Source organism: Argiope bruennichi, chromosome 1 (genome assembly GCF_947563725.1).
Source record: "Argiope bruennichi chromosome 1, qqArgBrue1.1, whole genome shotgun sequence".
Lineage (NCBI taxonomy): Eukaryota > Metazoa > Arthropoda > Arachnida > Araneae > Araneidae > Argiope > Argiope bruennichi.
Window position 1 is genome coordinate 21,439,048 of NC_079151.1, and position 72,089 is coordinate 21,511,136.

General features: G+C 32.4%; 4 protein-coding genes across 4 annotated transcripts in view; 3 read left to right on the forward strand and 1 right to left on the reverse strand.

The window, feature by feature from the left end:
* The first annotated feature begins 10,654 nt into the window (after nucleotides 1-10,654).
* LOC129972074 (E3 ubiquitin-protein ligase hrd-like protein 1) lies at nucleotides 10,655-11,194 on the forward strand. Its single transcript, XM_056086057.1, has one exon. The coding sequence runs from the start codon at nucleotides 10,655-10,657 to the stop codon at nucleotides 11,192-11,194; it is 540 nt and encodes a 179-aa protein (XP_055942032.1).
* Nucleotides 11,195-22,118: 10,924 nt separating this feature from the next.
* On the reverse strand, nucleotides 22,119-22,640 carry LOC129972085 (E3 ubiquitin-protein ligase RNF126-B-like). Its single transcript, XM_056086068.1, has one exon. It carries the CDS (start codon nucleotides 22,638-22,640, stop codon nucleotides 22,119-22,121), a length of 522 nt encoding a protein of 173 aa, XP_055942043.1.
* A 17,987-nt stretch (nucleotides 22,641-40,627) lies between these two features.
* Nucleotides 40,628-41,149, forward strand: LOC129972093 (E3 ubiquitin-protein ligase RNF126-B-like). Its single transcript, XM_056086078.1, has one exon. It carries the CDS (start codon nucleotides 40,628-40,630, stop codon nucleotides 41,147-41,149), a length of 522 nt encoding a protein of 173 aa, XP_055942053.1.
* Nucleotides 41,150-65,290: 24,141 nt separating this feature from the next.
* Nucleotides 65,291-72,089, forward strand: part of LOC129966128 (protein KRTCAP2 homolog) — an 8,805-nt gene continuing 2,006 nt past the window's right edge. The window contains exons 1-4 of the mRNA XM_056080515.1: nucleotides 65,291-65,469; nucleotides 66,578-66,732; nucleotides 68,292-68,355; nucleotides 69,448-69,514. Coding sequence (XP_055936490.1) covers nucleotides 65,466-65,469; nucleotides 66,578-66,732; nucleotides 68,292-68,355; nucleotides 69,448-69,514 — 290 coding nt within the window. The 5' untranslated portion in view covers nucleotides 65,291-65,465. The remainder of the gene's footprint in view (nucleotides 65,470-66,577; nucleotides 66,733-68,291; nucleotides 68,356-69,447; nucleotides 69,515-72,089) is intronic.

Consider the following 72,089-nt stretch of genomic DNA (forward strand, 5'->3'; position numbering starts at 1 on the left):
AACATGCCATTCGTGTTCCGATTGAACCCAAGTATCAGAACCTACTGAGACGACTGTCATTTGCTCGCAAGTGATGGTATCCGTCAACACGAGACGCTTCGGAGTAACTCCATCAAGCCCCCAATCCATAGCAACCACATAATCGACAGTATGAGCCATTCTGACAAGCACAGAAGCAATACCACCAAACAAACATATTTATTCACGTTGAGAAATATTTCTACAAGAAGAAGAAAGAAGATGAAAGTAAAAAAAAAAAAAAAAAAAAAAAAAAAAAAAAAAAAAAAAAAAACGTTTTTTTTTTTTTTTTTTTTTTTTTTTTTTTTTTTTTTTACTTGTGTCTTCTTTCTTCTTCTTCTTTATTTTAATTCTTCTTCTTACTATTACTATTATTACTATTACTATTACTATTATGAATGTTTTTTCATACTACATTTTCCCAATTGATAACATCCAACTTTTGTGCTTGCCACATCCTAAAAAGAATACCGTTCTAAAAACATAAACGTTTGCCCAATAGTAGCTTCCACCTTTGCACCAGATACCCTTTCATTTTGTCAAATGGTACTCGAAAGGTTTCAAATGCATCATTCTCGTTGAAGAATCGTTTTCAATCTGGCTTCATATCCAGTTGGAGTTATCCTCCTGTTCTTGGATTATGTCTTTGACAATATCCTGTAGGAGATATCAAATTAAAACAAATATAATTATTACACTGAATCAATTCCAACGTAACGCCACATGTTTTACAAACCACCCTTCGACACATGCTTATCCTTGTTTCTAAGCCGATTATAGAGCAGTCCATGCCCTGTCGACCAGTCGAGCTTGCTCCAAGACGAAACGTTCGGCCTCGTCCTTCTCATTTCCCAAATACACCATTCTCTCGTCGGACCACAAGGGTTCCAAGTACATAAAGGTGGCTCTATCGTACGTACCCACCTTCACGTCCCAATTGTCCGGCGTGTTATTGAGTACCGTGTCGTAAAAGTCGTTGGCCACATATGTTTTCAAATCCTTGAGATGGACACGATGCCAAGAAGCATCCTTTCTTGCAAAGAGAAACGGCGATACCTTCAAGTTTTTCATCACGTCCCGATACGTAAATTCCTTCAAAGACTCAGTCGTCGGAGCTACGACGATCGAGGATGTCGGTTGATAGGTGGGAGCAAACGCAATGCACTGAGGCATCCATTCGTCTTTGTACCACATCCAATTAATGTGAGCTAAAAATTGAACATGAGGAGCCATTGTGAGTGTGTGTGTTTCAAGAAGCTACTACTCGATCTCTTCTTAAAGACACAAGTGAAAAAAAAAAAAAAAAAAAAAAAAAAAAAAATGAGACTGTGTTTTGACATTTCTTGAATCATTAAACTCTTATTAGGATAATGCTGCCAAAATATTTTTTGGAGTCAATTCTTTAGTAAATTCATTCATTATAAATTGATATTTATCAAATTTAATGCTTTAAATATAATGCAAAATGAGACTGTGTTTTGATATTTCTTGCATCTTATTAGGATAATGGTGCCAAAATATTTTTTGGAGTCAATTCTTTAGTAAATTCATTCATTATAAGTTGATATTTATCGAATTTAATGCTTTAAATATAATGCAAAATGAGACTGTGTTTTGATATTTCTTGCATCTTATTAGGATAATGCTGCCAAAATATTTTTTGGAGTCAATTCTTTAGTAAATTCATTTATTTTAAGTTGATATTTATCAAATTTAATGCTTTAAATATAATGCAAACGATCAGGATGCATGTTTTATCAAAGTATTTAGTGCATCATTCGGCATTTTGCCCTGAGAATTTTCTTGTATACTTGCAAGAGAAATGTGTCGAGTTGGAGCCCGAAGAAGAACCGATACAATTGGTCTGCAAAGTGTGCTGTGATGCCCAGTACTCTATAGGATGGATTGTTTGTTGGAGCTGGAACATCCATGAACAGGGACATTTTGCGTGAAAATTATCAAATTTTTATGGATGTTTTTTAAATATTTGGGTCACATGCCAATGTTGGTGTCGATGATGCTGATGGTGGAATGAGGATAGTAAATGACGGCGAAATGGGGCAAATATGAAGTGGCAACAGGCAAAATTGGGTGGAGAATGTCATCCGATAATGGACGAGTGCAAAATTGGGTGGAGAATGTCATCCGATGATGGACGAGTGAGTATGGAGGACATTCCAAGAGTTGAAAGGCTTGTTGGCGAAGGAAAATTGTGAAAAGAAATATGTTTTTGTTGGCTATTAACTATAATAAGGTATTAACCTTAATATAGTAAATTAACTTTTCTTTCAATATAGTAACCTTAACAGTAATATAGACCTCAATCTTTATATAGTAACTTTAACTTTTCTTTCAATATATAGTAAATTAACTTTTCTTTCATTATATTATATCACCCCCCCTTTCGTAAAAAAAAGTTGTAAAAAATTCTAGACCTCTAAATACCCAAAATGAATGTTCAAATGCCCAAAAATGAATGTTTAATGCCCAAAATGAATGTTTAATGCGCAAAATGAATGTTTAAATATCCAAATATACTCCCTAAAATCTCAAACGAATCAAAGAAATCGCGTCATCATAAACAGGTGTCAGAAACAGAAAAATGAGGCCTCAGAGGGTAAAAAACAGATAAATTGAGGGTTGAAACCTGAAAATATCCAAATATACTCCTTAAAATCTCAAAAAAATCAAAGAAATAGGGTCATCATAAACAAGTGTAAGAAACATAAAAATGAGGCCTCAAAAGGAAAAAAACAGATAAATTGAGGGTTGAAAACTGAAAATATCCTTCTTTAAATCTCAACCGAATCAAAGAAATAGGGTCATCATAAACAGGTGTAAGAAACAGAAAAATGAGGCCTCAAAAGGTAAAAAAACAGATAAATTGAGGGTTGAAAACTGAAAAAGTAACACTCAAAAAGGTATGCAACTAAAACCTAAAGAGTGATGTCATTTTTTTTTTTTTTTTTTTTTTTTTTTTTTTTTTTTTTTTTTTTTGTCACCTTTAACCTTTTTAAACCGTGACCTGTCTTGCATAACTTACTTTTCTTTATTATTTTATTGACACCGATTTTGTCTGCGTCAATCATCATGCCACGTATCGGGCGCAATACCGATCAAAAGTCTTGGTCGACAATATATTATGTAGTTAAAGACAAATTTGCTCATGTTTGCATTCGTTGCCCTAGATGCGAGCAAATAGTGACTCTCAAAACGTTTTACGAAGAGCACGTCAGAAATCATCACGGTTTAAACGTCGGTAATTGTTGTTTGTTTTGTTTAGGAAATTATAGTTGGGGGAAAAATGAAAGATTAAAGCGTGCTAATTCGGAACATGCCGAGCAGTGTCTTGACAATTTTATCAACGAGAATCGTGTCAGGAAAAAGATTTGTACCGAGGAGAATAACATTCGTAACGAGGAGAGTCCAGTAAATGAAGAAATTCCCATTTGTAAATGCTTTGAGTTTGTGCCTCGACCCCACCAAATGTGTGGTCGTGACAAAGAACCCATCCAGGGGCTTTACGAGACTAATTTCGGGCAACCCGAGACATTTTCAAACGAGCACGGGATACATTTTGACGAACATAGTGGATTGGGTAAAGACGTGTACGCGATCGTACAGAGATATTTGAAGCAAGACTTGAAATGGATACATGTCATGCTGAAATCTGACATTTTTGAAAAATTTGTAGAGGTAATGATGCCGATCCGAGACAAATTTATCGAGTTACCTTTTTGGTGTTTATGTGATGGGATGAAGGATGGACGACAGATACATCGGCACATGATTTTGGCGTACGATGAAAAGAGTGACTTTATGAAGATTTGGAAACAAAAAGTGAAATATGCTGTGCCGGAACAGGATAACGGTGCAAAGAATGCGAAAAAGTTTGCAAGGATTAAGAATGCTCATCATTTGATACGTACGATAAATTATGTGAGTAATCCGAAAGCGTCTTGTGATAGTGGTATTCCTGATAATTTGGAGAAAGATGTGAAGGATTGCGAGTTTAGACAGTCACATTTTTACATCAATCGTCCCATGTCTGAGCATGCCATAGTGTTTTTATCTACGCTGATTCCAAACGGAATGAAGCAATTGTTGCTAGAACAAAATCGGAATAAACGCGTTATTGACTGGGAAGAGTGTGCCGTGAAACAACGAAAGGGGGGTTGTGCCAAATGGTATATACCGATCGGTATAACTAAATGGAAATTTGAAAATTGTGTCATCCCCGTGGATCCTTCGTACGAGCCGACCGAAGAAGAGACACATTTAATGTTGACGTTGCACGGTAATAAGAAATTATTTTTCAAAAAGAATCCTGCATTGGTGGACATGCCGAGAGACGAGTGGGTGGCATATCAAGCTAGTAAGGGTAACACGCTCCGGTCAATCTTGGATAAGTATTATGCATTGGCGCCGAATCAGCAAAAAACGATGAACCAATTGAAAGAAATCAAAGCAAAGACACAAGCGGAAAGAGACGCGTATTGGACGTCTAAAATGGAAATTGTCAGAGATGAAAAACAAGCATCGCTGGCAAAAATCGAGACACTTGAAAGAGAACTGAATGCTCAAAGAGCAAAAATCGACATGCTTGAAAGAGACCGAGATGCTCAAAGGGTAAAAATCGAGATGCTTGAAAGAAACCTAGATACATGGCGGGCAGCATATGCCAAAGAAAAAGATGCAATTGTATGAGAAAGAGATGATTTGAATATATTGAAATAAGAATACAAAGCTAAATAGAATTTGTAATTCAAAATAATAATAACAGTAAGAAGAAGAAGAAAGAGAAACAAGTAAAAAAAAAAAAAAAAAAAAAAAAAAAAAGTTTTTTTTTTTTTTTTTTTTTTTTTTTTTTTTTTTTTACTTGTTTCTCTTTCTTCTTATTACTGTTATTATTATTTTGAATTACAAATTATTTAGCTTTGTATTCTTATTTCAATATATTGCATAATTGTTTGTTGGCATGCAAAATTTTTACTTACTTCTCTTTCTTCCTTTTATTACTATTATTATTATTTAGGATTACAAATTCTTTTTAGCTTTGTATTCTTATTTGCATAATTGTCTGTTGGCATTCAAAACAAAGTTTTTTAAAACGAATGGTGCAAATTGCAAGACCTTCTTTTGCTCAATTTTCTCCAGTACAAAAAGGCCTTTTGCACGGGACATCCTCTCCTATGACACATGCTGCATGCATAGCGTAATTCGTGTCTTTCGGGAGCATCCAAATGCACGTTCATCAAATCACCTGCCGATCGTTTCAATTTGACAAAATAACCACAACAATACACGTCCATCACTCCGGCCTCTTCTAAAGTCTGCAGCACGTCTAAATGCCAACCGTTTTTTAATTCGTGTTGAAACCAAACGGTATCCAATACACCCACCACGACCTTGTTGTCGATAGCAATAGTCGCAAACCGATTGGGACGGGGATACAATCTGAATCCCGTAGAAGCATCAGGAGGAGAAGTGAGTTCATCTTCCTGGCTTAACGTAGACCATTCCTTGTCAACAAGAGGAGATGATCCCGTAGCATCAGCAACATCAGGAGGAGAAGCGAGTTCATCTTCCTGGCTTAACGTAGACCATTCCTCGTTAACAAGAGGAGATGCCATGGTGAGTAAGATATGGTAAGCTTGTTTTCTGAAGATAGATAAAGACACAAGACTGTAAAAAAAAAAAAAAAAAAAAAAAAAAAAAAAAAAAAATTTTTTTTTTTTTTTTTTTTTTTTTTTTTTTTCCTTCTACTTATTTTTTTTCTTGTTTCTTGTTCTTGTTTCTTGTTTCTTGTTCTTGTTCTTGTTTGTTGTTTTTTATGCTGCATTCATTTCCATAAAATTTTCATCCACCTTCTTTGTGAGACTAGACTGGAGAAACACTTCGCAATAATTTTGCAACGCAAAAGGTATCAAGTCGGTCAACGACACTTTGTCGGCATTGATGATTGTTTCTCCAGAAGCTTCTCCTTTAGTTCCAAATTTGTTGAAAAAGTTGATTACGCCGTCGGTGAAGGGAATATTTTCCAAGACGAGTTTAATCAATTCTGGTTCTTCACGACCGTCAAAGGTGAGACGCATCTCCCCCAGTTCAAGGGACCCGCAGATAGGGGGTAGAGCTTTTGCTTCATCGCTTTTCGTTGTCCACAAAACAATTCGTTCAGCCATCTTTATTATTTTCATTCCATTTGCAATTCTCAATCCAACCTTGGCCATTCATTTGACTTAAAAAAAAGATGGGAAAGAGCCGAAGCTCTCTCCCATCTTTATTTTTTTATTATTTATTCATTTACAATAAAATACAATAATCATGTACAAGTTCTTTAAAGGCAATATTTACAATAGATATTTACAAGTTTTGCAAAGGCAATATTTACAATAGATATTTACAAGTTTTGCAAAGGCAATATTTGCAATAGATATTTACAAGTTTTGCAAATCCATCAGCCACTTTCTGTCTTCCACAGAGAGTTTTTTCCAACATTTGGGGCATTGGGTTAGGCCTGCTCTGGTAAACTGTGGAAGAACGCAGGCACTATGAAAAAGACATCCGCAGCTGAACCAGACCAAACCATCTGTAAAGTTCATGGGTTCGATGCAAATCTTGCAAGGAATGCGAGTAACCACACATATGGGGCAGGGCAGTGGATGTCCATCCTTATTCTTTAAACATCTGGCGTGGAACAAGTGTCCACAAGGCGCTATATCGTTTTCGATCATTGTGTGGCATGTAATGCAGGATTCGGTCAAACTGAAGAAATCCATCTTGGAGAGAAGAGCGTCTTGAGCTATAGCAAGTCTCAAAGTAATGTGTGGAGTCGAGTGAAAGAGCTGCCTTTTATAGGTTGCATTTGACGCATGCGCCTTTAAGTAATCTTTTGATAGGTTGCATTCGACGCATGCGCCTTTAAATAATCTTTTTTTCTAACCCCTATTGTTTTTCTGAAAAACTATATCAACTCACACTTGGTAAAAATTTCAATCAACCCATCAAAGATTAAAACTGTATACCCACACTTGGTAAAAATTTCAATCAACCCACACTTGGTAAAAATTTCAAAGATCCCTTAGGTTGCGACCCACCGGTCAAAGATTCCCCAAGTATGTGTGGACTGGGTTCTCTGGAAAAATTTCAATCGGATGACCAAAATTGAGCAGACATTAAGACTAATATTTACGGCATTAAAACTAATGTTATCATTATTAAAACTAATGTTATGAAGAGACATTAAAACCAGTATGTTAAAAACTTTTTACAAGACAAAAGAAGACAAGACAAACTTAAAAAAAAAAAAAAAAAAAAAAAAAAAAAAAAAAAAAAAAAAAAAAAAACGTGTTTTTTTTTTTTTTTTTTTTTTTTTTTTTTTTTTTAGTTTGTCTTGTCTTGTCTTCTCTTGTTTTGTAAAAAGTTTTTAACATACTAGTTTTAATGTCTATTAATAACATTAGTTTTAATAATAATAACATTAGTTTTAATTTAGTTTAGTTAAGTTTTTGAATTTACTCTTTCAAACTTTACCACATGCATTTTCTTCCGTTTTCAAAACTTTGGCAGACTTGTCCTCTTCAGACTGTCGTTTCTTTTTACTTTTTTCCTCTTGTTCACGACGCCAGTCGGCAATTTCTTTGACTCGAGACCATCCTCCAACCGTCGATACATACAACTCGTCGACGGGCCCATGAAAGTCATTGCTGGAAGATTGGTGTATGGACTCGATTTTAGCCCGCATTTGTGCAGGATTTTCAATTTCCGCTTCGTCATACAAGAGTCGTACGGCTTTTACGTGCTTACTCTGCACATCATTGGGACCGTAGCGAAACGTTTCGACATAGCGTTTGGCATCGTCCCCCGAAAACCCATCGACTGCAAAAAAATACCACACATCTTTGGGATCGGCAATCTTGCTCAAGATGCCAACCAATTTGATCATATCCACGGCCCGATTATAATCGTGACCCAAAATCCGTTCGACACAGTTTTGTTCATCATAGGAGACGGGACGTTTTCGATGCTGCCACAAATGCAATAAACGACTATGCAATTCTTTGTTGAGAAGGTAGGGTCCCTGACGTACGATATCCACCACGTGAAAGAGACTCAAATGCATTGTCTGGGTAAATTTCTCAATAGCTCGTAGCGCAATAGTATCGTAGGTGAGATAGGGATTTTGACAAGTTTTCACCTCTTCTTCAATGTATTGTAAGGCGGGTGAAACATTGTTGGCATAGTCCGCGGTCACCATGAAAGAAGGTTCGAGATCCATCACGTTAAAAAGAGTTGGAATAGGAATCTCAAATTTAAATCCTCACTGTAAGATTAAAAAAAAAAAAAAAAAAAAAAAAAAAAAAAAAAAAAAAACGTTTTTTTTTTTTTTTTTTTTTTTTTTTTTTTTTTTTTTTTTTTTTTTAATAGATTGCTTTTACTTTCTAATTTGAATTTTAACATTACAATCGTCAATTGCTGTTTGAGTATATTATTCACATTTTAGTAACCTATTGGATCATTATTTGTTATTTAGAGTTTCTAAGTATGTTGCCACATTTTATACATCGTACAAATTTTTCGTGCATACCTTTACAAGGCCAATCTTTACAACAATGAAATCCAACCACCATTTTACAATCGGCACACGTATATTTTTCACACATCCTTTATTATAACCACATTATAAAATTTTACAATGGTCACGACGGTCCACTCTTTGCCTTTCACCAAAACCTCGCGTTCCCCGATGCGTGTTGGCATCAACCTTGATGACTTTGGTCAACTTACTTTTGCACGTCTCTTGCAGCAACATTTGAGCAATGGCTTCACCGGGTGAAATTTCAACAACATCTCGTGACATGTTGCGCAATACAACCACAATTTCACCGCGATAGCCAGTATCAATCAATCCCGCTTCGACTTTTAAGTGTTTACGTGTCACCACCGATGACTTGTCCATAATGATGCCAACCGTTCCTTTAGGTAATTTGAAAATGACGTGTGTATTAATTTTGATTTGTTCTCCTGGCTGAACGACGGCCCCCACTCCTCCTGCAGGAAAATACAAATCAATCCCAGGTGATTCGTCGTCAAAGACAGTCGGTTCGACAGCAAACGATCGAGTCAATTCGTATTCAATTTCTTTTAGATCTCTAAAAGCATTTGACTCTTGTTGTACAATCAAATTGGAATTGTCATCAAAAAAAGTTGGTTCGTTATTGGCTTGTCCTAACGCATTGGAAAAAGAGTTATTGGTTTGTCCATACCATTCGTTAAAAGAAGGATTGGCTTGCCAGTAAGGATACCAATCGTAAAATGAATTATTGGCTTGTCCAAACCCATTGGGGAAAAAAGTATTTCCTTGTCCATAAGGAGGTTGTCCAAACCCATTAGAAAAAGAATTATTTGCTTGTCCATAAGGACGTTGTCCAAACCCATTTGAAAAAGAATTATTGGTTTGTCCATAAGGAGGTTGTCCAAACCCATTAGAAAAAAAATTATTGGTTTGTCGTTGTCCAAACCCATTTGAAAAAGAATTATTGGTTTGTCGTTGTCCAAACCCATTGGAAAAAGAATTATTGGTTTGTCCATAAGGGCGTTGTCCATACAAATTGGAGAAAGAATTATTGGTTTGTCCGTAAGGGCGTTGTCCATACCCATTGGAAAAAGAATTATTGGTTTGTCCATAAGGACGTTGTCCAAACTCATTGGAAAAAGAATTATTGGTTTGTCGTTGTCCATACCCATTGGAAAAAGAATTATTGGTTTGTCCATAAGGTCGTTGTCCAAACCCATTGGAGAAAGAATTATTGGTTTGTCCATAAGGACGTTGTCCAAACCCATTTGAGAAAGTATTATTGGTTTGTCCTTGTCCATGATCCGTCCTGCAAGAATGGGGATATTGTCCAAAAGAAGTTACATCATCATTGGGATATGATCTTGGAATAAAAGACCTTCCTTGAGATGGGAAGTTGTAAACCCAGTTGGAACTGAAATTGTTGAAAGCCATTCTGAAAGCATTGATAAACTGAAAGCATAATGTTGAAACATTTAAAGACACAAGAGTACTTAAAAAAAAAAAAAAAAAAAAAAAAAAAAAAAAAAAAAAAAAAATTTTTTTTTTTTTTTTTTTTTTTTTTTTTTTTAATGTGTGTGTGTTTGTGTTTGTGTTTTAACAGTTTAAACATTATGTTTGTAATATGTATTAAACAATTACATGTAGACAAGTTTGATAATTTGGTTTGTTATCTTTCTAAAACCTACTTTGGACATTCTAGTTGCATTGGCTGATTGGATTTTGGCAAAGGGGTAGGACGCAAAGTGACCTTTTGTCAAGTGTCTGATCCCGACCTTGTTAAAAATTCGACAGAGAATTGGACATTCATGTTTCTAGAACCGATGTTTATGCCCATCACAAATATTAATGGTTTGCTGTTGGACTTGTCAAGATTGGAAATAAATACTTTATAAAACATGATGCATTTTGTTAGCAGAGCATGACTTGGCAAGATTGGAAAGAGATCCTTGAACGAGTTATCTTTCAATTTGCTAGTAGAGCTGACCAATCAGAAGCCACTTCCTCCTTGTTGAGACTATAAAAGCTCCCGTCTAAAGCCTATTTGCATCATTTTTCACCATGTCTTTCTCAGAGTATATCCAGACTGTTCGAGCCGTCTTGGAGTCGCTGTCTCCGCCTGAGATTGTGTCTGTTTCACGGGAACGAGAAAATTTTCGACGTAAGCTGATCGCCCACATGGCTGAGATTACCAAACATCATGGTTGGTATATGCCCAGCTTTACCAGTTTTATACTGCTGGATGCATCAGTGTACAGTGTGGAATTTCAAGAATTGGCCAAAAGTCCCGATGGATTTCCATGGGCGGTCTGGAAAATATTTGGCATTAATCATTTAATAGATATGGCCATGACGGTGTATTTCCAAGGAATTCGGACAGAACTCGAGCAGTGGCAGAAAATGGGTGAGTTAGTTTTGGAATCTATCTATTCATCCTATTGCTCTGAAAACTGCTTCAAAAGGCCTGCAGACTGTTCCATCTGCACTCGGCCTCTCTATCACGAAACGACTACCACCTGCGGACACAAATTCCACGTTTCGTGCCTTGAGAAATGGATGCTGGAAAATACCACCTGTCCCCTGTGCAGATACGAACTGTGAATTGAAAAAGATTCCCCAAAAAAATGGGAGAGAGTCGATACGAGTCTTGAAAGGCTCGTATCGGCTCTCTCCCATTTTTTTGGTTCAGATAAATTGCCAATCTTGGATTGCAAGGGACTCGGTCTTGAAGTGGAGATGACTAAGAAATGAACACAAACATGGAAAAGAGTTGTAGATAACCAAGATCAGATGAAGAGCCACTCTTGGAACATGAACCATCCAAGTCCGACTAAGAAATGAACACAAACATGGAAAAGAGTCGTAGATCATGGAAAACCAAGATCAGATGAAGAGCCACTCTTGGAAAGAGAAGTAACATGAAAATTATAAAGTGTTCAGTATAGCAAACTAGTAACTTAAAAAACAGTAAAGGAAAAAATATTTTTAAAACTCTGTTACAAACACAAACACAAAACATTAAAAAAAAAAAAAAAAAAAAAAAAAAAAAAAGTTTTTTTTTTTTTTTTTTTTTTTTTTTTTTTTTTTTTTTTTTTTTAAGCTTTGTGTTTGTGTTTGTAACAGAGTTTTAAAAATATTTTTCCTTTACTGTTTTTTTAAGTTACTAATTTACTATACTAATATTTCGATTTTATAATTAGGGTTTTGTAACAACAATGATTCTAATACAAATTGAGGTCCATCATACTCTTTTTCCCTTTTATATTTTATATAATCAGTGTTTGGTTCACAATACTGGTGCCAAAGTTCCCAATACAAATTGACGCCTATTGTTATTGTTATTATTATTATTATTATTCAGATTATTGTTGTTGTTATTGTTGTTATTATTATCATCATCATCATTTATAGTAATAATAGGAGGAGGAGTATTTATCGTTTGCTGTGGTGGTCGATACGGATGCACCACTGCTACTGGTCTCGGAGCGTCCCGTTTCGGCCATTCCCAATTGACTTCTCGTTCGAAATTATACAAATCTGGTAACACATCGTTCGAACGCTCCGGAAGTGTATAAGGAGTCATACGATGCTTTTTTCTGTCGTGTCGCATTCTTCTTGCTTTCAAACATTCCACACGGCAAGTGTTTCGTCCAAAACGTAAGGTTTCTCGAGTGATGCGTCCACATTCCGCGATCGAAATTTAATTGTTTGTAAATTGCTTCGCGTCGTTTGCAAATGCTGTAACAAATTCAATTTCCACGCACGGGGACACGTCCATCGCCATGGGCTTTGGGGCCAATAATCGATAAATTTTAGCAGTTGAATATAGACGTGTTCCAAACGCTGACACTCCTTTGCATTCACCTCCAAGGCATTGCTATCGTTGGGAGTATATGCCTCGTGCACATCTCGATCGAGACGACCGACGTGAAACAAACGCAATTCAACTCGATCGTCCCACGTTAAATCGAGATGACTTGTAAACACAACGAGCGTGTCTCCCCAACGCCAAGGAATGTGCATGCCGAAGGAAGGTTCAAAGTAAACCTGATACGGATAGTCTTGCTGAAAATAAGTGACGAGGTGAGGCCAACGTCCTAAATTTCCATACACTATAGTGGTTTTATTTCGACATTTTTCAAGTAAATCTTGCACAGAAGACATGAAGAAACAAAATATGTTATACAAAGCAGCATGTCTTTATTCTTTTCTCAATAATGGTGAGAATCACCAGGAAAAAGAATAATTTAAATATTACCAGTTAAAAATGATTCCTTTCATGTAACCGTAACTGGTTTACCGACGTGTTTACATATTTTCTCAGCCATCATGTAGTAGTACTAAAATTAGTAATACATGAGTTTCAAAAGTTATCCTATTAAATATTCCCATCTTATAAATAATTTTCATATTTTAGTTTGTACTAAATGGTATTTTAAAGTTTTTACACTCGCTAGATGACGATTCTCGAAAACTTGGGCGATTTTGTAAAGTATTTGCAACGCGGTATGTTTTTGGAAATGACAATCTAAAAATTATCAGAGTTATAAAATTAAAATTTGAAAGAATAAAATTATAAACGCTATTAAATATTCCCATCTTATAAATAATTTTCATATTTTAGTTTGTACTAAATGGTATTTTAAAATTTTTACACTCACTAGATGACGATTCTCGAAAACTTGAGCGATTTTGTAAAGTATTTGTAACGCGGTATGTTTTGGGAAATGACAATTTAAAAATTATCAGAATAATAAAATTAAAATTTTGAAAGAATAAAATTATAAACGCAGATGCAGAAACATTTATTTCAAGTTTTAGTTTACTAAATGGTAATTTAAAGTTTAACACTAGATGGCGATACTGAGCAATACCGAATTGATTCTCGAAAGCTTGGGCGTGGTACGATAATAACTTTTTTGTAAACGTGGTGTGTTTTGTGAAATCGCACGGATTTAGAATTTAGTCATTTAAAACGTGGCGTGATTCTCGAAAGTTTGGGCGTGGTATGATAATAATTTTTTTGAGAAGTATTTGTTATTTAAAACGCTGTGTAAACATGGCGTGTTTTGTGAAATGATACGGATTTCCAATTTAGTAACGTGGCATGATAATAATTTTTTGAGAAGTATTTGTAATTTAAAACGTGGTGTGTTTTGTGAAACAACATATGTGGATTTACAATTAAAACGATTGTGTTTTGTTTTGTGAAATGACAAATGAATGCTCAATTATATTTTAACGAATATAATATGGTGTTGAGCCAAGTTGGCGATATCATTGCAGATATTTTTCAAATAAAGTAAGTTTTATTTTTTGATTTAAAACTATTTTAAATAAAAATGTGTCAAGTAAATAACTTTTGCTAAAGTTTAAAATGTGAATTATTTTTTATATATTATGACCGCATCCAGCTAATTTTTAACACTTCATAAAGTCGCCAAATTGGCGAAAGTTTAATGAAGAGTGAATAATCTTTACTAAAGTTTGAAAATTTCAAATATATATTTTTAGATTTAAGTAATCTATTTTAAATATGTGTCGAGTGAATGAACTTTAATAAGATTTGAATATTTCTAGTAAATATAATCTATTTTAAAACTTTATCGAGTGAATAACCTTTGGTTTGAAATTTTTTAGATTTAAAATCTGTGTCGAGTGAATGAACTTTAATAAGATTTGAATATTTCTTGTCAATATAATCTTATCTATTTTAAATTTAAGTGTGTCGATTGAATTGCCTTTGCTACATGAAGAAATGCATTTTGTGTCGAGTGAATGAAATTTAATAAGATTTGAATATTTCTTGTCAATATAATCTAATATATTTTAAATTTAAGTGTGTCGATTGAATTGCCTTTGCTACATGAAGAAATGCATTTTGTAATCTGTGTCGAGTGAATGAACTTTAATAAGATTTGAATATTTCTAGTAAATATAATCTATTTTAAAACTGTATCGAGTGAATAACCTTTGGTTTGAAATTTTTTAAATTTAAAATCTGTGTCGAGTGAATGAACTTTAATAAGATTTGAATATTTCTTGTCAATATAATCTTATCTATTTTAAATTTAAGTGTGTCGATTGAATGGCCTTTGCTACATGAAGAAATGCATTTTGTGTCGAGTGAATAACCTTTAATAAGATTTTGAATATTTCTTGTCAATATAATCTAATATATTTTAAATTTAAGTGTGTCGATTGATTGGCCTTTGCTACATGAAGAAATGCATTTTGTATTTTGTGTCGAGTGATTAACCTTTAATAAGATTTGAATATTTCTTGTCAATATAATCTAATATATTTTAAATTTAAGTGTGTCGATTGAATGGCCTTTGCTACATGAAGAAATGCATTTTGTGTCGAGTGAATGAACTTTAATAAGATTTTCAAGATTTCTTGTAAGTATATTTTTAGATTTAAAACTGGGTCGAGTGAATAACCTTTGCTAAAATTTAAACATATCTTGTTACATTTAGTTTTTCAAACCTGTATCATATGAATGACTTAAAACTGGGTCAAACGAATAACCTTGGCTTAAATTTAAACATTTCTTGTAAATATATTTTTAAATTTAATATTTTGTAATCTGTGTCGTGTCCATGACCTAAAACTGTGTCGAGTGAAATTTTCAAACCTGTATTAACTTAAAACTGGGTCGAGTGAATAACCTTTAATATTTCAAACCTGTATTTCTTGTAAATATATTTTTAAATTTAAAACTGGGTCAAGGGAATAACCTTGGCTTAAATTTAAACATATCATGTTACATTTAGTATTTCAAACCTGTATTTCTTGTAAATATATTTTTAAATTTAAAACTGTGTCGAGTGAAATTTTCAAACCTGTATTAACTTAAAACTGGGTCGAGTGAATAACCTTTAATAAGATTTTAAACATTTCTTGCAAATATATTTTTAAATTTAAAACTGGGTCAAGGGAATAACCTTGGCTTAAATTTAAACATATCATGTCACATTTAGTATTTCAAACCTGTATTTCTTGTAAATATATTTTTAAATTTAAAACTGTGTCGAGTGAAATTTTCAAACCTGTATTAACTTAAAACTGGGTCGAGTGAATAACCTTTAATAAGATTTTAAACATTTCTTGCAAATATATTTTTAAATTTAAAACTGGGCCAAGGGCATAACCTTGGCATAAATTTAAACACCTGTCTTTCTTGTAAACATTTAGTATTTCAAACCTGTATTTCTTGCAAATATATTTTTAAATTTAAAACTGTGTCGAGTGAAATTTTCAAACCTGTATTAACTTAAAACTGGGTCGAGTGAATAACCTTTAATAAGATTTTAAACATTTCTTGCAAATATATTTTTAAATTTAAAACTGGGCCAAGGGCATAACCTTGGCATAAATTTAAACACCTGTCTTTCTTGTAAACATTTAGTATTTCAAACCTGTATTTCTTGCAAATATATTTTTAAATTTAAAACTGTGTCGAGTGAAATTTTCAAACCTGTATTAACTTAAAACTGGGTCGAGTGAATAACCTTTAATAAGATTTTAAACATTTCTTGCAAATATATTTTTAAATTTAAAACTGGGCCAAGGGCATAACCTTGGCATAAATTTAAACACCTGTCTTTCTTGTAAACATTTAGTATTTCAAACCTGTATTTCTTGCAAATATATTTTTAAATTTAAAACTGTGTCGAGTGAAATTTTCAAACCTGTATTAACTTAAAACTGGGTCGAGTGAATAACCTTTAATAAGATTTTAAACATTTCTTGCAAATATATTTTTAAATTTAAAACTGGGCCAAGGGCATAACCTTGGCATAAATTTAAACACCTGTCTTTCTTGTAAACATTTAGTATTTCAAACCTGTATTTCTTGCAAATATATTTTTAAATTTAAAACTGTGTCGAGTGAAATTTTCAAACCTGTATTAACTTAAAACTGGGTCGAGTGAATAACCTTTAATAAGATTTTAAACATTTCTTGCAAATATATTTTTAAATTTAAAACTGGGCCAAGGGCATAACCTTGGCATAAATTTAAACACCTGTCTTTCTTGTAAACATTTAGTATTTCAAACCTGTATTTCTTGCAAATATATTTTTAAATTTAAAACTGTGTCGAGGGCATAACCTTGGCATAAATTTAAACACCTGTCTTTCGTGTAAATATATTTAGTATTTCAAACCTGTATTTCTTGCAAATATATTTTTAAATTTAAAACTGGGCCAAGGGCATAACCTTGGCATAAATTTAAACACCTGTCTTTCGTGTAAATATATTTAGTATTTCAAACCTGTATTTCTTGCAAATATATTTTTAAATTTAAAACTGGGCCAAGGGCATAACCTTGGCATAAATTTAAACACCTGTCTTTCGTGTAAATATATTTAGTATTTCAAACCTGTATTTCTTGCAAATATATTTTTAAATTTAAAACTGGGTCAAGGGCATAACCTTGGCATAAATTTAAACACCTGTCTTTCTTGTCAATATATTTAGTATTTCAAACCTGTATTTCTTGCAAATATATTTTTAAATTTAAAACTGGGTCGAGGGCATAACCTTGGCTTAAATTTAGTATTTCAAACTTAAAACTGTGTCGAGTGAATAACCTTGGCTTAAATTTAAACATTTCTTGTAAATATATTTTTAAATTTAAAACTGGGTCGAGGGCATAACCTTGGCTTAAATTTAAACATATCTTGTTACATTTAGTATTTCAAACCTGTATTAACTTAAAACTGGGTCGACCTTTGCTTAAATTTAAACATTTCTTGTAAGTATATTTATAGATTCAATATTTTGTAATCTGTGTCGTGTCCATGACCTAAAACTGGGTCTTGTGAAAATTTCAAACCTGTATTAACTTAAAACTGGGTCGACCTTTGCTAAAATTTAAACATTTCTTGTAATTTTTAGATTTAAATTTAAAATGAAGTTAATGTCACCTTTACATTTTTTTAGCTTCCCAATTTGGAATACAGATTCAAGATTGAAATGAAGAAAAAGCACAAGAAGGATTCCTAGATAATGATATTAATTGTTTGTCTTGTTTTATATATTGACATTCAGTTAATATGAATTTTCTGGGAAAATAATTGTGTAGTGATTGGATTTTGAAGCGTTAGGAAATAAACGTTCATAGACAACTAGCACGAGTGTAGTTAAAAGAGTCATGTCATTTGAGTGTTTGCTCTTGGAGGAGAAGGAGTTACTGAGCAGAGTAACTCGAACGAATCTGCAAAAAATTTGTTAAGTGCCTATTTATTGAAAGCACTCACGACGACAAATTGGATCATAAAGGTATGTTTACAATTTCTCGATGTCTTTTAATGCTGTTTTGTTATATATTTACATTCAATTAATATGAATTTTTCTCTACATTATGCATGTTAATCTCATTAAATGAAATCCTCACTATATACATTAAATGAAGTCAATTCATTATATATTTACATTCAATTAATATGAATTTTTCTCTACATTATGCATGTCAATCTCATTAAATGAAATCAATTCATTTTCACCATTCATTATATACTTACATACAATTAATATGAAATCAATTCATTTTCTCCATTTGTCTCATGTTTTTTTTTTTATTTTATGAATACCATGTTATCTACAAAAGGTTTACTATATCCATTCAATTAAATAACGTATCGTTTTCATTTTACAAGTCTTTTTTTCTAATGACTCGATGAGCATACCCTTCAACATGACACCAATGGCAACGACTCTAAAACTCAACCATCTATTTCATTTTACAGTCGTCACTGCTAATGAGTACAGTCGCTCGAAAAAATATATGAGCACCGTAACAGTATGAAAAATTTTTCAAAAATGGAAAACGACAATTTTTGGGTTATAATAAATAATTTAATAAAGATGTGGTTTGATAAATAATTTAAATGACTTGAAAGAATGGTGTGGGTTACAATAAATAATTTATTTAATAAAGATGAGTTGTAATACATTAAGCCATTATTTTTAATATTTTGAGTTGATTTAAGCCATTATTTTTAATAAAGATGAGTTATAATAAATAATGATGACTTTTTAAAAGAATGGTATTATATTCTTAAACATGAATTACATTTTTTAAATGAAATGTCTTTGTCCAATAATGATGACTTTTTAAAAGAATTGTATAATATTCTTAAACACGAGTTACATTTTTTAAATGAAATGTCCTTGTCCAATAATGATGACTTTTTAAAAGAATTGTATAATATTCTTAAACACGAGTTACATTTTTTAAATGAAATGTCCTTGTCCAATAATGATAAGAGTTCCTAGGGTTATTTGGTATTATATTCTTAAACATTAAATGAAATGTTTCAAATTGCCCTTATCCAATAATGATAAGAATTCCTAGAGTTATTTAGTATTATATTCTTAAACATGAGTTACATTTTTTAAATGAAATGTTTCAAATTGTCCAATAATGATGACTTTTTAAAAGAATGGTATTATATCCTAGGGTTATTTTTTGGAAGCCATTCAAAGAAATAAATAAATTTTATTTACATTAAAACAAATAGAGCAATTATATATATTAGAAACTAACCATTTAAATAATTTAAAATGAAATGTTTCAAATTGCCCTTGTCCAAGATTGGTCATTTAGAGAACCCAAAAAAAATAACCCTAGGAACCCTTCCGAAGAAGAGTTCCTAGGGTTATTTTTTTTGGAAAAAAAACAAAGCCATTCAAATAAATAAATAAATAAATTTTATTTACATTTAAACAAATATACAAGTTTTTTTTTATAGGGGACAAAGTCTTTTCAAATTTAATGGACAATTGTTTTCTTCGTTAAAAATGCTAGTTCTTATTGGCACACAATACACATCTTTCTTTTTTATAGTCAAATTTAAAAGTTGGCCTTCCTCCTCATTATCCGGAGGAAGTAATATTGTAGGAGGAGGTAATATGCATTGATTACTTATATTAAAATTCCAAAAATTATCCTGAGGATTTAATACTGCTGCTGGAGAGTCGTGAGAAGGAGACAATACTGCTGCTGGAGAGTCGTGAGAAGGAGACAATACTGCTGCTGGAGAGTCGTGAGAAGGAGACAATACTGCTGCTGGAGAGTCGTGAGAAGGAGGCAATACTGCTGCTGGAGAGTCGTTGAACAAGTCCCTCCCAAATATCTCCAAGAAATTGTTTATCTCCTCTCTTTCTAAACTAAAGTCCATTTCGGGCACAGGTGCAGGCTCCACAAAGGTTTGATGCACAGGTGCAGGCTCCACAAAGGTCTCGGGCACAGGTGCAGGCTCCACAAAGGTTTGATGCACAGGTGCAGGCTCCACAAAGGTTTGATGCACAGGTGCAGGCTCCACAAAGGTGGTTTTGAGTTTCTTATTTGGCGGTTCACACTCGTGGGCAGGTGTTGGAGGTGGTAGATTATACACTTGGAGTGTAAACTCCTTGTGTGTTTTAAAGCTCTGGTAATGTTTCACCAGATCCCACTCCATAATGTCGACAGCAAACAAAGTTTTTTGTACCGTTAGGATGAGGTACATTGTTCCAGGAGGCACGACGTATGTAGAGTTTGGTTTGAGTACATACCTGTCGTACAGAAACTGGTCAATTTCACAGAAACTTCTCCGTGTTATGCAGGGTTTTGCCTTGCACTGAAGGCTCTTGGCAGGCAAGTGGTAAATCATGATGGGCGCATCGGACGTCTGGTATACGTGGCCTTCCGCCTGTGCCACATTTCTTAATCCAAACGAGAAATGTTGTTTTACCAGCATTATATTGTCCATTTTGAACCCCAGGCGTTGATCTGAAGTCTTTTTTGCATTGATGGGGTTCCTCTTTAGCTTCATTGTTGTTTTTTTCCAGCTCACTTTCCGGGGCTCAAAAAAGTTCACTTTTTTGGACTCTAGCACGGCCCGCTTGAAATTGTCGACGTACAGTCCTTTCTTCGTCCAGTCAGGTATCGGATGTTGAAATATCCTCAGAGTGCTCAGATCCATATATGATATGAACGCCTCCACTCTATCTTGCACCATGAGGCTCTCGAAGGGTTCCCATTTTCCAGGATGGGCTACGGACACCAAGGCTGACGATTTTGTTGCGGGAAACACGTCCATGCTGACTGCTAAGCTGATGACTGGTACCGACTGCTTGGCGTGCATCCCTTTTTATACTCAACCTACCCGGAAGTTATAACCAGTTATAACCGGTTTCCTACCCAGTACATGGTATCACAGTCGCCAAGGACAAACCAAACACGTTTTGGAGGATTATGGCATTTCACGATTAAATCTCCAGGTTCAGGAAATGTTCGAAATTTGCAAAATTGTATCATTGGAGGAGACTCGTGGGTGGTAGAGGATCCAACATCAGACTCGTGGGTAGTAGTGGGTGCAGCATCAGACTCGGGGATGGTAGAGGGTCCAACATCGGACTCGGGGGTAGTAGAGGGTTCAACATCGGACTCGGGGATGGTAGTAGAGGGTCCAACATCAGATTCAGAGACGGTAGAGGGTCCAGCATCAGATTCAGAGATGGTAGAGGGTCCAGCATCGGACTCGGGGGTGGTAGTAGAGGGTCCAGCATCAGAGTTCCTCTTTGAATCTTGTCGAGTTTCTGTTGACAATCTTTTTTGTGGTAAGAGACTCTTTTGTACCTCTAATCGGTACAATTGCAAATCTGTTATAAAATGTTTAATCCAGTCAGTGACAATGATGGCATTTTCACCTGGTTCTTCCACACATATAAGCAGGGGTGATTTTCCAACAGTCGTCACAAATTTCCTCATGCCATATTTATAAGCAAAGCCATCAAATAGACATTTTACAAATAATTGAGCCATTTCCGGGTTTTCTGCAGCGATCAAATTTTGAGCCACTTGAAAGTTGACGACATGGGTGTTGAGGGTCTGAGGAGGGATGGTGAAACCTTTCAAAGGCAATATTTCATGTGCTTGAACTGCTAGGAATTTAAATTGATTTTTGTAACTGCATGGTTTTTTCTTCTTCAACAGCTGTGCAATGTCCAAAAGTCGAAACATCATCTGCCCACTTTCGCTAATGAGTACGGCCACCGGAGGAAGATAGGGAGTTAAAGCGATTTGAAACCACATAATGATATAGTTTTGAAAGACTGCAATATTAGGGTGAAGTTATATTCACTCAAAAGTTGAAAAAAAAAAAAAAAAAAAAAAAAAAAAAAAAAAAAAATGGTGTTTAGATTTGTTATAATTACTTTTACATTATTAACATTAGTTTACAGATATACATATAATTACTTTTACATTAGATTACAGTTTATTTCTTATACTTTTACATTATCCAAAGTTGGTTTATTCAATATTCTAAAATTAACATTACCCCCTCACAAAGCTAGTCTATTCAAATTTTCCCAAAGCTGGTCTATTGCTAAAATTAACTTTAGAATTACAATTTTTGATAAAGTCTCTCTTCAAGGTTGGCACACTCTTGAACCCAAAAAAATGGGAGAGAGCCGATACGACTCGCATCGTATCGACTCTCTCCCATTTTTTTGGAGGCATTCAGAGGACATTCATGAACGATGCCAAGCATACCCGCAGAGGTTCTTTCTACACATTGGACAAGACAAGTTCTCTCTCATCCACATTTCTAAACATTCTCCATGAAAGTTGTGCCCGCATGAAGTTGTTATTTTTCTATGCAGAGGCTCCGTGCATATCGGACAATCTCCGAAACAACTTTCTGGCCCTGGGGAAGAGTAGATGGACTCTATGGTTAGTTCCCCCAATCTGGTCCATTTGTCCATTTCACTCATATGCTTATCGTAATTGCAATAGAGTGTCATGGCAAATTCCATCAGACGGGGGATCCCTTCTGTCTTCCACAAAAACCATTGCAGTCCATCCTTTTTCCGTGCAAACGATTTCAACTCCTCGCTGATGATAGGTACCAACTTCAGATCAATAGTTGGTACCATCTCTTTTGCAAGCTTCACCATCTCTTCCCTGTAGGCCTCACCCACATGAACCTCTGCTGGCTCCGGCAACTGTTCCAGCACTGCTCGCAGCAATTGTGTGTATAAAGAGAGAGACATTTTGCTAGAAATGAAGTGAGACAGTCGCACGAGCTTTTATATATACTGTGAGTTGGCGCATGCTCAGTGTGATCCCTTTTGAATAATATCTGCACAAAGCTCCAAGGCTGGTTCAGTGAGGAATGGGATCCATTTTTATTCTATAAAAATTCTCAATACCTCGTACTACCGCCAGCCAACGATGACATTTCTTTTTGCAATACAGGCACTTTTCAATTTTCTTTCGGCTGTTTAAAATAAAAGTTTGATGCTTTAATTTTAAACTGCCAAAGAATTTTTTGTAGTACCGTTTTGTTTTCAAGTCTGCAAAGAAGAGATGCGTACCATGGGTCTGTGCCAATGTCTTTCTCAAGCGCTTAGGGTGCAGCTTATCGGACGAATGGGAGACATGTCCATCTGTCAAAGTGTATCCCTTTTCATCAATGCATAGAACCATCATAGTCATTTGATGCTTATACTCTTGAGTATGAGCCGGCTTCAGCACTTGGTTGGTCTTAGCAGATGGCTCCGGAATAGGAGAGAGAGGAGGTGGAACGACGAGCATAGGTAGATCCAACAGCATGGTTGATTTCAATGTTAAACTCTTGAAACAAGTAGTGCTGTGATGAAAGTGTCTTCAGAAATATATATACATGAAAAGACAACACACAACAACTAAAAAAAAAAAAAAAAAAAAAAAAAAAAAAAAAAAAAAAAAATTTTTTTTTTTTTTTTTTTTTTTTTTTACTTTCTTCTTCTTCTTCTTCTTTACACACTAACGTTAAACAAAAATTTTCTTGCCCCGCTGAAGGTACATACTTTAACTGTTTAACATGGCATGTTTAACAGAGACAAAGAGTCATGAATATCATGGATCAATGATGTGGAATGCATTCAATTGGAATTTTTCTAATGAAATTCAGTCCACAAACAGCCACCCATCTCACACAATTCCTTTTACAGGTGGGGCAATCTCCAGCATCATTATTCAATACAATGACCGATATGTCATTGGTTTTGTTTACCAGTCTCCAACGAACTTGGGTCGCCGTATCCGTCACGTATAAGGTTGTTATCTTCATATCGGCCACATGTTGCAATAGCTTCCTCTCAAAATCTGGATCATTTTCTACGACGTAGGAAGTGATACCATTCGTCAGACAATACGATTGGTTCCGGAAGCATAATACTCCCATAGCATGTCGGTGATGGTATTGTTGAATAGATCTCCAAGGAGAAATACGAGTCATTCCTCGCCGACGTCGGCACTGGAAAAATGGTCTTTTTCGCATGGGAGGGACCTTGGTGGACAGCGGCACAGCATTAGGAGATGACATGACCTCAGTGGAAGACGGCACAACATCAGGGGTAACATCGTCCAATTCTCCATCGGAAAGGGTAACAGTCAGAATGAGTTCGTCAGACATGGTTGAGAATAGAGCAGTTAGAACACACTACCAATTTAAAGCCGACAGAAAATATTTTCTTGAAACTATTTCAGAGAACACAGAACAAAGTAAAAAAAAAAAAAAAAAAAAAAAAAAAAAAAAAAAAAAAAAAAAAACGTGTTTTTTTTTTTTTTTTTTTTTTTTTTTTTTTTTTTTTTTTTTTTTTTTACTTTGTTCTGTGTTCTCTAAAATAGTTTCAAGAAAATATTTTTTCCTATTCATGTTTTAATGTCGTATCCAATAATGGTTATATGAAACAAACGAAATATCTATAGGTAATTAATTGAAATATTTCCATTCTTGGTCCTCTCAAGAGAATATTTATTCCTCGCATCCAATAATGGTTATATGAAACAAACGAAATCGGTATAGAGAATCATTTTCTCCTCGCATCCAATAATGGTTATATGAAACAAACGAAATCGCTATAGGTCTCTTCTCAAGAGATTCATTTTTGTTGTTTTAACTGGTTCTGTCACGTGACTGAACAGTATAAATATCGCTCCAGTCGAAGCGAGAGCTCACTTTGCCTCGTGTACCCTACTGTTACTGATGGCTCTTGAATACTTACAAGCTGTGCGATACGTCGCCCATGTGCATATGTTCAATTTCAACGGTTTAATACATCTCCCGGTGGAGATTGGAATTGCTGAAGTTCTTGAAGACGGACAGATGGAAAGCCAGCGCCAGACCCTGCTCCTGACCATTCATCACAGTAACTACATGACGAGGCAAGACAGGAGAGTCAACCGAGTAGCGAGTGCAAATAGCTCCACGCTGCCGGTTGATTTCCAGGGAGAGATGACAATGGAGGAGGCGCATCGACGGGTCCGGCAATTTGTGGGCCAGGAACTGGTGGCTGTCAAGGGAGAGGAGGCCAAGAAATATTTTAAGTGTATTGGCCTCCCAAGAGTCATAGAAATAAAAACACAGATTGCCGGAGACTGCCCTAAGGTGAGAGAGCTAAAGTCCACCACTGGTGAGAACCACCACTTTGCACATTTGATCCTCGGGCGGTGCAGCAGAGTAATTGCAGTGGGATACGCTGAATTTTTGGAATCGAGAAGAAAAGAGGAAAGAAAATTAGCCTGCGACGACTGGAGTAAAGCCTGCGACGACTGGATGAAAGACCCGGGAGAGTACATTCCCCCACCTGTGCCGGCATCTACTTCTCCACCCGTGCTGGTATTTGTACTTAAATATTAGATTTAATAAATTTGTTTGATGTGTAAACCCATGTGTCGTTATTTATTCCAAAAAAATGGGAGAGAGTCGATACGATTTGAGTCGTATCGGCTCTCTCCCATTTTTTTGGATTGAAGAGTATGCCAACCTTGAAGAGAGACTTTATCAGAAATTGGAATAATCCTCATTTATTTTTAGGTCGAAAATATTTTCATGCTTGGAGAATAATTTTTGTCATTGTTTTCTATATTTTAAAAAAAACTAGATTTCCAAATTTTTTAATATGATGTTATCTTTCTATATTTTTATAAAAAAAACTAGGTCAAGGTCATTTAAATATTTAAACGATTTTTTTACATTTCAAAAGATTTGGATACTATTTCCAAATCTTTTGCTATGCAAAAAAACCTTTTCATTTCCCCAATTTAAATACATTCTTTTTATATTTTTAAAAAAAAAACTAGGTCAAGGTCATTTAAATATTTAAACGGTTTTTTCACATTTCAAAAGATTTGGATACTACTTCCAAATCTTTTGCTATGTAAAGAAACCTTTTCATTCTCCAATTTAAATACTCAAAGATCCACCAACGCATTTCCCCAAAACATATCAAAGACCCCCTAAAAGATATAAAAATGTTTCACCCCAAAAGATATAACAAATGTTTCACCCCCCAAAAGACATGCAAATGTTTCACCCCCAAAAGATATAAAACGAATTTCCCCCCTAAATATATAAAAATGTTTCACCCCCAAAAGACATAAAGATGTTTCACCCCCAAAAGACATAAAACGCATTTCCCCCCAAAAATACTTAAAGACCCCCAAAAGACATAAAAATATTTCACCCCCAAAAGACATAAAACGCATTTCCCCCCAAAAATACTTAAAGACCCCCAAAAGACATAAAAATATTTCACCCCCAAAAGACATAAAAATATTTCACCCCCAAAAGATATAAAAATATTTCACACCCAAAAGGCATAAAGATGTTTCACCCCCAAAAGACATAAACGCATTTCCCCCCAAAAGACATAAAGATGTTTCACCCCCAAAAATACTCAAAGACCCCCAAAAGACATACAAATGTTTCACCCCCAAAAGATATAAAGACCCCCAAAAAACATAAAAATATTTCACCCCCAAAAAAGCATAAAAATATTTCACCCCCAAAAAGCATAAAGATGTTTCACCCCCAAAAAGCATAAAGATGTTTCACCCCCAAAAGACATAAAAATATTTAACTCCCCCAAAAAACACAAAGATTCGCAAAAAGCAAAGTAAATATCACATACATTACAAAATAACCATTTCAATCTATATAAATTTGATTAACAATATAAATAAAATTTTATTTTTATGTTACTATGCCCACCCTCCCTCCACGCATAGTAACATTACCTTTTTTTATTTTATAACCATGAATAACCTTTTTTTCATTTATAACCATGAATAACCTGATTAACAATATAAATAAAATTTTATTTTTATGTTACTATGCCCACCCTCCCTCCACGCATAGTAACATTACCTTTTTTTTATTTTATAACCATGAATAACCTTTTTTTCATTTATAACCATGCATAACCTTTTACCTTTTGTAACCATGAATAACTTTTTTTGCATGCATAACCTTTTACCTTTTATAACCATGAATAACCTTTTTTTTCATTTATAACCTTTCATGTTACTATGCCCACCCTCCTTGCATAGTAACATTACCTTTTTTACTCCATGACCTTTTTTTACTCCAAAACACTTTTACCTCCATGTCCAAAACATATTAATCTAATTGGCTTAGTTGCATTTAATTTGCTTAGTTGAATTTGATTCTTTGTTTTAGTAATTACATTTTTCTTTAACATTTAGAATTGCTTTGGGACATGCGAAAGTAAACAATCTTTAACCTAAACTTACAACTACATATACATTTATTTATTTATATGACAGTTATACTGAAACACCAATTTGATATTTTTATTGATACAAATTCATAATTATTTAATTGGATATGTTTATTAAAATAAATTTCCCTTAGACCTTTGATTAGAACATGCAAAGCAGACACTAGAACATACAAAGCAGACATGCAAAGCGGACATGCAAAGCGGACATGCAAAGCGGACATGCAAAGCAGCCATGCATCTTAAATCTAAACTTACAACTAGATATTTAAACAGATATAAAAAAAATATTTAATGTCATGTCATTAAAATTTACTTAAACTAATATAAAAAATATTTAAAATGAGATTATCTAAACGTACAACTAGATATTTAAACTGATATTATTTACTTAAAAATTGTTTAAACTAACAACTAGATATTGAAGCCGATAAATGGAATCATTTAAACTTACAACTAGATATAAAAAAATATTTAAATTGAGAGCCATTCAATTTAATTTGCTTAAACTCATCTAAAACTAAAATATGATCTAATTAAACTGGCTCCACTAAATAGAAAAAAATATTTAAAAGGATGAGAGGAAATATATCCTAAATGATTTGCTTATCACTTGATGAAGGTAAAATTTAAAGTTAATTTCATTTATTTAAATTTATCACCTGATGAAGGTAAAATTTAAAGTTAATTTCATTTATTTAAATTTATCACCTGATGAAGGGAAAATTTAAAGTTAATTTCATTAAGGGCAGAATTTTATTTTCAGAAACCTGTGAATCCACTGGGGTTCCCTCCATGGATGATCGTAATCATACATTCACCGAACCGAGGCTCGATGGGAGGTAAGGCCAATGTGGATTCGACTGCATACACAGCCAATCATCTATAGAGCGAGCGGTTGCTGAGCTATCATATCAGCCGGACAACGTCATCTACTATAGGAACCTCAGTCATATAATACTGAGGGGGTCTCATCAATAAAATTCTGTAAACAGCATGTTCTTTTTTTTTTCAGAAACCTGTGAATCCACTGGGGTTCCCTCCATGGATGATCGTAATCATACATTCACCGAACCGAGGCTCGATGGGAGGTAAGGCCAATTGTGGATTCGACTGCATACACAGCCAATCATCTATAGAGCGAGCGGTTGCTGAGCTATCATATCAGCCGGACAACGTCATCTACTATAGGAACCTCAGTCATATAATACTGAGGGGGTCTCGTCAATAAAAAGAAAATGCCGCTGGGAAAGGACAAAAGTCTACTCTAACCAGCGGGGAAAGCTCATTGAGCCAAAATCCCGTCAGTGCATAGCAAGTACCTAGTTTTTATTCTCTCTCGAAAATATTTTTCAATACTCCCACTGACACACAAACACTAAAAAAAAAAAAAAAAAAAAAAAAAAAAAAAAAAAAAACGTTTTTTTTTTTTTTTTTTTTTTTTTTTTTTTTTTTTTTTTAAGTGTTAGTAGTGTTGACAAGAAACACACAAAGAGTTTTTGGAAACAAACTTTGTTTATTCATACACATCATTCTATTTCAATTACATTGTTCTGTGTCGACGCCTCTTCTCTCCAAATTTATGATTCAACAGTCTCTTTACCTTGACTTTTTCCTTTTCCAATTGCTTCTTTCGAGCTTCCATCATATCTATTTCCACCTGAAGGTAGTTTCTTCTATGACGGAGCACCCTCTTTTCCCAAATGCGGGTCTCTTTCCATCCTCGGGGGTAGGAAGGCATCTCATAAAAATGGGCCAGAAGGAAGAGTCTCCAACAATCGGTGGCGTGTTCGATCGTGTATTCATGCTCTCCAAAGCAGAACGGGCATCGATTCTCCACACCGTGCACCTGATGAACGTGGTGCAGGTAGAAATCCTTAAAAAACATGAGTTGCTGACACCGGGAACACATCACGGGCGTCCAATCGTATTGAGTGTTGTACGAATCCATGTCTTCCAGCAAAGTGAAGAGTACAGCGACTCGGGCCGGCCTTTTATACTCTCCCGAAACTATTTTCTAAACCGGTTCCAAGCATGAAAATATTTTCATGACATAAAAATTATTTCATTCATTACGTCCAAGCATGAAGATTATCGTAAAGATTATTTCATGAATCGCGTCCAAGAATGAAGATTATCGTAAAGATTATTTCATTAATTATGTCCATATTTTTATTAATTATGAATTCACATAACCATTATTGGATTCTTTTTGCTCTTAAAATGTTTCTTTACCCAAAATTTATGCTACACATCACATGTAAATTTTGTACCTGTGCAAATAATGACATTTTCCTGCAGAGATTCTTCATTTACCTTTTCATCTTTCACAGAATTCATAGCGATGCGACATTCACACTCAAACGGCTGACTGGTATTCAGCATAATTAAATCTTCACATGCAATTTTGGACAAGGGACAATAATCCCAATGAAGTCCACGGTTCAAGACGTTATTCACCAACGTTTTCTCACGTAAAAAGTAACGCGTGGGATGTGAAAGATGAAACTTGCAACTGCAATCTTTCTTGTCTGGATAAACACAGGAGGATAAATGCCACCCACAGTCAGATATCAAACAGGGGTTGACTCCACAACCCAATTGGGTGGATCTTATATCAAACTCCAATACTTTTGAAAGGGTGTTTAACCGATACCACAACTGGTATTTGTCAGCCTGGGACATGTCACGAATGGCATCGTGAACGGTTTTGTCAGCATTATCTATAAAATTCTCGACATTCATGGCTGTTTATCTCTTTGTTAAACATGCCATGTTAAAAGTAAAAGTATGTACCCTCAGCGGGGCAAGAAAATTTTTGTTTCACGTTAGTGTAAAGAAGAAGAAGAAGAGAAAGTAAAAAAAAAAAAAAAAAAAAAAAAAAAAAAAAAAAAAAAAAAAAAAAAACGTTTTTTTTTTTTTTTTTTTTTTTTTTTTTTTTTTTTTTTTTTTTTTTTTTACTCTCTTCTTCTTCTTCTTCTTTACACTAACAAGAAAGAAAAATTTTCTTACCCCGCTGAGGGTACATACTTTTAATGTTTAACATTATGGACGATTTATTACAATTACTTGAACCTTTGCCTAAACCTGAGCCAAGTATAACCATTGATACCATTGACAACTGGTTGCAGAGCGTCAGTTTTGTAGATCAGCAGAAGAAACGCCGACAAAAGAAACGGAAACATGGTAGTTTATTTTCTCAGGCTTTGGCTGCTCGGGCCAAGCCGCCAGAATTCTTTTCACAAGCCAATCTCATCCATCATCAACTCATTTCCGATTATCTATCTCGTCTAGCTGAAAATTATCGGGTACTCCACGCATTAAGCAACATCAATCCAATTTAGAATTTCATCAGAAATCCGTCACGCACACATTCCATATTGTCAGATCAGAAGTGGAGGCATCAATCCAATTTCATCAGAAATCCGTCACGCACACATTCCATATTGTCACTGAGAGTCAGATTTGTTCTCAATTTCTCACATTCCTTTTGCAATTCCTCGTAAGCCTCTTTCAAGTCCAAGTTTTCCTTTTTGCATTCCAAATATGCAATTTCAGACTTTAAACACTTTATCCTATGTTCCATTTCCAGTTCTTGCTGTAAATCACTATCGACATATCGGTTCTTTTGCAAAAACTGTTCCTTGCAGTAGATGGCATGGATGGTGTTGTACGATCTCTTTCCCATACAATACGGGCATCGTTGGATATGTAATCCGTGCACGCGATAAACGTGATGCGTATAAAAGTCTTTAAACCACATGAGTTTGTCACAAGTTGGACACGTTACGGGCAAGTAATCGTCAGACATGATGAGTAACAGTATGTGCTGTAGAACGTTCACTAATAGTTTGTAAAAGTGAAACTGAAAAGACAAGTACAAGAGTAAAGTTAAGAAGAGAAAGAGAAGAGTAGAAAAAAAAAAAAAAAAAAAAAAAAAAAAAAAAAAACTTTTTTTTTTTTTTTTTTTTTTTTTTTTTTTTTTTTTTTTTTTACTTCTTCTTCTTCTTCTTTACACTAACGTGAATCAAAAATTTCTTGCCGCGCTGAGGGTACATACTTTTACTTTTAACATTGCATAATTTAACATGACCACTTTCAGACAAACATTCTCCTTCTGAAGATGTTTGCTGGTGGCATAACAACCGTTTCATCTCCAAAATAATGCTTCTCACATTCCTTTTCCAATTTCTCGGGCAACGTGTAATCCTTGCAACCGTTTTGGGTCATGAACCCAAATGGGATTGTCAGAAGTTGGATAGTTACAGGTTATCAATTGAAGAATGGAATCAAAAATATTATGCAAAATATTATGCAAATACAAAGACAAAACGATAACAAATTTTGTTATCGTTTACAGGTTATCAATTGAAGAATGGAATCAAAAATATTATGCAAATACAAAGACAAAACGATAACAAAATTTGTTATCGTCATCTGCACAAGAGACACGGTCCATATTCAACGAGTGCTACTCAAAGAATGAATGGTGTGAACATGTGCCCTATCTGACTGAATTTGCTATGGAACTGTATTTCCTAATACAATCGACATATATGCCAGATGGACGCATGAACTAGATTAGGGGAATTAGCATATTTAAAGGATGCATTAGGGGGGAAAGTGATATTAATTATTTTGTTCAGATATTTTTTCCTGCTCTTTGCATAATATTTTGCATAATATTTTTGATTCCATTCTTCAATTGATAACCTGTAACTATCCAACTTCTGACAATCCCATTTGGGTTCATGACCCAAAACGGTTGCAAGGATTACACGTTGCCCGAGAAATTGGAAAAGGAATGTGAGAAGCATTATTTTGGAGATGAAACGGTTGTTATGCCACCAGCAAACATCTTCAGAAGGAGAATGTTTGTCTGAAAGTGGTCATGTTAAATTATGCAATGTTAAAAGTAAAAGTATGTACCCTCAGCGCGGCAAGAAATTTTTGATTCACGTTAGTGTAAAGAAGAAGAAGAAGAAGTAAAAAAAAAAAAAAAAAAAAAAAAAAAAAAAAAAAAAGTTTTTTTTTTTTTTTTTTTTTTTTTTTTTTTTTTTTTTTTTTTTTTTACTCTTTTCTTTCTCTTCTTAACTTTACTCTTGTACTTGTCTTTTCAGTTTCACTTTTACAAACTATTAGTGAACGTTCTACAGCACGTACTGTTACTCATCATGTCTGACGATTACTTGCCCGTAACGTGTCCAACTTGTGACAAACTCATGTGGTTTAAAGACTTTTATACGCATCACGTTTATCGCGTGCACGGATTACATATCCAACGATGCCCGTATTGTATGGGAAAGAGATCGTACAACACCATCCATGCCATCTATTGCAAGGAGCAGTTTTTGCAAAAGAACCGATATGTCGATAGTGAAGAACTCGAAATGGAACATAGGATAAAGTGTTTAAAGTCTGAGATTGCATACTTGGAATGCAAAAAGGAAAACTTGGACTTGAAAGAGGCTTACGAGGAATTGCAAAAGGAATGTGAGAAATTGAGAACAAATCTGACTCTCAGTGACAATATGGAATGTGTGCGTGACGGATTTCTGATGAAATTGGATTGATGCCTCTACTTCTGATCTGACAATATGGAATGTGCGTGATGATGAAATTCTAAATTGGATTGATGTTGCTTAATGCGTGGAGTACCCGATAATTTTCAGCTTGACGAGATAGATAATCGGAAATGAGTTGATGACGGATGAGATTGGCTTGTGAAAAGAATTCTGGCGGCTTGGCCCGAGCAGCCAAAGCCTGAGAAAATAAACTACCATGTTTCCGTTTCTTTTGTCGGCGTTTTTTCTGCTGATCTACAAAACTTACGCTCAGCAACCAGTTGTCAATGGTGTCAATGGTTATACTTGGCTCAGGTTTAGGCAAAGGTTCAAGTAATTGTAATAAATCGTCCATAATGTTAAACATTAAAAGTATGTACCCTCAGCGGGGTAAGAAAATTTTTCTTTCTTGTTAGTGTAAAGAAGAAGAAGAAGAAGAAGAGAGTAAAAAAAAAAAAAAAAAAAAAAAAAAAAAAAAAAAAAAAAAAAAAACCGTTTTTTTTTTTTTTTTTTTTTTTTTTTTTTTTTTTTTTTACTTTCTCTTCTTCTTCTTCTTTACACTAACGTGAAACAAAAATTTTCTTGCCCCGCTGAGGGTACATACTTTTACTTTTAACATGGCATGTTTAACAAAGAGATAAACAGCCATGAATGTCGAGAATTTTATAGATAATGCTGACAAAACCGTTCACGATGCCATTCGTGACATGTCCCAGGCTGACAAATACCAGTTGTGGTATCGGTTAAACACCCTTTCAAAAGTATTGGAGTTTGATATAAGATCCACCCAATTGGGTTGTGGAGTCAACCCCTGTTTGATATCTGACTGTGGGTGGCATTTATCCTCCTGTGTTTATCCAGACAAGAAAGATTGCAGTTGCAAGTTTCATCTTTCACATCCCACGCGTTACTTTTTACGTGAGAAAACGTTGGTGAATAACGTCTTGAACCGTGGACTTCATTGGGATTATTGTCCCTTGTCCAAAATTGCATGTGAAGATTTAATTATGCTGAATACCAGTCAGCCGTTTGAGTGTGAATGTCGCATCGCTATGAATTCTGTGAAAGATGAAAAGGTAAATGAAGAATCTCTGCAGGAAAATGTCATTATTTGCACAGGTACAAAATTTACATGTGATGTGTAGCATAAATTTTGGGTAAAGAAACATTTTAAGAGCAAAAAGAATCCAATAATGGTTATGTGAATTCATAATTAATAAAAATATGGACATAATTAATGAAATAATCTTTACGATAATCTTCATTCTTGGACGCGATTCATGAAATAATCTTTACGATAATCTTCATGCTTGGACGTAATGAATGAAATAATTTTTATGTCATGAAAATATTTTCATGCTTGGAACCGGTTTAGAAAATAGTTTCGGGAGAGTATAAAAGGCCGGCCCGAGTCGCTGTACTCTTCACTTTGCTGGAAGACATGGATTCGTACAACACTCAATACGATTGGACGCCCGTGATGTGTTCCCGGTGTCAGCAACTCATGTTTTTTAAGGATTTCTACCTGCACCACGTTCATCAGGTGCACGGTGTGGAGAATCGATGCCCGTTCTGCTTTGGAGAGCATGAATACACGATCGAACACGCCACCGATTGTTGGAGACTCTTCCTTCTGGCCCATTTTTATGAGATGCCTTCCTACCCCCGAGGATGGAAAGAGACCCGCATTTGGGAAAAGAGGGTGCTCCGTCATAGAAGAAACTACCTTCAGGTGGAAATAGATATGATGGAAGCTCGAAAGAAGCAATTGGAAAAGGAAAAAGTCAAGGTAAAGAGACTGTTGAATCATAAATTTGGAGAGAAGAGGCGTCGACACAGAACAATGTAATTGAAATAGAATGATGTGTATGAATAAACAAAGTTTGTTTCCAAAAACTCTTTGTGTGTTTCTTGTCAACACTACTAACACTTAAAAAAAAAAAAAAAAAAAAAAAAAAAAAAAAAAAAAAAAAAAAACGTTTTTTTTTTTTTTTTTTTTTTTTTTTTTTTTTTTTTTTTTTAGTGTTTGTGTGTCAGTGGGAGTATTGAAAAATATTTTCGAGAGAGAATAAAAACTAGGTACTTGCTATGCACTGACGGGATTTTGGCTCAATGAGCTTTCCCCGCTGGTTAGAGTAGACTTTTGTCCTTTCCCAGCGGCATTTTCTTTTTATTGACGAGACCCCCTCAGTATTATATGACTGAGGTTCCTATAGTAGATGACGTTGTCCGGCTGATATGATAGCTCAGCAACCGCTCGCTCTATAGATGATTGGCTGTGTATGCAGTCGAATCCACAATTGGCCTTACCTCCCATCGAGCCTCGGTTCGGTGAATGTATGATTACGATCATCCATGGAGGGAACCCCAGTGGATTCACAGGTTTCTGAAAAAAAAAAGAACATGCTGTTTACAGAATTTTATTGATGAGACCCCCTCAGTATTATATGACTGAGGTTCCTATAGTAGATGACGTTGTCCGGCTGATATGATAGCTCAGCAACCGCTCGCTCTATAGATGATTGGCTGTGTATGCAGTCGAATCCACATTGGCCTTACCTCCCATCGAGCCTCGGTTCGGTGAATGTATGATTACGATCATCCATGGAGGGAACCCCAGTGGATTCACAGGTTTCTGAAAATAAAATTCTGCCCTTAATGAAATTAACTTTAAATTTTCCCTTCATCAGGTGATAAATTTAAATAAATGAAATTAACTTTAAATTTTACCTTCATCAGGTGATAAATTTAAATAAATGAAATTAACTTTAAATTTTACCTTCATCAAGTGATAAGCAAATCATTTAGGATATATTTCCTCTCATCCTTTTAAATATTTTTTTCTATTTAGTGGAGCCAGTTTAATTAGATCATATTTTAGTTTTAGATGAGTTTAAGCAAATTAAATTGAATGGCTCTCAATTTAAATATTTTTTATATCTAGTTGTAAGTTTAAATGATTCCATTTATCGGCTTCAATATCTAGTTGTTAGTTTAAACAATTTTTAAGTAAATAATATCAGTTTAAATATCTAGTTGTACGTTTAGATAATCTCATTTTAAATATTTTTTATATTAGTTTAAGTAAATTTTAATGACATGACATTAAATATTTTTTTTATATCTGTTTAAATATCTAGTTGTAAGTTTAGATTTAAGATGCATGGCTGCTTTGCATGTCCGCTTTGCATGTCCGCTTTGCATGTCTGCTTTGTATGTTCTAGTGTCTGCTTTGCATGTTCTAATCAAAGGTCTAAGGGAAATTTATTTTAATAAACATATCCAATTAAATAATTATGAATGTGTATCAATAAAAATATCAAATTGGTGTTTCAGTATAACTATCATATAAATAAATAAATGTATATGTAGTTGTAAGTTTAGGTTAAAGATTGTTTACTTTCGCATGTCCCAAAGCAATTCTAAATGTTAAAGAAAAATGTAATTACTAAAACAAAGAATCAAATTCAACTAAGCAAATTAAATGCAACTAAGCCAATTAGATTAATATGTTTTGGACATGGAGGTAAAAGTGTTTTGGAGTAAAAAAAGGTCATGGAGTAAAAAAGGTAATGTTACTATGCAAGGAGGGTGGGCATAGTAACATGAAAGGTTATAAATGAAAAAAAAGGTTATTCATGGTTATAAAAGGTAAAAGGTTATGCATGCAAAAAAAGTTATTCATGGTTACAAAAGGTAAAAGGTTATGCATGGTTATAAATGAAAAAAAGGTTATTCATGGTTATAAAATAAAAAAAAGGTAATGTTACTATGCGTGGAGGGAGGGTGGGCATAGTAACATAAAAATAAAATTTTATTTATATTGTTAATCAGGTTATTCATGGTTATAAATGAAAAAAAGGTTATTCATGGTTATAAAATAAAAAAAGGTAATGTTACTATGCGTGGAGGGAGGGTGGGCATAGTAACATAAAAATAAAATTTTATTTATATTGTTAATCAAATTTATATAGATTGAAATGGTTATTTTGTAATGTATGTGATATTTACTTTGCTTTTTGCGAATCTTTGTGTTTTTTGGGGGAGTTAAATATTTTTATGTCTTTTGGGGGTGAAACATCTTTATGCTTTTTGGGGGTGAAACATCTTTATGCTTTTTGGGGGTGAAATATTTTTATGCTTTTTTGGGGGTGAAATATTTTTATGTTTTTTGGGGGTCTTTATATCTTTTGGGGGTGAAACATTTGTATGTCTTTTGGGGGTCTTTGAGTATTTTTGGGGGTGAAACATCTTTATGTCTTTTGGGGGGAAATGCGTTTATGTCTTTTGGGGGTGAAACATCTTTATGCCTTTTGGGTGTGAAATATTTTTATATCTTTTGGGGGTGAAATATTTTTATGTCTTTTGGGGGTGAAATATTTTTATGTCTTTTGGGGGTCTTTAAGTATTTTTGGGGGGAAATGCGTTTTATGTCTTTTGGGGGTGAAATATTTTTATGTCTTTTGGGGGTCTTTAAGTATTTTTGGGGGGAAATGCGTTTTATGTCTTTTGGGGGTGAAACATCTTTATGTCTTTTGGGGGTGAAACATTTTTATATATTTAGGGGGGAAATTCGTTTTATATCTTTTGGGGGTGAAACATTTGCATGTCTTTTGGGGGGTGAAACATTTGTTATATCTTTTGGGGTGAAACATTTTTATATCTTTTAGGGGGTCTTTGATATGTTTTGGGGAAATGCGTTGGTGGATCTTTGAGTATTTAAATTGGAGAATGAAAAGGTTTCTTTACATAGCAAAAGATTTGGAAGTAGTATCCAAATCTTTTGAAATGTGAAAAAACCGTTTAAATATTTAAATGACCTTGACCTAGTTTTTTTTTTAAAAATATAAAAAGAATGTATTTAAATTGGGGAAATGAAAAGGTTTTTTTGCATAGCAAAAGATTTGGAAATAGTATCCAAATCTTTTGAAATGTAAAAAAATCGTTTAAATATTTAAATGACCTTGACCTAGTTTTTTTTATAAAAATATAGAAAGATAACATCATATTAAAAAATTTGGAAATCTAGTTTTTTTTAAAATATAGAAAACAATGACAAAAATTATTCTCCAAGCATGAAAATATTTTCGACCTAAAAATAAATGAGGATTATTCCAATTTCTGATAAAGTCTCTCTTCAAGGTTGGCATACTCTTCAATCCAAAAAAATGGGAGAGAGCCGATACGACTCAAATCGTATCGACTCTCTCCCATTTTTTTGGAATAAATAACGACACATGGGTTTACACATCAAACAAATTTATTAAATCTAATATTTAAGTACAAATACCAGCACGGGTGGAGAAGTAGATGCCGGCACAGGTGGGGGAATGTACTCTCCCGGGTCTTTCATCCAGTCGTCGCAGGCTTTACTCCAGTCGTCGCAGGCTAATTTTCTTTCCTCTTTTCTTCTCGATTCCAAAAATTCAGCGTATCCCACTGCAATTACTCTGCTGCACCGCCCGAGGATCAAATGTGCAAAGTGGTGGTTCTCACCAGTGGTGGACTTTAGCTCTCTCACCTTAGGGCAGTCTCCGGCAATCTGTGTTTTTATTTCTATGACTCTTGGGAGGCCAATACACTTAAAATATTTCTTGGCCTCCTCTCCCTTGACAGCCACCAGTTCCTGGCCCACAAATTGCCGGACCCGTCGATGCGCCTCCTCCATTGTCATCTCTCCCTGGAAATCAACCGGCAGCGTGGAGCTATTTGCACTCGCTACTCGGTTGACTCTCCTGTCTTGCCTCGTCATGTAGTTACTGTGATGAATGGTCAGGAGCAGGGTCTGGCGCTGGCTTTCCATCTGTCCGTCTTCAAGAACTTCAGCAATTCCAATCTCCACCGGGAGATGTATTAAACCGTTGAAATTGAACATATGCACATGGGCGACGTATCGCACAGCTTGTAAGTATTCAAGAGCCATCAGTAACAGTAGGGTACACGAGGCAAAGTGAGCTCTCGCTTCGACTGGAGCGATATTTATACTGTTCAGTCACGTGACAGAACCAGTTAAAACAACAAAAATGAATCTCTTGAGAAGAGACCTATAGCGATTTCGTTTGTTTCATATAACCATTATTGGATGCGAGGAGAAAATGATTCTCTATACCGATTTCGTTTGTTTCATATAACCATTATTGGATGCGAGGAATAAATATTCTCTTGAGAGGACCAAGAATGGAAATATTTCAATTAATTACCTATAGATATTTCGTTTGTTTCATATAACCATTATTGGATACGACATTAAAACATGAATAGGAAAAAATATTTTCTTGAAACTATTTTAGAGAACACAGAACAAAGTAAAAAAAAAAAAAAAAAAAAAAAAAAAAAAAAAAAAAAAAAAACACGTTTTTTTTTTTTTTTTTTTTTTTTTTTTTTTTTTTTTTTTACTTTGTTCTGTGTTCTCTGAAATAGTTTCAAGAAAATATTTTCTGTCGGCTTTAAATTGGTAGTGTGTTCTAACTGCTCTATTCTCAACCATGTCTGACGAACTCATTCTGACTGTTACCCTTTCCGATGGAGAATTGGACGATGTTACCCCTGATGTTGTGCCGTCTTCCACTGAGGTCATGTCATCTCCTAATGCTGTGCCGCTGTCCACCAAGGTCCCTCCCATGCGAAAAAGACCATTTTTCCAGTGCCGACGTCGGCGAGGAATGACTCGTATTTCTCCTTGGAGATCTATTCAACAATACCATCACCGACATGCTATGGGAGTATTATGCTTCCGGAACCAATCGTATTGTCTGACGAATGGTATCACTTCCTACGTCGTAGAAAATGATCCAGATTTTGAGAGGAAGCTATTGCAACATGTGGCCGATATGAAGATAACAACCTTATACGTGACGGATACGGCGACCCAAGTTCGTTGGAGACTGGTAAACAAAACCAATGACATATCGGTCATTGTATTGAATAATGATGCTGGAGATTGCCCCACCTGTAAAAGGAATTGTGTGAGATGGGTGGCTGTTTGTGGACTGAATTTCATTAGAAAAATTCCAATTGAATGCATTCCACATCATTGATCCATGATATTCATGACTCTTTGTCTCTGTTAAACATGCCATGTTAAACAGTTAAAGTATGTACCTTCAGCGGGGCAAGAAAATTTTTGTTTAACGTTAGTGTGTAAAGAAGAAGAAGAAGAAGAAAGTAAAAAAAAAAAAAAAAAAAAAAAAAAAAAAAAAAAAAAAAAATTTTTTTTTTTTTTTTTTTTTTTTTTTTTTTTTTTTTTTTTTTTAGTTGTTGTGTGTTGTCTTTTCATGTATATATATTTCTGAAGACACTTTCATCACAGCACTACTTGTTTCAAGAGTTTAACATTGAAATCAACCATGCTGTTGGATCTACCTATGCTCGTCGTTCCACCTCCTCTCTCTCCTATTCCGGAGCCATCTGCTAAGACCAACCAAGTGCTGAAGCCGGCTCATACTCAAGAGTATAAGCATCAAATGACTATGATGGTTCTATGCATTGATGAAAAGGGATACACTTTGACAGATGGACATGTCTCCCATTCGTCCGATAAGCTGCACCCTAAGCGCTTGAGAAAGACATTGGCACAGACCCATGGTACGCATCTCTTCTTTGCAGACTTGAAAACAAAACGGTACTACAAAAAATTCTTTGGCAGTTTAAAATTAAAGCATCAAACTTTTATTTTAAACAGCCGAAAGAAAATTGAAAAGTGCCTGTATTGCAAAAAGAAATGTCATCGTTGGCTGGCGGTAGTACGAGGTATTGAGAATTTTTATAGAATAAAAATGGATCCCATTCCTCACTGAACCAGCCTTGGAGCTTTGTGCAGATATTATTCAAAAGGGATCACACTGAGCATGCGCCAACTCACAGTATATATAAAAGCTCGTGCGACTGTCTCACTTCATTTCTAGCAAAATGTCTCTCTCTTTATACACACAATTGCTGCGAGCAGTGCTGGAACAGTTGCCGGAGCCAGCAGAGGTTCATGTGGGTGAGGCCTACAGGGAAGAGATGGTGAAGCTTGCAAAAGAGATGGTACCAACTATTGATCTGAAGTTGGTACCTATCATCAGCGAGGAGTTGAAATCGTTTGCACGGAAAAAGGATGGACTGCAATGGTTTTTGTGGAAGACAGAAGGGATCCCCCGTCTGATGGAATTTGCCATGACACTCTATTGCAATTACGATAAGCATATGAGTGAAATGGACAAATGGACCAGATTGGGGGAACTAACCATAGAGTCCATCTACTCTTCCCCAGGGCCAGAAAGTTGTTTCGGAGATTGTCCGATATGCACGGAGCCTCTGCATAGAAAAATAACAACTTCATGCGGGCACAACTTTCATGGAGAATGTTTAGAAATGTGGATGAGAGAGAACTTGTCTTGTCCAATGTGTAGAAAGAACCTCTGCGGGTATGCTTGGCATCGTTCATGAATGTCCTCTGAATGCCTCCAAAAAAATGGGAGAGAGTCGATACGATGCGAGTCGTATCGGCTCTCTCCCATTTTTTTGGGTTCAAGAGTGTGCCAACCTTGAAGAGAGACTTTATCAAAAATTGTAATTCTAAAGTTAATTTTAGCAATAGACCAGCTTTGGGAAAATTTGAATAGACTAGCTTTGTGAGGGGGTAATGTTAATTTTAGAATATTGAATAAACCAACTTTGGATAATGTAAAAGTATAAGAAATAAACTGTAATCTAATGTAAAAGTAATTATATGTATATCTGTAAACTAATGTTAATAATGTAAAAGTAATTATAACAAATCTAAACACCATTTTTTTTTTTTTTTTTTTTTTTTTTTTTTTTTTTTTTTTTTTTTTTTTTTCAACTTTTGAGTGAATATAACTTCACCCTAATATTGCAGTCTTTCAAAACTATATCATTATGTGGTTTCAAATCGCTTTAACTCCCTATCTTCCTCCGGTGGCCGTACTCATTAGCGAAAGTGGGCAGATGATGTTTCGACTTTTGGACATTGCACAGCTGTTGAAGAAGAAAAAACCATGCAGTTACAAAAATCAATTTAAATTCCTAGCAGTTCAAGCACATGAAATATTGCCTTTGAAAGGTTTCACCATCCCTCCTCAGACCCTCAACACCCATGTCGTCAACTTTCAAGTGGCTCAAAATTTGATCGCTGCAGAAAACCCGGAAATGGCTCAATTATTTGTAAAATGTCTATTTGATGGCTTTGCTTATAAATATGGCATGAGGAAATTTGTGACGACTGTTGGAAAATCACCCCTGCTTATATGTGTGGAAGAACCAGGTGAAAATGCCATCATTGTCACTGACTGGATTAAACATTTTATAACAGATTTGCAATTGTACCGATTAGAGGTACAAAAGAGTCTCTTACCACAAAAAAGATTGTCAACAGAAACTCGACAAGATTCAAAGAGGAACTCTGATGCTGGACCCTCTACTACCACCCCCGAGTCCGATGCTGGACCCTCTACCATCTCTGAATCTGATGCTGGACCCTCTACCGTCTCTGAATCTGATGTTGGACCCTCTACTACCATCCCCGAGTCCGATGTTGAACCCTCTACTACCCCCGAGTCCGATGTTGGACCCTCTACCATCCCCGAGTCTGATGCTGCACCCACTACTACCCACGAGTCTGATGTTGGATCCTCTACCACCCACGAGTCTCCTCCAATGATACAATTTTGCAAATTTCGAACATTTCCTGAACCTGGAGATTTAATCGTGAAATGCCATAATCCTCCAAAACGTGTTTGGTTTGTCCTTGGCGACTGTGATACCATGTACTGGGTAGGAAACCGGTTATAACTGGTTATAACTTCCGGGTAGGTTGAGTATAAAAAGGGATGCACGCCAAGCAGTCGGTACCAGTCATCAGCTTAGCAGTCAGCATGGACGTGTTTCCCGCAACAAAATCGTCAGCCTTGGTGTCCGTAGCCCATCCTGGAAAATGGGAACCCTTCGAGAGCCTCATGGTGCAAGATAGAGTGGAGGCGTTCATATCATATATGGATCTGAGCACTCTGAGGATATTTCAACATCCGATACCTGACTGGACGAAGAAAGGACTGTACGTCGACAATTTCAAGCGGGCCGTGCTAGAGTCCAAAAAAGTGAACTTTTTTGAGCCCCGGAAAGTGAGCTGGAAAAAAACAACAATGAAGCTAAAGAGGAACCCCATCAATGCAAAAAAGACTTCAGATCAACGCCTGGGGTTCAAAATGGACAATATAATGCTGGTAAAACAACATTTCTCGTTTGGATTAAGAAATGTGGCACAGGCGGAAGGCCACGTATACCAGACGTCCGATGCGCCCATCATGATTTACCACTTGCCTGCCAAGAGCCTTCAGTGCAAGGCAAAACCCTGCATAACACGGAGAAGTTTCTGTGAAATTGACCAGTTTCTGTACGACAGGTATGTACTCAAACCAAACTCTACATACGTCGTGCCTCCTGGAACAATGTACCTCATCCTAACGGTACAAAAAACTTTGTTTGCTGTCGACATTATGGAGTGGGATCTGGTGAAACATTACCAGAGCTTTAAAACACACAAGGAGTTTACACTCCAAGTGTATAATCTACCACCTCCAACACCTGCCCACGAGTGTGAACCGCCAAATAAGAAACTCAAAACCACCTTTGTGGAGCCTGCACCTGTGCATCAAACCTTTGTGGAGCCTGCACCTGTGCATCAAACCTTTGTGGAGCCTGCACCTGTGCCCGAGACCTTTGTGGAGCCTGCACCTGTGCATCAAACCTTTGTGGAGCCTGCACCTGTGCCCGAAATGGACTTTAGTTTAGAAAGAGAGGAGATAAACAATTTCTTGGAGATATTTGGGAGGGACTTGTTCAACGACTCTCCAGCAGCAGTATTGCCTCCTTCTCACGACTCTCCAGCAGCAGTATTGTCTCCTTCTCACGACTCTCCAGCAGCAGTATTGTCTCCTTCTCACGACTCTCCAGCAGCAGTATTGTCTCCTTCTCACGACTCTCCAGCAGCAGTATTAAATCCTCAGGATAATTTTTGGAATTTTAATATAAGTAATCAATGCATATTACCTCCTCCTACAATATTACTTCCTCCGGATAATGAGGAGGAAGGCCAACTTTTAAATTTGACTATAAAAAAGAAAGATGTGTATTGTGTGCCAATAAGAACTAGCATTTTTAACGAAGAAAACAATTGTCCATTAAATTTGAAAAGACTTTGTCCCCTATAAAAAAAAACTTGTATATTTGTTTAAATGTAAATAAAATTTATTTATTTATTTATTTGAATGGCTTTGTTTTTTTTCCAAAAAAAATAACCCTAGGAACTCTTCTTCGGAAGGGTTCCTAGGGTTATTTTTTTTGGGTTCTCTAAATGACCAATCTTGGACAAGGGCAATTTGAAACATTTCATTTTAAATTATTTAAATGGTTAGTTTCTAATATATATAATTGCTCTATTTGTTTTAATGTAAATAAAATTTATTTATTTCTTTGAATGGCTTCCAAAAAATAACCCTAGGATATAATACCATTCTTTTAAAAAGTCATCATTATTGGACAATTTGAAACATTTCATTTAAAAAATGTAACTCATGTTTAAGAATATAATACTAAATAACTCTAGGAATTCTTATCATTATTGGATAAGGGCAATTTGAAACATTTCATTTAATGTTTAAGAATATAATACCAAATAACCCTAGGAACTCTTATCATTATTGGACAAGGACATTTCATTTAAAAAATGTAACTCGTGTTTAAGAATATTATACAATTCTTTTAAAAAGTCATCATTATTGGACAAGGACATTTCATTTAAAAAATGTAACTCGTGTTTAAGAATATTATACAATTCTTTTAAAAAGTCATCATTATTGGACAAAGACATTTCATTTAAAAAATGTAATTCATGTTTAAGAATATAATACCATTCTTTTAAAAAGTCATCATTATTTATTATAACTCATCTTTATTAAAAATAATGGCTTAAATCAACTCAAAATATTAAAAATAATGGCTTAATGTATTACAACTCATCTTTATTAAATAAATTATTTATTGTAACCCACACCATTCTTTCAAGTCATTTAAATTATTTATCAAACCACATCTTTATTAAATTATTTATTATAACCCAAAAATTGTCGTTTTCCATTTTTGAAAAATTTTTCATACTGTTACGGTGCTCATATATTTTTTCGAGCGACTGTATTGATTATTACACAAATTTGTATATGCCCGTTAATGATATGTAATTAATACATTAGTAAACGACAATTTAATACATATATTACTAAATTTTAAAATATTAACTTGCATTTCTGAAACCTATCAGATTATATATCTACCAAGCAGAGCAAGAGTTATTAATTTAGTGCAATTCATTTTACTAAACTGAAATGCTCCCAATCAGCTCCATATAACTTACTTTGATGGAACTCAATGACACACACAAGAAGTAAAGCTAAACCAATTTATTAACTGAACTCTGAACACAGTGACTGACAACTCTTCTGCTTTAATACTAGCAGGGAAAGTTCCAGAACACTTTTCTGGAGGCAGTAAGAAAAGTCCAGAACACTTGTCTAGTAAACTAAAGAAAGTCCAGAATCTTCTGTAACATGAAATAAAGAGAAACATAAAATCAATTAATTAAATATTTACACAAACTGTGAATCACGGGATTCGAACACACAATCCCATGATTATGAGATCAGTTCTATGACCATTCGGCTATGGAGAGTCAACTGATTCTTTTCAATGCAGCAATATATACATTTATAAATGTAATAATATTTATAAATGCTAGTTGACAGTTTACTATAATTTCTCTGATGAAACAGAAAACTTAATTACTAAACAATCTTCCCATTAAAAAATAACAATAATAATGCTTGACTTTTAATTGATACTTATTCTTTACTCACAAAATTGCACGAGTGAATTTATTAAACAGAATGAAAGCCTAAAGCAGCCAAATATAGAACAAAGAAATTTTCTTGAAATTTCAAAAAGAATTCTTATACAGAATTAAAACTGTCACAGTTTTCTTTTCAGCCACAGCTTTTCAAAACATTCTGCAAGCATCTGTTATTCTATATAGCGATTCTTGATAACTAGTGTCGATAATTATTATTGGCAGTTGTAGAAAAAAATTTGAATCACTCTCTAAATAAAAGCTTTTACCATTAGCTAGCATCAAATATTGGAAATTTATTAGCATCCTTTATGCAGAAGTTCTCAAGAAATTTTTAATACTGGCGCAAAAAATAAAATCATTCTAATATCGGCGTCGGACTATCGCGACTTTAATTACGCAATTTAAAGTTTCTTTTTTTTTCAATATCAACATTTTCAATTAATTATAGCAAATTTGATTTCGAAATACGACTTACATTTTCAACAGTCAATGTCGCGTTGATTCTCTATATCTATTAATATTGTCTATGTTTCAGCTTTTGTTTTGTTCCGATTGGCAACGGTGTTAAAAAAGATGTATATGTAGTTTGAAATTCATTAAAAGAGGTTGTGTTTCACTTTTGAGAATGGCTTTGAGTTTTATAGTTACGCCATAAACAAATGCCAAGAAATCATCCAAGAAATCCAAAGCAGAGTATTTAATGAAAGTTTCTGAATAAGAATATTATCTGATTCGATGTCAAACCGTGACATCTGGCGTCCGCGACAGGACTCGGTTGCTTTTTAAGAGAAGTACGAAACATTTCAGCATTTATTTCATTATGGAAACTGTTTTGAAAGATAGGAAGCAACTGAGAAGACTGTTTACTATAGCATGCAATTCCTTTGACAAGGCAGAAAATCAACTGAGTTGTGCCGATAAAATCAATAAATTAAAGCTAATTGAGGAGAAAGCTTTATTAATGATGGCATGTGAAGAAAAATTTAAACAGTTGTTGTATTCGAGAAGACTTACGATACTGAAATCGAGAGAGAAGTAGATAAGTCGGAAACTTACATTGATCGCTGGAGATCTTTAAAACAAAAGTTAGAATCATTTGTGATTGAACAGTTATCCTCTAAAAATGAAAGTTTTAATATTGGTACCTTATTAAATTATCCAAAAATAAAATTACCTACTTTTGAAGGTAATGTACGCAATTGGTTATATTTTTGGGGACAGTTTCAAAAAATTGATGAGGACATTAATATCGATTCTCACAATAAATTTTCATATCTAACTCAAGCAATGGAACGAGGTAGTCCTGCCGAAGAATTAATTAAGAGTTTTCCTCCAGATGGTAATAGCTATGAAACAGCTTTAAAACAATTAAAATTGCGTTTTGGCAGAGAAGAATTATTAATTCAAGTATACGTTAGAGATTTACTAGCATTAGTTTTTCAAAAACAGAACTGTTCAAAAAATTCATTAAGAAAGTTGTTTGATCAACTCGAGAGTAAACTACGTTCACTTGAACTATTAGGAGTTATTAGGGAGAAATATGCTGCTATGTTATTTCCTCTAGTTGAGTCATCGCTACCCGAAGAAACTTTGATTGCTTGGGAGCGTTATCGATTGGCTCATCGTAGAGTTCGTGAAACGAACACGAATGATTCTGATCGAAATTCAACTAAAATAGAAAAAAGTGATTTAGAATTTATTTTAGAATTTTTACAAGATGAGGTTGAATCAGAAGAACGCATTCTTCTTGCTTCTAGAAGTTTCAACGCTTCTAAACCGAAAGCAGAAGTGAAATATAATAAATTTTCTGGTGATAAAAAAATGAATGAAAATAAAACTAGGAATGTAAAGTTTTATGAGGCACCTAGTGCAACTGATCTTTTGACTTCGTCGCAAGTGTCAAAACAGTGCATATTTTGTTCTAATGCACACTATTCTGGAGATTGTTTTAAAGTAAGGAAAATGCCCTTGAAGCAAAGAGAGGCAATTGTTCAACAATCTCATAATTGCTTTTTATGCTTAAAAACTGGACATTCTGTCAGAAATTGTAATGTCAGAGCTAGTTGTTTGTGTTGTGGCAAAAAACACCACATTCTTCTGTGTAGAAAAATGAATCCGACATCTGAGTCTAAAGACAAAGAATCGCTTGAAGTTGATAAGAGAACTGATAGTAGTTCTGAAATGGATCAAGCTCTTTCCAACTTGTCTACCAATCCAAACGTAGTCCTGCAGACATTCAAAGTTATAATTAGAGGCAACGGGAAAAAACGTGCAGCAAGAGCTATTATCGATACTGGTTTACAGCGGTCATATTTACTACGAGCTACAGCTGAAGAAATGAGCTATGAGCCTACCAGCTGTGAATATTTGCAGCACTCCCTATTTGGTGGCAAGCATACTGGGGTATGTAAACATGATGTATATACTTTGTATTTATCGAGTGTTATGAGAATTATAATTGTAATTTTAAAGTTCTTAGTCAACAAATTATTTGTAAAACTGCGCCACCTACTATGAATGAGTTTTGCGTGAAGGAGTTAGCTGCTTATAATGTAAATACTGTGGATAATTGTGAAGATCCTATTGAAATCCTTATCGGAGCTGATGTAGCTGGGAAGCTCATGACAGGAGGTTATCGTGAAATGTCTTGTGGACTAGTAGCAATTGAAACAAAACTTGGGCGGTCTGTAATGGGACGAATAACTGATACTGCGAGAAGTGAATGTTCATCTTTATTAGTTAAGTCCATGTTATCTACAGCAGAGACAATAACAGACTTATGGTCCTTGGATACTCTTGGCATAACTGACCCATCTGTGAAGAAAAGCCAGATCGAGTTACAAGAAGCTGCTCGAATGCATTTTCTAAATACAGTTCATTTGGTAGATGATCGTTTTGAAGTAGATTTGCCTTGGTTGGAAGATCATCCACCACTCCCAGGTTATTTTGATTTAGCAAAGGGAAGACTGAACAAGACTGTTAAACGTCTTAAAACCGAGTCTAATTATGAAGCTTATGAGAATGTTTTTAGGGAATGGCTTGAGGAGGGAGTAATTGAGGAAGTTGCCAAAAATGATCAGGCTTCAGTACATTATCTGCCTCATCGAGAAGTTATCAAGGAGAATAGCACTACAAAAATCCGGCCTGTCTTTGACGCTTCGGCCAAGGCAAAGGGATTTCCTAGTCTTAATGATTGTCTTGAGAAGGGGCCGAATCTAATAGAGCAGATTCCGAGTATTTTAACCCGACTTCGAAAAGAGAAGATCGGTGTTATTGCTGACATCCGAAAAGCCTTTCTACAAATAGGTGTTTCACCCACGGATAGAGATTACTTGAGGTTTCTGTGGATTGGTAATGATGGTCAGCTGAAAGAGTACAGACATTGCCGTGTAGTTTTTGGTGTATCGAGTAGCCCTTTTCTTCTAAATTCTACTATTCAGCTTCATTTACAAACTGTTTTGGAAAAAATAGGAACTGGAGAATCTTCGTATCCAAAAGATGTCATTCAAAAACTTGCGCATAGTTTTTATGTCGACAATTGTGTTAGTTGCGTTAAAAATGAAAAAGAACTACATCATTTTATTAACGTTTCGACTGAGGTAATAGCCGAGAAAAAATTCGAGCTTAGAGGGTGGGAGTTCAGTGATGTCAATGCTGATACTTCTGCCGATACAAATGTGCTCGGCCTGGTAACGAATAAAAAATCTGACACTCTACGAATTAATACTGCAAGTGTAAAAGAATTATGCTTTGAAAAGGTAACTAAGCGATCAATCTTATCTACAACTCATAGATTGTTTGATCCTCTTGGTATATGTTGCCCTGTCATCCTAATTCCTAAATTATTGCTTCAAGAAACGTGGAAGCAGAAAATAACATGGGATGAAGAAGTTGATAAAATTACAAAAAATACATTTTTAAAATGGCTAAAAGATATTGACTGTTTAGAGAAAATCCGTTTTCCAAGATATTTTGGTTCAGAGATTGCAAGTGGAGATATTTCAGTACATATTTTCTGTGATGCTAGTAAGCATGCTTATGCTGTCGCTGCTTTCATCCGAATACAGACTTGTGATTCAGTTAAAGTACAACTTATACAAGCCAGGAGTAGAGTTTCACCAAAAGGAATGGAAGGGATTACTATCTCTAGACTTAAGTTACTTGCAGCTACTGTCTCAGCAAGACTTTCAACTTCTATTTTGTCAGAGATACAGAGTGAAGAAATTTACTTCTGGACTGATTCTTCGACTGTCTTGACATGGATTATGAGAGAAGAAGCCTGGAATGTCTTTGTCCCGAATAGAGTGAAGGAAATTAGAGCGTTAACAAATAAAAGTTCTTGGAGACATATCCCTGGTTCCATGAATCCTGCTGATCTCCCGAGTAGAGGTTGTTCAGCTCAAACTTTATTGAAATCTAACTGGTGGTTAGGACCAAGTTGGCTTTACTTGCCTAAAGAGGATTGGCCAAAAGGAAATCTAAGCTCAAATGAAAACGAGATTGTTCGGGAAAAGAAAAAGACCATAGTTTCATCTGTGACAAGAAGTTTGATTTCTACAAGTTTTGTTCCTAAGGAAGACTGGTATTACAAATATTTTTCGAAATACCAGAAAATAGTTCATCTAATTGCCTGGATTCTACGGTTTACCTTTAATTGTTGAGCTGAAAAAATTAAGAAAAGACATGAAGACCTTGATTTTGATGAAATTTTTGACGCCGAGAAATTATTAATCAAAATGGTTCAAGAGGATTGCTTTGTAGACGAGAGAGATAATAAATTAAAAACTTTAGGAGTATTTAAGGATCAGAGTGGAATCCTCAGACTGAAAACGAAACTTACCTTCCGACAGGATTCAGAAGAGTTTAAAACTCCAGCTATTCTTCCGTCCGATCATGAGGTGATCAAGAGATTAATACGATATTATCACGAGAAAAATTCACATGCTGGTACCCAAATTTTAATAAATATTCTTCGAGAGAGATTTTGACTTCTTAATGCTCGAAAAACGGTGAGATCTCTGATTAATAAGTGCACCGTATGTAGAAGATTTTCTGCAAAAAGCGTGCAAGTTTGCACAGCAACCCCTCCAAACGACAGACTCCGACAAGCGGCTGTGTTTGAAATTTGTGGCATTGATTTTGCTGGTCCAGTGATCTTAAAAGTTAACACCAAATCCTGGATTTGCTTATTCACCTGCGCTGTATACAGGGTAGTGCATCAAGAATTGGTTGAGTCCATGTCTACTGAGAGTTTTTTACTAGCCCTTAGAAGATTTATATCCCGCAGAGGAAGAAGTAAAATAATTTACTGTGACAACGGAACTAACTTTGTAGGAGCTTCAAATGCGCTACGAGATCTAAACTGGAAGCAGATTATTGATGATACATCTATATCACCAATTCAATGGAAGTTTAATCCACCAACTGCCTCATGGTGGGGAGGTTGGTGGGGGAGATTGATAGGTATTCTCAAGAGTTTACTGAGGCGAGTACTAGGAACAGCTTCTTTAACTTCCGAAGAAATGATCGCCATTCTCTGCGACTGTGAAACAGTGATCAACTCCCGTCCATTGACCTATGTTACTGAAAATGATGTTACTTTGATGCCTTTAAGTCCATCTCTATTTCACAACAGGTGGTGTTCCTGATCTTGATGATATTGGACACTGAAGTCTGAATAAACGAGTCAAATACAGAGAAAACTTACAAAAGGATCTTTGAAAAAGATTTAGATCCGAATATCTAGGAGCACTTATTCAAAAATCGGATAAGACAAGATCAGTGAAAGTGAATATCGGTGATGTTGTATTGATAGGAAGTGACAACACCAAGCGACTGAATTGGCCACTGGGAAAAATAATAGAGATTATTCCAGGTCAAGATGGAGTAACAAGACTTGTGAGACTTAAAACGGCAAATGGAGAATTACTAAGACCGACTCAGAGACTGTATCCACTAGAATTCTCTAATGATGATCTTATTGTTGAGAACTTTTCAACTAAGAAGTTGGAAACTTGTAAAGAGTCTGGCTCTAACAATGTGTGTGATGTAAGCTTTGAGCCACAGTTTCAAAAGACTAGAACAGGTCGTACGGTCAAAATACCTAAAAGACTGGACTTGTGAACAATTTTAATTTTGTTAATTTTATATATCTTTCTTGCAACTATGTGTAAGTTAAAGTTTTAATGTAAAATGTTAACTTAGGTGGAAGGATGTCGCCTTGATTCTCTATATCTATTAATATTGTCTATGTTTCAGCTTTTGTTTTGTTGCGATTGGCAACGGTGTTAAAAAAGATGTATATGTAGTTTGGAATTCATGAGTATATCATGTTTACTCAGATTTATTGCTCCCAGAAGACATCCCAAGGGAGAATAAGATGTGATGTCACTTTTTGTTTCATTGCTGCAGTTTTTACAAGAGGAGTATTTTGTAGCTAGTCAATAACTTTTTTACTTCTCGTACTCGTAAAGCCGGACGTTAGCTGACTGGACCAAATACTTAAAATGAAGGTTCACATCAGAGTGCTAAAAATAAGTATTCAAACATATGTAACCAGCAAAAAATATTATGCGAAATCTCTACGATGTTCTTCGATATTCTAAATACTGACCAATATTATGAAGATATCATAAAAGTATTGTTGAGTATTTTATGCTAAAAGGGTATTTAAAATAAAATAAAGTATCTGTTTTCCCCCTTGTATTATGGGAGGCGTGCTGTCTTGTATACAAGACCCATTCACCATCAGTAAGCAATCAAATTAGCCAGTTTACCACTGGTGTAATTGTAATTTGATTATCCTTTTGGTTTGAAACATTTTTGAAAAGGGAACTCGAAGTAGACGGACCCTATTAAATTTATGACGGAGGAATATAGTTAAAAAAAATCTCTACATTCTTATTATGCTAATATGTTGAGCTGTTCAAAGCGTTAGGACTGCAGTTTGGAAAAAGCCTTTTCCCGATTCTATATAGTGGTAACATTTAAAGAAGGTTATTTTTTGTTTACGTTTTTCCAGCGATATTTTAGCAAGACTTTTTATAAATTTCAATAATTTATTTAACATTCTTTCAGATATAAAATAAATGAATGGAAGAAAACACAATATTGAAACAAATTCTTGCAGACATGCGCAGTGATATTCGCATTTAATATACATAAAGCTTTTATACAGGGATATTCAGTTGTATAAACTACAGCACTGGATTGCAATTCAGTTGTATGAGGTTCGATCACGCTTCTTAATTCAATAACTTTTTCTAAATTTTTTTTAGAACTTTTAAAGAAACTAATTTTTTCATTTGCTTTCTGTCTAGTGATAGTTTAGAAAGCCTTTTATAAATTTCAATAATATATTTAGTATCCATTCAGAAATAAAAGAAAGGAAATGAATAAAATACGATACTCAAAAAATTTCTTGGCGACATTCGCAGTGATCTTCGCATTCAGTATGCACAGTGCTTTTGAAAAGGAATGCTCTTTAATATATAATATATTTAGAAGAAGAAACATGTGACTTTAAATTGAGAGCCTAGACACGTCATTGATAAAAATTAGGGCAGACAACCGGAGTGTCTCTCAAGTTGACTGAGGTTCGATCCCGCTTCGGAATTTGGTCCCATTTTCTATTTATTATGTTTTTCTCTGTAACGTTTAAAGAAGTTTATATTTTCATTTGCTTTTTTTTCAGTGATAGTATAATAAGATCTTTATAAATTTCAATAATTTATTTAATATCACTACATAAATAAATTAACTGAATAAAACGAAATACTCTATTCGGACGAATTCTTGCAAACATGCTCAGGAATCGGCGTAATTAATACACCTATTACATTTATATATGGGTGCACTTTAATAAAAAATATATTTAGACGAAGAGACAAGTAACTTTGAATTGAGAGATTAGATGCGTCATGGATAGACATGAGAACAGATCACCGGAGACTCGTTCAGTTTTCTCATGTATGATTCTGCTTCTTAATTCAGTTATTTTTCTAATTTTTTTTCTCAGTGACCTTAAGAGGAGATTTTTTTATTTGCCTTTTTTCTACTCATATTTTAGCAACACTTTTATAAATTTTTTTTAAGGGATGACGCCCTTATTAAAGATTAACGATGAAGTTTTGGGAAAACCACTCCAACTAGCTTATTTAATTTCAAAATAAGATTGAATTTAATAGAATGTTTTTTATTATACTAGTATTCTTAAGTCCAATACTAAGATTATTTTGCAAACTTTCCGTACTTTTACCTTTACTTTAAAATTACTTTTTACCCGATTATCTGAAAGACATTGTAATGTTTCCTCAGTAAATAAAAACCGCCCTCCTCAAAAAAGTAACACATGTAAATGTCCTAATTTTATGGTAATACAAAAATACATTTTTTATATTTCTGAAGCAAAAACTTGGTTTTTAAAAATTATTGGAAAAATAAAAAATCTTGAAGTATTTATTTATTTGGAGAGTTTTAAAATATGTTGCAGGTTACACTGCCATATGCTTATCTTTATTTTCTACGCTATTTCATAACAAATATTGCAACAATATAAAATTAATAAATGAAAATGTTTAATGTTTTTTAAAGAGTTATTTGAATACAAAACAAGTATTCAAATAATACATATAATTATTAGTATAATCAAAAATATTAATTTATTATCATCGGAAGTTATTGTTCTAAATTAATGCAGTTTGCTGAAATTTTTAGTTTTAAAAACTTTGTTTCTTGTCTATAAATAGTTTAACAGATAAAGTTTTATCAAAGTAGATGTTAAAAAGAGTAGTTATTTTTGATTAAAAATCGACATTCAATTGTTTCTTTGACGATCTATGACTTTTTTTTGCATGTTTTATCATTATTTTTTTTGAAAAGAAACTATACAGTCGACCATTCAAGGAATTTATTTTTATTTTCTTTAAATAGCTAAATTTATTTGACTATGAGTTATTTTATTTTTTGAATTAATCACTTGATTATGAATTAAATTGGAATAAACTGAGTATCAACATTTCCATCTCGAATTAAATCATCGCAATCTTTTCTCCGGTGTGTAAAATTTAGTCTCCAGGTATGAAACTTTATTTCCTTAAATATCCTCCATGTATAACTAAGACCTGATTTCCTGCTGCTGTGGAAGTTAAGATAGCTTCTTTTTTTACGAATTCCTTTCCAAAGTAAGTTTCGTACGGCTTTTAAAAGAGACCGAAATTCAGCTGCATTAAATTCTTTAGAAGGCTACGGTGACTTAATGGCAGTGTCAGATATTTGAAAAGTCTTGACAAAAAAATTTACTTTTATAGAAGATTTACAGTTTATGTGCGCCTTTTCAACGTTAAATCTACCGTCCAGTTAATGAAGAATCAAACATCTTAAGAAACTTGCAGAGTAGTGTACCATCTCAGACAGCAGTGAGGTTTCAACCAAGTAATGGGGTCAATTCACGGTCACGTGTCATGTACCAAACAAACCACTTCTGCTCAATTTCCAACCGTTCTGCGCATGTCATGATGTCTGCCGATAACGTTGATGAAACCATCGTTTAGTAAATATTACGCTAGCCGATCAATTATTAAAAACTTCTGATTTTTTTTTTAAAAGATATTATTTTGAATTATTTAATCCAAATTTTCGTAGTTATGTAATTTTACTTCTTATTTTAAAATTTTAATTAGTATTTTCAATGGAAATATTGTTTTGCATAATTAATTAACATCGCTTTTTAATTCGTTTGGTGCCGCTATATTCTTTCCTTTTTTATCCAAAGGATACATTTTGACAAATGACTATGGCAGTGTTTTTTGAAAAATTACATATGTTCTTTTTTACATATTTAAATATTATTGAATGTTGAATCTTATGAATATAGTTCCCCCAGTTAGTTCTTTTTAAAAATAATTATTAGTCTTAGATAAGTTAATATTTTAAAGCTTACTAATAAAAATATTATATTTTTTTTCTTATGTAATTACTTTTATAAATATTGAGATTTTGATATTTTCAGTTTGCTCTGAGGAACGAACATAAAACTCAAATTAGTATATACTGAATAAATTATGTTTACAATTTCAAATTATGAAATATAAAAGGCATATATACCTTTTTTTTAAAAATCTATGCAACTTATGAATCAGTTGTTTCATTTTAATTTGTAGAAATCATTAAAGGAAAACAAACAAAATCACATTTTCATAATTTTTATTTACACATTACAAAACTATATATATATATATGATAATTATTTGGAAAAAAAAGGATCAAATGGATATTTTAATGCACTTACTAATTCATAAAAACTATTTACTATTTATCAACATTTATTTTTCCAGACACTTAGAAATTATATAAACACAGTATTACAAGAATGTCAATGTAAATGATGAAATCAGTTTTATTCAACAGAAACATCCTAGATACTGAACAACATTTTTTTTATCACCAATAAAAACATAATGTTGAACAATATACTTTTAAAGCGGAACATTTATGAATTTTTTTTAATGCTAAAGTTACATTGATAAAAATTACATTGAATGAATATCATAAAATAAAACAAAAACATATAATACAGTAAATTTAATAAACAAGAATAAGGTCATGATAAATATATATATATATATAGAGAGAGAGAGAGAGAATTAAAATAGGATGTAAACAGTAGTTGAAAGAAATACTTTTATGCTTTTACAGAATTTTATAATTCAAGATTGATATGTTAAAGAAATAGTAAAAAAAAAAAAAAAAAAATAAGAGTCCAATATTTTCTGGAATGAATCTCTTTCTTTCTTACAGAATCCTGAAGTTCTTGTAGCTCATTTTGCAAATTACTGATCCTGTCGATTATTTCAGAAAAAGTAATAGTCTGGGAAGAAGCAGAGTACATTCCACTGAAATCAGAATTCATATAATTTTGCTTAGTAATCAATTCTCTTGCATTTATATACTTAACTAAATGACATGTGTTTTCAAAACTTAATATATATATATATATATATATATTTCTTATATATAGCATTCAATTTATCAAATTAAGAACACTTTTAATAAAATACATCAATTATATATATATAACAGTCAATAAGAAAATTGGATTTTCAGTAATTGGTAAAGGATTCACTTACTAAATAAATCTTTAAGAAATTTATTCACTTCCACCTAAGTTTAGCATTATAGCAGTTGTTATTTTTGCAACAGGAATTTGTTTACTAACGTTAAATAAATTTAGATAAAATTTTGTAGAAAAATGCAATGTAATATTCATGTAAACATTTGAAAACCTTCTAAGCATATTCAAAATTATCAGAAATTTCAACAAATGTGAATAAAGTAAATTAGAAATGCACTCACGATTTTGTTTGATTGTTTTTGATGGCAAATCGCTTACCGATTTCTTTTTCTTCGAAGAGTTTCTCTAACAAATTACTGGAACAGCTCTATTTAATAAATGGACACACACTAAATGAATTCTTCAAAATGATCGGAGCATATCACCGACTTCGAAGGCTTGAAACAATCTATATCAAAGCTATCAACCTACGTCAGGATTGTTGAAAGGAAAATAAGAAAACATTTTATCATGACAGTCACTCTTGTGTTTCGCATTAAAGCATGCATCCATCAGCACACCAATATTTCCTCAGTTAACACATAATAAGAGGAAAGAAAATGATTCAAAAATTGGAACTTCAAATGTAAACAAAAAATCCGCTTCATACTCGGCGGAGAACGTTAATGGCAGACTGCTCGACGAAACCGGTGAGGATGAAACTTAAATGCCATGCTCAAGAGGTACATGACATGTGACTTTTACGTCACATGAATTGATTGAAAAGTAACTGAAGCAGTGCTTCAGTTACTTTTAAACAAGACAAGTTTACGTATCAATAAAAATGCTGCAAAACAAAGTGAAAACTATAGTTATTTGAAAAACTGAGATTTGGGATTCAATTTAACATCTAAAGCAATTGAAATAAAAACAAAATATTTTATTTTTTATATTCTTCTCAAGCCATGACAATAAAAAAAAATTCAAATGCTAATTTACATCGTTAAATAAAATGCTGAATAGATTTGCCATGCTTAAAATTAAATCTTCAACGTAAGAAACATTACACCAAGAATGAAACAAATGCGTCAGATGTTTTAGAGCCTATATCACGTGAATATTTACGAATTTTGTTATGATTTAGTTCCTAATGTTGTCACTAAAAAGTGTGAGCGCTGCTACAGTTTGACTGTCTATGTTGATATTATCTCTTTTTCGTTTGATTGAAAATTGTTTTTGTTTGTGTATCAGTCTTCTCTGTTATATCAATTACTGCTTTTCACATAAAATGCTATAAAATATAGCAATAATCATTGGATTATTGGTGGGAACTGAATTTTTATTTGATCGAAAAGATATTGACTCTTATCTGATTGATAAGATTACATGAGTTTAAGTAAATATTCTAATCCATATACTTGAATATTTTCTGAATGTTGTAATTAGTATTAATCATTTTCAGTTACTGATATTTAAACTTATCTTATGGTCATTTTGATGATTAATGCATTTATAGTATCGTGTAAGAGTGTAGGAAGGTATCCATACTTATTACACTTCTGTGACAGATATGTCAACTTTTATATTAGTATTTCCAATATTCATTAAAAAGTGTTTCAGTATTGCTAATGAAGAAAGATAACTGATTCATAAATCAAATAAGGAAGTAACCTAATAGAAAATGCAAGTAATTATTAAAAAAATAAAAATAAAGAGATAATTAATAAGATTAATTTAAAGAGAGACAGTAGGCAGATAATTATGATACAGTGTTAAAATCATTATGTGAGCATTTTGTAACATGTTTTTCCTACATTTCTGTATCTGGAAAATTAAATAATTATATAAAAATCATTGAAATTAAATTATGTAGTGAATTGTACCATGATTTTCATATTATCATAATATTTCACTTAGGTGTAGATTTATTTATTCATTTAAAGAATTAATGTTTCTCTGATTGAGGATGGACTTTTTCTGAAATGTCCAGTTAGGCTTGACCATTATTAATAGTATTATGAGTTCGAATTTTTATTTTATTTCTGTGTCTCTAAGATTTGTACTTTGTAGACGTATTAATAATCCATATTAGATTCTTGGTAAATATTACCTAGAATATAGTTTAATGTTATTTCATATTAATGATAACTTAAATTTTGTTTAATATATCATTTTTTAAGTAGAATATTATAAATTCAGCTATGCTTGGAACCATCTACATGTTCCTAGCTCTTTTTTTTTTTCCCTTTCCTTGATCAGTCATCAGAAAGCAAAAATTTTGTTACATATTTGTTTTTCCATCCCCCTGTATCCACTGTGAGATTGCTTTTCCACCTCATGTAAAACAAATAGATGATTTTAATTGTGGTGTCTATATTAGTTACTATGTGTATCAAAAATTAAATAATTTATCATTGATTGAAAATTTTGATATAGTTGCTTTTAGAGCATTAATGTTTGTACAAATCACTGCAGACATAAATTTTTAAAATACTAGTTTTGTTTTGAATACACATTTTCAGCATTGTATACTCACTACATTTCTTTAAGTATGTAAAAAAAAATGGGAATTGGACTGTACACCATTAATATTTTAAACTTTAAATAACTTTAAATTAATAGAATTCCAAATGGGTTAGATGATTGTCTAGAAATTTTCTGGCTTTCACGTAAGCTCTTAACTTTTAGGAAAATTCCTTGTTTATTTCAGTTTCAGTAACAATCAAATGTGAATTATCAGTGTAGCATTGATGTGAGAATGGAGTACCCAACTTCCTAGTAAGTATATGGAATTTGAATCTGTATTATAAATTATAAGATTATGGTATGATTCTAGATATTGAAGTGTGTGCTTTTTTATGTGCTTGAAAGGTTGAAAAAATTGTTAAGTATTCATGTTGTTGCTTGCATTATTAAAAATCCCATTTTATTTATTTTGTTTTCTAATAAAGGAATATCATTCCCAATGGTTAGGTTTAAGTGACTGTCTAGATATTTTCTAGCTTTCTCTTAAGCTTTTAACTTTTAGGAAAGTTCCTTTTAAGTATTTTATATTCAGCTGAAGTAATCAATTCTGCATTGAAATTGGAATGGAGAACTAATTTTCATGAATGTCCAAGAACCTTTTTAAATGTAGGAAGCTTTATTTAATGTAAGCTGAAATGTACTGTAAATTTGTGTAATAGGAAATGAAAATTCAATTAAAGTGGTGTTCATTTGCATCTGAAATAATCCTCTTATAGGAATTGAAAATGTTATTTTTTATTAAAATTGTTACATTTTCTTGTTATTAATTAACAGCCAACTTAAAAGCCTTATGCACTTTCTTTATCTTATTTCTACATGTTTTTTTGTTGTTATTGTTATCTTTGTTTTTGGCAATAACCTTTGAATATTACAATAACAAAAAATAATTGTTTTCAATTTTCTGTGAGTTTTTAAATAATTTAAACATGTGTTTCAATAATATGTTTGTATACATACATATGCACACAAGACATATAACATGCAAAAATGTGTTATGCTTGTATGAAGAAAAAAAAATGATCTTTCAATTTTTTGCTATCATGTTAACAAAAGCTCAAATTAATAGGCTACAAAAAAAAAAAAAAAAAAAAAAACCTAAAACTAATAGGCTCACAAAAAAACTAAATCTAGGAAAATGTAATTCTTAACATGTATCTATGAAATAAAATATGAAACATGATATTTTTTAGAATTACAATTGCAAGAAAAGGATTTCTGTAACTTAAAATACCTTTTATTTATTCAATAGTTATAGTCAACTCAATGCCTTTGGAGTTTTCTTTGACCTATTAATGCTTATGATTGCAATATAAATATTTACTGATATATAATCTGAGATTTTATGATTTGAAATGAAAATGTTAGTTTTTATTAATAAAAATACTTTTTAATATTTTTATTTGCTGATAAAATTAGTAAATCATAGGATCTTATGATGATGTTTTAGAACTCTATATATTAATCAGAATTTGATCATTGTCAAATCAAGCACATCTAAATAAAGTATAAATGCCAAAAGCTGTGATTTTATTCATCTAAGTTTAGTATAGAAATATAGCCATTAAAAAAAAAATCATGATAGAATTTGAAATTATCAACTTTATTAGATGTCTTTGCCGACATGGCTGGTTTGTCAGGATATTGGTTGCATTTAATTTCAATTATGTCCCAAATTTGACACTGTAGGTCAAATGATGTGGCCTGTGGAGAGTCAACACACATACATTCATCTTTATGATTATTATAATAAAGATTATTTTTTTAAAAAATGTATTAAAAGTGATAAATCTTGTGCTTTCTCCTTTTCTGACAGTAAAATAATTTTAATAATATGTAAATATATAATATATTAAATGAAAAAAAAAAGTGTTTACTTTAAATCAAACATTACTTAGTTATATATTATAAAAGAACCAATAAAAAAAGGGCAAGAAGAAATGTATTTTTATGATTATTTGAGGTGTTTTTTTGAATATAAAATCTAAAAAATACTTTATTTAAAGGTTTATATCAGTATATGTTTTGCTACCTAAAGTATACCAGGAAGATTGGCACAAAATCATTACTCCTCTTCAAATTATGTTAGCCATTTCAAAAGCATTATACAAAAATAAGCAAAGATTTAAAATGATATTGCTTTATTAAAAAGATTCTTTACTTTTAATATTTGTTTATTTCTATATAATGTTATGAAATTTATATGTGCTGTAATAATCTAAACGATATGGTATGAAATAAGAAAGATGAGATATTAAGAGAAAACTTCTGCATGCATTCTAAGAAATGTGACTTAATTTTAGAAAATATATTCTCATAAACACATCTATCAATAATTGTCTGGTAAAAATATTTATATTAATAACATAAAATTTTAATAAAATCACAAAGAAAGAGATTAGATATATATATATATGCTCATTACTTTATAATTTCTTTCAACACTCAGGATGAGAAATCGCATTGAATAATATAGAACATTATTATTCATAACAATTTTTGTGTATGGCAAAAGCAGTGGTAGGTAGATAATCAGGTTTTAAACACTAGTAATAAACAAATAGCTAACACTAACAAAACCACAACAATAAAGTTTTTATTTATTTTTTAATTTTTTTTTTATTTTCTCATTAACGAAATAAAGATTAAGTATTACAATCTTTAAAAAATTTGACTCGATATTTTGACGAATCTCTCCGTTTTAAACCTCAATGAGTACAAGAGAAAAAAAAAATTGGTACAAAGTTTCTCTGTCCCGGAAAGCGATTACTTAATAGCGCTTAGAGATCAACAAATGAAATTTGGTTCATGGTATTTACACCAAATGTTTTTTTCTATCAAATTTTGATCGAAATCCATTCAGATATAGTCTATCTGTACAGCTGTTCGAATATAAATTAACATGATAAAAGGAATAAAGCTGGATGGCTAAAATTTGGTACATAGGTTTAAAATCTTATGTATAATCTATCATATTCGGAACCAAATCAGTCAAGGGGTTGACCGTCTGTTGTTCCCTATATTAGAAATATTATTTTCACAAATATGTAAACTCTATTTGCTCTCTGAATTTGTGACTACAATTGTAGTTTTGTATTAAATTTTCTTTTCAATGGATTGGGGAAAAAATTAGTCTAAAACACAAATTTGATTTTCGGTTTCTATTAACCGCATGCTGTGAAGTAATCCTTCTAAAAAAATCGTCGAAAATCACACGATAAATTCAGTAAAAACACTAAATTTACGACAAAGATTTATATTTCATAACCGTTCTTTGCGAATGTCATATTAAAGATACAAGCCTTTATCCAAGATTCGCAATTTTATGTGGGAATAGGGATAGGGATAACTCCCTTATTATAGCATAACGATGAAGTTTTGGGAAAATCACTCCAACTGGCTTATTTAATTTCAAAATAAGATTGAATTTAATAGAATGTTTTTTATTAGACATTGCCATGTCTATAAATTATACTAGTATTCTTAAGTCCAATACTAAGATTATTTTGCAAACTTTCCGTACTTTTACCTTTACTTTAAAATTACTTTTTACCCGATTATCTGAAAGACATTGTAATGTTTCCTTAGTAAATAAAAACCACCCTCCTCAAAAAAGTCACACATGTAAATGTCTTAATTTTGTGGTAATACCAAAATACATTTTTTATATTTCTGAAGCAAAAACTTAGTTTTTAAAAATTATTGGAAATATCTTGAATTGGATCTTGAATTTGGATATCTTGAATAGAATATCTTGAAGTATTTATTTATTAGGAGACTTTTAAAATATGCTGCAGGTTACACTGACATATGCTAACCTTCATTTTCTACGCTATTTCATAACAAATATTGCAACAATCGAAAATTAATAAATGAAAATGTTTAATGTTTTTTAAAGAGTTATTTGAATACAAAACAAGTATTCAAATAATACATATAATTATTAGTATAATCAAAAATATTAATTTATTATCATCGGAAGATATTGTTCTAAATTAATGGAGTTTGCTGAAATTTTTAGTTTTAAAAACTTTGTTTCTTGTCTATAAATAGTTTAATAGATAAAGTTTCATCAAAGTAGATGTTAAAAAGATTAGTTATTTTTTATTAAAAATCGACATTCAATTGTTTCTTTGACGATCTATGACTTTTTTTTTTGCATGTTTTATCATTATTTTTTTTGAAAAGAAACTATACAGTCGACCTTTCAAGGAATTTATTTTTATTTTCTTTAAATAGCTAAATTTATTTGACTATGAGTTATTTTATTTTTTGAATTGATCACTTAATTATGAATTAAATTGGAATAAACTGAGTATCAACTCTTCCATCTCGAATTAAATCATCGCAATCTTTTCTCCGGTGTGTAAAATTTAGTTTCCCGGTATGAAACTTTATTACCTTAAATATCCTCCATGTATGACTAAGACCTGATTTCCTGCTGCTGTGGAAGTTAAGATAGCTTCTTTTTTTACGAATTCCTTTCCAAAGTAAGTTTCGTACGGCTTTTAAAAGAGACCGAAATTCAGCTGCATTAAATTCTTTAGAAGGCTACGGTGACTTAATGGCAGTGTCAGATATTTGAAAAGTCTTGACAAAAAAAATTTACTTTTATAGAAGATTTACAGTTTATGTGCGCCTTTTCAACGTTAAATCTACCGTCCAGTTAATGAAGAATCACACATCTTAAGAAACTTGCAGAGTAGTGTACCATCTCAGACAGCAGTGAGGTTTCAACCAAGTAATTGAAGCAGTGCTTCAGTTACTTTTAAACAAGACAAGTTTACGTATCAATAAAAATGCTGCAAAACAAAGTGAAAACTGTAGTTATTTGAAAAACTGAGATTTGGGATTCAATTTAACATCTAAAGCAATTGAAATAAAACAAAATATTTTATTTTTTATATTCTTCTCAAGCCATGACAATAAAAAAAAATTCAAATGCTAATTTACATCGTTAAATAAAATGTTGAATAGATTTGCCATGCTTAAAATTAAATCTTCAACGTAGGAAACATTACACCAAGAATGAAACAAATGCGTCAGATGTTTGAGAGCCTTTATCACGTGAATATTTACTAATTTTGTTACAATTTAGTTCCTAATGTTGTCACTAAAAAGTGTGAGCGCTGCTAAAGTTTTGACTGTCTATGTTGATATTATCTCTTTTTTGTTTGAAAATTGTTTTTGTTTGTGTATTAAAGAGGTTTCCTTTGAGAGTGGTTTTACTTTTGAGAATGGCTTTGAGTTTTATATTTACGCCATAAACAAATGCCCTTTCATCCAAGAAATCCAAAGTAGAGTATTTAATGAAAGTATCTGAATAAGAATATTATCTGATTCGATGTCAAACCGTGACAGTCAATAATTCTTTAATTTGAAATGATATAACACGATAACTTCCATAATTTCAAATTCTGCTTCTATTTTACAACAGACAGAAATTCAAGAACACGAGATACTGATTCCTTTGCTTTATTTTTGTTATTATAAAAGTGGCTGTTTCACACTTTTTGAATTTCTATGACTGAATAGGCATTTGTGGTGACTCTTTATAAGCCAGATAACAGCTACGAGACATGAGAAATTTCTTTTGTCTAGTGGTCTTGTTACTCGGCTACGAACCCAAAGGTTGCGAGTTCGATCCTCGCCTATCGCCAACAGCAACATTGGTGACCCGATGACGTGATACGCAAAAAACCTTCATACAACTGTTGTAGCGCCCTCTACCAGAAATAAATAAAATCAAAGCTAATAAATAATCAGCCAATAAAAAATGAAAAAAAAAATGAAGCTGATAAACAATCGGCCAATAAGAGAAAAAAAAATGCAGCTGATAAATAATCAGCCAAAAAAAAGATTCGGTTACAGTCAATAATTTGTGCATAGAATCGTTCTTGTTATAAATGACATCAGATACCAGAAATAATCCATAAAAATCGGGAGTATTAAACATAAAAAGAGAGAAACATATTGTATTCGGCAATTTAATATCTCCAAAAAAATGTAAATATTATATTGAAATTCCACAAATATTTTATACTTCGAAGAGTTTCTGAAAACTTTTTGGCATCAGTTCTCTGCGCGATAAAAATCTGGTTTTTATTTTTCTGTATTCTGTTGATGTTTGTGTGACGTTGACTACCGGCTCAAAGCTGTTTTTTATGAATGTTATGTAGAAAGTTATTAACTAGATTTATAATTTTCTGTTGTGCTGTTACAATAAGTAGAGTATATTTCTTTTCTGATTCATTTGTAACTACTTAATCATGGGTAAGGTCATTTTATTTATGTGTATTGTAAGTGTAATATTTTCTCCGAAAGGATCGTATACTTTTTTGCTTATCTTTCTATATTTTTATATTTAGATTGCTAATTTCCAAGCGCTTACCTTTTTTATTTTATTTATTATACTTGATGAATTATCAATTTTTGTATTTGTCATATAATTTTATCATCAGGTAATGAATGTATATACATAGTACATGGACTCGTATAATTTCTCTGTATTAAAATTCAAGTAGAATCGGTAATATCGAGGATTTAAAAAAATGGTGTTTGCTTTCGAGGATTAAAAAAAATTGTTTGCTCAAAAATTGTTTATTTTTTCCTGTATCTTCAAATTTAAAATTTTATAAATGAGCTTTATCAATATTTAATGGAAAATAAGACCAATGTTTTGTTTTCACATACCTAAAATTCTTGTAGCAAAATACTTAAAAAATTTACTAAAAAATATGCATTTAAGAATTTGGAAGTTGAAGACCACAAGTAATACTGCTGCCTTTATGGCCATATTTAAAGATATTGATAAGATTCATGTTTTAATTATTTGTAGAAAAACTACTGCTTATGCTATAATTTGCAGTTATGGTACAAAATAATCATTTGCAATACTTTTTGTTATGAACTATATGATAAATATATCTTTTTTTTATGAATAAACATATCTATAAAACTTGTATTCAGTTATTTATTTGATGTAAACCTAGAACATTTCAATTTCTTTATCAACATTTTAATTGAAACTTTACCTTGAGAGTGTTTTACATATTGTGGAATAATTAATATTATAAAATTCCAAATTAAGATTGCAATATTTTATATAACATCAAAAATGTTAGATAAGCAAGAAAAAATTGAAATTTTTTAAGTTATTTGTTTACTAAGCTGTTATTTCTTTACATTATAAAAATTAAATAAATGAATATTGTTGTGATTGAAATTTCTCTATCAAAGCAAATTTTTAAAAATATTCTTCTATATAATTTTCTCTTTATGTATATTATATGTTTTACATTTTAAAATATATATGCATAGTATTTCATTAAAATTTTTACTTTTTTATTGGTTAAATCTTATTGTTATTTCATTTTCTTAGCATTCGAAAGTGGCACATCCTGTTTATTGTCTACATCTTTGTTTGTGGTGTTGTTTTCTGCTATGCAAGTGTACCGTTGGCAGTTAGCATCAACTCAATTGATGACAGTTCTTGGTGGATTTCTTGGTTCTTTCCTGTTTATGTTTGCCTTGACTGTATCCTTATAATAATGAAAGATATTTTTTAGTATTTTGAGTATTTTTCATTTTGTATGATATTCTGTATTATATATATCTTAATATTACTGTGTTAATTTATATGAGGAAAATAATAAGGTTGTTTTTTTAATACAATACTATGCCCTACAATTAAAAATACTATACTTTTCACATACAGAAGTTTAATAGTTGAATAATTATTAGTTTCTCAAGTATTATAGGTTATTTTTCCTGTTGTTTTTTAAAATTATTTGTGTTCACACTCTATTATCAATATAATAGATTTGTCCCTATATCACAAATGCATAGATTTTTTTTTGAACTTATAAGATAAAAATGTCATTCACAGAACAGATTATTTTATGTAAACATTGATTAGAATCCATAAGCATTTAAAGTGTTCTGATGATATTTAACTGGATCAATACATCTGAACATTTTCAAAACAGAAATTGGTTTATTGCTTAAGCAACAATTTTTCTTTAAAAATTGTTGTTTGGGATCTGTTAAAGACCAGTTGAATAGTTTATCTTTGTTTGATTGAGTTTATTTTTAATCGCAAAACTTGCATGTTCAGGAATTTTGAGCCTTAATTATTTATTATTGTATCATAATTGTATAGTTTGTTGTTTACCATGTGTTAAAGTCCAAGGAGCAGTAGTTTTCTTATTTGCAACTTTTAATTGATATTGCACTTTAAAATAAAATAAAATAAACATATTCAAAACTATTCAGATTCTTGACCAAATCTTCAATACACTTATTTGATGCATTACTGAAAATGAAACCTTTGATATGTGTTGTATCTTTAGAACTCTGATTCAATCTAATCATCTCAAATGTTTAGTTAATTATTTATTCAAATGTTAAGTGGTTTAACATAATACAACTCATAATAGCATATTTTATTTTCTCTGTTTAACTTTTGATTCTGCAAGTCTTTGACAATAACTTTACTCATTTGTTTTTTAATATTTCAAGTTGAATTATCCTTTTATTTATAATGTCGAGTCACTCTGATTTATTTATGACACTTTTTTTTCTTCTTGTTATTGAATTTGCTGATAAAAACTAATTGTAATTCACTGATGAAGCAAAAGTCATGTTATCATTGTGAAACATCTTAGATGTCTTTTTAAATTCTCAGATAAACGGAATATTTTTTAAAAATACTAATTCAAAATGTTATATAATTAGATAGCCAAAAAAGAGTGTCAAACAAGTTGATATAATCATCATTTTTGCATTGTTCACTTTATAAACATTATAATTTATTTAAATTTTCCCCCCATTTTATTTCTTGTAACTTTAAAATTACTCTTGAATTTTGAATGAAAAACTAAGCTCTTCTGTCTTTGAGGATAAAATATTGCTTCCTTCTCCCCCCCCCCCTATCTTGCTGTGTTTATACATGGTTTAATTAATTCACACATTTGATTTCTGGAAATGTTTTTAAGAATGATACACTAATTTCAATAAGATTTTAATGGTATGTGACAATAATATGTATGAATTTAATTTATAACTATTTTTTTTATCCTTAATGAAAAAAAAAGGCTATTGGTAACATTGAGACTTATGTATTTGGAAAAGGCTTTCAAACAAAATTGTTTCCAGAAGGTAAATTGACATTTCATATATACATTAATTTGAATTCTTTTTAGTATATTATGATTATGTATTTTTAGCATTATATTTTTGATATAAATTATACACAATTAATGATCATGAGAAGAGTATTTTTTAAAAATATTCAAAATTAGTGTTATTTTGAAAATTTATTAATTTCATATTTTATGAAATTCTGGATCATATGTTCTTATTTTCTATTAAAAGAAATTTATACTTTTTTTTTCATGTTAAAGAAATTGATGCCACTTGATCAGTATCTAATTTGATATTGTGTATCCTAATACATATCCCATTGTAAAATATTTATAGAATTATTCATATCTGCATCAAAACATTTTTTAAGAGGATAGAAGAATGTTTCTGTCTCTAATAATGACAAACCTTGAGCAGATTGATGGCCATGAATGAAATGCTTATTAAGCAGCAAGAAAATATTTTTCATAATTTTATTTCACAGTGTTATTTTCTTGTCAGATGTTATTTTGAACAAATATAAAGTAATCAAATCAAACTATTTGTGAACAATTATCCATTTGATGATTCAGTCCAATTTAGTGGTATTAAGCACCTCTCAAAACTGCTTCTATTGGCATTTAAAAAATTATTCAGGAAATATTGCTGCATATTTCATATTTATATGATAATCCCCCTTAATACTACAGTATTTCTTAATGGGTAATGAAAGAATTATGTGAGGAATTGACAAATTTTTCTCCATATATGATATTTGTTATTATGAAGAGATGGAAATCTAAAAGATATTTGTATTTTAAGGTGAACTGATTTTTTTCTAATTTTACAATTCACAGCTAAAAATCACACTGATCCAAAAAAGTATATGCTGTAAATTTAGAAATCATTTTCTTTATACATTCTATAAATTCTTTAGATTTTTTTTTTCCTGTTAGTTACCGTATCATTTGAATTACAATAAAATATTAAATTTATGATTTTGTTTCAGATTGTTCTGCTTCTTCTACTTAAAGCAAGGATCTAATTTATTACATTAAATGACTAGTTTTAAATAAACATGATATCTTTGTTTAAATATTTTTCTAATTATTCTTTGATTTCTTGCAGTTTTAATAAGTATTCTGGTTGCTATATTTGCTTGTGGTTTGATTCACCGAGTGTGCATTACAACTTGGTAAGTAATTGCTTTACTAAAAATTAATATTAATTTTCACAATATCAATTTTGAAAAATGAAATTAATGTCTCAGTGGTATTAATCAATTACTAAAAGATATGCTCACCTTGTAACTAGAACTGTATTATTTACTGGTATTTGAAGAGGCTAATAAATACTCTTGAATAATTCAAGAGAAATTTTGATATAAAATTCTGTAAAAATATTGTAGAATTATGCATGTTATAAATGATCATACATTAGCATGAAAAAATTGTTTTATTATATTTTTAAACTTGTTTACAAATTACTTTATTTTTTACTACTTTATTATTACTACTACTTATTACTTTATTTTATCATTAATTTAAACATGCATTTACAAATTACTTTTTACTTTTATCATTATTGCTTGTAAAGTTTTTATATTCTATGGAGAATATGAAACTTAAGAAGTTATTTTCATATAAAATAATTAAGAAAATTATTTATTTAATAGTATTATTATAACATGTCATTATTTAGTCCAATCATTTTTATTGTATCCTTCATTGAAGATGTGAATTTTGCATTATTTATGTATAAACATATTGAAGAGCTACTTTTATTACAAAAAATCTTTTCTTAATATCTGTATTTAAGTTTTCTATTATAATATCATAAATTCTTTTTATCTTGTGTATAAATGTAAATAAATGTTCAATACTTCAAGAGGATTTTTATCTTCAAACTTTATTGCATTCATTATTCATTAATATAACTATTTTATACTATTTTCATCAAACCAAATTCTATGTTTCCCTGCATATTTGATTCTTGATATGCATGTTATATATCTGAGCATGAAATTCTACTGAATTCATCCACTTTAAAAAATATATTATAAAAATAATGTTAAAAAATTTTAATTTCCGAGAGGAATATTATTTTATTGTAATATTTTATTTATTTGCCATTGATATGTTCAAGACCAAATTATTGAGATAAACATGAAATAATGTCACAAAGAACCGTGAACAATTTTTTGTGAAGTATTTAAAGTTTCTTTGGTTTCATTTTAGATTAGCATTATTATCAAATTATTAGTATCTTAATCATTGTCAAATTATTAGTAGAATATATACTAACTGTAACAGTTGCTTTTGGAAAATATTCACAAGTGTAAGTTATGTGCTTAAATAACAATTAAAAAAATTATTTAATATATGCATATATCATTTTTCTTCTCAAAACTATGTACAAAAAGTAATTGAGATAATAGAATACAAATTTTTGCGTTGTAGCTCTCTCTCTCTCTCTTAATCTAAATAAAGTTTATCTTTTTATAGAAACACTAATTTCTTTAAATATTAAAGAAAAATTAGCTCAATAATACTTTTTTTTTGTAATTTATTTATGTCTAAAGTGTTTCTAATGACTTGAATAATTTGATAGCTGAAGTGTTTAATATAGATTGAAAAAAAAAACTATTTAAATAATACAATTACTACAAATAAAACTATTTGAAATGTGGTTCATGTTCCATTTAAAAATTCCTTATCTAGTGCTGCCTGTTTTACTATTATTATTATTATTATTTTATTTGTAATATTGACTAGATTGATTTATCAGGATATTCATATCATTATATCAGTCATGAAAATTTCAAATTAGAAATTTGGTTCTTGCATGAATCTGTGGTTTTCTCTTTTTTGGAATTTCTCATCTTTTTGTGCTTTTTTAACAAAAAAAAAAAAAAAAAAAATCTGCAATCACTGTAAGAATTGTTTATTATGGAGAGAAAGTAATTCTTCCTATTTTACTGCATGTCTTTTTCCACTATATCTTGCAAAGCTGTCAAATTTCAGAGAAATATTCGTAAAAAGAAAATGCAAGGTCCTAGATCTCAGGTTCTTCCACATCTGAATCTTACATACGTGCACACACACACACACAAATGAAACTGCTTGCTGTACCAATATGGTTAATGCTACTAAGCAAACTATGAAATGTCTATTCAATCCTACCAATGTACCTGTAAAAAAAATCAGTAATGTATCTGAGATATATAGTAAAGATTCATAGATCATTAAAGAAATGCTTGCTTGCTAAAATATGCAATGAGATTTTTATAACGAAGTAATAATTTTCCCCTCATATCTATTGTCCTATTTTTCAGTTGCCTGGACAATTTGATTTTTGATGAGTCTCTGGGAAAATCATTTGCTGTTGATTTCTTTCTCTATAAATATTTTGAAATGAATGTGAAAGCCAGTTGGCCACAGTTTTGATAACTTTTTCTATACATTGACTGTTTAAATCTTACTTTTTGATGTTTTTCTTTTGCACTTTGTTTCTTGTTGCATTTTTGAATATCCTCTTTCGTTTATGTTTTGATGAACCACATCCCGTTGAATCATTCTTATGAATTTGTTTAATTTCTATATGCATGGTTTTAAGCATGTAAATTTCAATTTTGGAATGTTGCAATGTTAGCAGTAAAGTTTATGAAATGAAATTATAAGCATATTCTGGCATTTAAAAATTCATTGTAGGGAAAGATAGGGCACAGTATTTCATATTTTTAATTACAATTTTTTGCTGTGGTCTTAAGA

What these genes read in the sequence shown, in the direction of transcription:
- LOC129972074 (XM_056086057.1), top strand. Translation starts at nt 10,655, where the DNA reads ATGTCTTTCTCAGAGTATATCCAGACTGTTCGAGCCGTCTTGGAGTCG.
- LOC129972085 (XM_056086068.1), bottom strand. Translation starts at nt 22,640, where the DNA reads ATGTCTCTCTCTTTATACACACAATTGCTGCGAGCAGTGCTGGAACAG.
- LOC129972093 (XM_056086078.1), top strand. Translation starts at nt 40,628, where the DNA reads ATGTCTCTCTCTTTATACACACAATTGCTGCGAGCAGTGCTGGAACAG.